At 46.3% G+C, this 60,948-nt stretch overlaps 2 protein-coding genes across 2 annotated transcripts; both read left to right on the forward strand.

Annotated features, from left to right (window-relative positions):
- Nucleotides 1-2,753: 2,753 nt before the first annotated feature.
- CYSLTR1 (cysteinyl leukotriene receptor 1) lies at nucleotides 2,754-6,854 on the forward strand. The gene is given in 3 exon segments (XM_030967744.1): nucleotides 2,754-2,777; nucleotides 5,106-5,430; nucleotides 5,432-6,854. Coding segments are annotated over 2 exon segments (1,038 nt in total). The 5' UTR covers nucleotides 2,754-2,777; nucleotides 5,106-5,149; the 3' UTR covers nucleotides 6,189-6,854.
- A 15,045-nt stretch (nucleotides 6,855-21,899) lies between these two features.
- LOC115914816 (fibronectin type-III domain-containing protein 3a-like) lies at nucleotides 21,900-60,621 on the forward strand. The gene is given in 29 exon segments (XM_030967593.1): nucleotides 21,900-21,969; nucleotides 26,523-26,613; nucleotides 38,140-38,275; nucleotides 41,373-41,448; nucleotides 42,322-42,398; nucleotides 43,904-43,989; nucleotides 43,991-44,136; nucleotides 45,075-45,347; nucleotides 46,221-46,276; nucleotides 47,377-47,531; nucleotides 47,792-47,851; nucleotides 48,951-49,089; nucleotides 49,926-49,979; nucleotides 50,653-50,774; nucleotides 50,864-51,038; nucleotides 51,614-51,700; nucleotides 52,025-52,163; nucleotides 52,655-52,696; nucleotides 52,699-52,722; nucleotides 53,036-53,154; nucleotides 53,254-53,359; nucleotides 53,868-54,043; nucleotides 54,519-54,632; nucleotides 55,153-55,302; nucleotides 55,649-55,929; nucleotides 56,403-56,615; nucleotides 57,138-57,304; nucleotides 57,996-58,117; nucleotides 58,723-60,621. Coding segments are annotated over 27 exon segments (3,573 nt in total). The 5' UTR covers nucleotides 21,900-21,969; nucleotides 26,523-26,613; nucleotides 38,140-38,179; the 3' UTR covers nucleotides 59,041-60,621.
- Nucleotides 60,622-60,948: the final 327 nt, after the last annotated feature.

Consider the following 60,948-nt stretch of genomic DNA (forward strand, 5'->3'; position numbering starts at 1 on the left):
CAGGATTTTTCTCCTGAGAAGCTGAGAAGCCTCAGAAAGGAAATGCAAACAATAATTATCTGATTGCTTGGAATATGGTTTGGAGATTGTTTACCAACAGGTGCATCTTTGATTGGTTCCATGTGAACTTAATGCAATCCCAGTCCAGCTGTGTTGGGACTCTGGTCAGTCACAAGTTTTTATTATCATTCCTTTCTAGGAATGATAGAAATGTCTCCTTTCTCTTTCTTGAGTATAGTTTTAGTATATCATTATAATGATATACAATATGATATGAAAAATATATAATATTTTTCATATCATATAATATATATCATAAAAATGATATGATATGATATGATATGATATGATATGATATGATATGATATGATATGATATGATATGATATAATATAATATAATATAATATAATATAATATAATATAATATAATATAATATAATATAATATAATATAATATAATATAATATAATATAATATATCAGCTTTCTAAGAACTTGGAGTCAATTCTGATCTCTCATCTCATCCTGGGACCCACAACACCACCACAACAATTAGTAACCACATGGTCCCAGACAGATTTCCAAAGCCTCATTTGTGTCTTTATTCCTTATCCCATTGTCCTCTGGAAAGGGAATCAGAGGACTTACAACCCCAGCATCAAATTGCTCTTATCAGACCTGATGGGGATGGTTTTGTTGGGCTCTTCTTCACCCTCATGCCTCTGGGAATTCATCCAAGACTCCTTTTAGGAGTCCTCCCCTCCCCTTGCTCTCTTCTGGATCTCCTCATATATTGATATATCAGGGAGGTAACGTTGTCCTGCCCCCCCAGATTCCACGTGTCATCTTTGCCACATCGTGTCAGAGCTGCAGTCTGAGCTCCTCCTGGGTTCAGCGTGGAAACCCTTCTCACCAAAACTCTGGCTGCAATCCCAGCACATCTGGAGCCAGCAGCAGCCTCCTTGATCCCACACCAACCTCAGTCTGAGTTTGCAACTAGAAATCTTCCTGTTCTTGAGAGTGAAAGCCAGAAAAGAAAAAGGAACAGAAAAAAAAATAAAGAAAATGAGAAGGAATAACTGAGTGGCAAAAAGCAGAAGGAATGGCCAGAAATGGTAGCAAAAAAGCAGAAGAATGGCTGAATAGCAGCAGAATGTTATTAATTAAAACAAACTGTGCTGGCAGCTCCCAGCACAGGAGATTGCAGGCAGTGCAAGGAATTGTCCAGTCTTGGAGGCTCTTGGACCTCCATCCTTGAAAATCTTCAAATTCAGGTGGGACAAGCCCTGAGAAGCCTGGCCTGGATCAACTGGAATTGCACTGGAGATCTCCTGAGGTCCTCTCCAGCCTGAATTATCCCATGATCCTGCCATTTGACTGTTCCCAGTATGCTGCCAAGCAGCTCTTGGGAGCTGCGCAGGCTTCCTGGGCACATTCACCCACCCTGGGTGGGTGAGGAAGGGTGGGAAACTCTTGGGAAGGGCACAGGGAAAAGGTGCATTTCCTTCTCACATACCTTCATTGTTCATGGAGAGTGAGGTCAAAGAGAAACTGCCACGTGCACAGCACCGTGGCTGCAGAAACCCCAAAAGCAGCGATGAAAATGGAGCTGGGGCAGGAAAAATGGCTGGGAATTCTCCCACAACAGCAGCACAGTGAGAGAGCTGTGCTGGTGGGGCTTCTCAGCTTCACAGAAACGCGGGGTCACTGCTGCCAGCGCCTGGAACAGAGCTGGACAGGCTGAGCCTGGCGACATCAGCACAAGGTGGAAACCAGGGGTGGCCATGAGGACAGGGAGATGTCCATGAGGACAGTGACCCAGTGGTGACTTCAGCAGGGCTGGCTTTAATCATGGAATGGTTTGGGTGGGAAGGGACCTTAAAGCCCACCCAGTCCCACCCTGCCATGGGCAGAGACATCTTCCACTGGAGGAGGTTGCTCCAAGCCCTGTCCAACCAAGCCCTGGACACTTCCAGATGCTCCAGTGCTGCTTGGAGCTGTTCCCACCACGGATAAAGGTTTCTTCTCCCAAAGGATTCCCCACTGCCTTGGAGAAGCCAAGAGCTGCTGGGTCCCACTACCCAGTCCCCTGTGACCATCCACATTTCAGTCAAACCCGGGAATGAGAGAAGAATTCCTTAACTGCTTAGAAAAAGGTGGGAACAGCAACTACACATCCTCAAAAGAAAGCCAATATAATAAATTGAAAATTCAGAGTGGGACAGCCCACACTTAAAATATTCAAAATTGAGAAAATACTTCATTTGATATCGCCATGGAGTTTTTTTGGTTTTGTTTGGGGGATATCTTTTATTTTTTATTTCTTTTTTTTTTCTCGACAAAGCCACAGTTGTTTAGAAACAGACAAATATAGAATACTTTGAGATGCTGGAAGAATGGAGATTCGTGAGAATTCGTGAGAAATCTGTTCTCCCTCTGATGACACCAACATCAAAAAGTCTCCTAAAAGCCATTTCTAAACAAAGTTGTTAACACTGATGTCAGAGGTGAGCTCCCTGCCAGCTACAAGCAGGAGTAAAATACCCACAGAACAAACACAGGGAGGGAAGCCCGGCAGTTCCCACCAGACCGTGGGCTGGAAGCTCCCAAGTGCCATTTCCTCGGAAGGCGGGAAAACCCTGGAAAAGCTGAAGGTTTCGGGGTCCCGGTGGGGCCGGGGCGGGGCGGGGGGCGGGATCGGGGGCGCGCCCCTCTTTAAGGGCGGCGGGGGCGCGCCTGGGACAGATCCGCGCCCGCTCCGACCCCGCAGCGCTCCGGTAAGGGCTGCACTGGGGCTGCACCGGGGTGGGGGGTCCCGGTGAGGGATGGGGGCTTTGCCTCGGTGCCCCCCGCTTGTGCCGTGTCCCGGTTTGTGCCGCTGGATCCCCCGGAGCGCAGCCGCGCCGCTAAGGAGCCGCGGCATTAATTGATGATCGCTCCGTTCCTGTCCTGTGTCCCCGCTCCGTCCCCTCGCAGAGGGGATTTGGGGCTTGCGAGGGGAGTTCGGTGTTTTGGGGCATTCCCGTCCGTCCCCAAACGGGGAATGCAGAGCCCGGAGCGATCCTCGGGATGGGGATGCTTCGTGTTTGTGCTTGGAACGAACGGCAGCAGCGGCTTTGTGCTTTTTGGGGTGTGTAATTGAATTGAGTGTAATCTGCTGGGAGCCAGAGATGCTCCGAGAGCTGCAGCCCCTCTGCTCTGGAGCCAGGCGGGGAGAGCTGGGGGTGTTCACCTGGAGAAGAGAAGGATCCAAGAAAAGTTTAGAGCCACTTCCAGAGCCTAAAGGAGCTCCAGGAGAGCTGGAGAGGGACTGGGGATAAGGGATGGAGGGACAGGACACAGGGAATGGTTTCCCACTGCCAGAGGGTAGATGGGATATTGGGAAGAAATTCTTTCTTGTGAGAACCTGGCACACGGTGCCCAGAGAAGCTGTGGCTGCCCCATCCCTGAAAGCATCCAAGGGACCTGGGATAGTGGAAGGTGTCCCTGCCCATGGCAGGGGTGGAATGGGATGAGCTTTAATGCCCTTTCCAACACAAACCTGTAATTCTGTAATTCTATGACATGCTATAAATTTATCTGTGCTGCATCAGACTGCACAGTAGCAGTAGTTCAGGGTTTTGCTCCCTTTGGGAACCCTTTCTCATCCACTGTGGTTCCCTTTCACTCAGTGAGCTGAATTCACCAGCACACAAATAAATGGCTCAGTGAACCACGACTGTACAAATAAAAAAGTGGCAGAAGCGATGTTTGTCTTCAATTCATGATGCACAAATAAAGCTGGGAAATACTCTTTTCTGGGATTCTTGTTGATTTTTACAGATGCATTTCTGGGTGTGATGTTCTTTCACGCTTTAGCAGTTGGATTGTGAACATTAGTTCCCTTTTGTTTGCAAAACTCAAATTATGTTTAGAAATACGATAGAAAACAAGTCTTGTTTGTCTTTTGGACAAATACCTCGAGTAGTTGTTTAAATTGTGGGCTGGTTGCTGGAGTTAAGGCTATAATGTAATAAAAGCATGAAAGATCCTTGACATGTGGACTCGTGGCTTTGTTCAGGATTTCTAATGAACATCAGTCCCTCTACCCTCGGGCGCTGACAGTCCCCTCGCTGACACCTGCTCAGCTTTTGCTCATTTGTGCATTGCAGATAATCATAGGACTCTCTTAAAAGAGTACAAACACCAAAATAGCTGAAATTTATCTGACACCTAGAAGCCTTGAGCATCCCAGAGCAGTTCTGAATTCTGTCTTCAGTTAGTCCAGGGGGCAGACAGAGAATCTAATATTGCCAAGTTATTTGTGTGGGTGAAAATACATTTATCAGCAATTTAGAGCATATTCATGGTACAGTTGTGGGTTCTCATGGCTGATCTTGACCCAGGTTCTGCTTTTGTTTTTGTGGTGTCCTGTTATTTCAGCAGGCTGTTGTCCTGCAGTTCTGGTCTCGCAGCTTTTCATGGTCTCAGGCTGCAAGGCAGGTTCTGCACTTGAACCATTAGAAACTGAAAATCGATCAAAAAAATAAAAAATAGGAGAATTGGGGCTGAACAATTATTAGGGTCCAAGACTACTCCTCCTATTTTAAATTCCATAGTGCTGTTGTCACCTTCGTTATCCCTCTCTGCTGTTTTGCTGAGTAGCTGCCTCAGTGTGTAAGGAGTTAAGAGATTTTTTGGTAATTTAATGTCCCGATGTCTTGGCCTCGAGTTGCACCAGGGGAGGTTTAGATTGGATGTTAGGATAAATTCCTTCACCAAAAGGCTCTTCAAACCCTGGAACAGGCTGCCTAGGGAGGTGCTGGAGCCATCACATGTTCCAAAACATATGGATTAGTGGTGGTCATGATGGTGGTGCTTGATGGTTGGACGTGAGGGTCTCAAGGGTCTTTTCCAGCCTTAAGGATTCCATGGTCCTCTGCCACATTTTGTCACTCATAACCAGTTGTTGGTACCTGATGAAGAAAAGTGGATGTAGCGGGGATGGGTCAGATCCATACCCCTCTCAGCTCTCTCCTGAGACAGACAACAGATTTTTCCTCTTATTTCATCACGGATATTTATTTTCCTGTCTCGGTTTACCTCACCTGCACTTTTCCCCCCAGGCCTGACACCATCCCCAGGGAGTTGGTGCCTCAGCCAGGGCACCATGACAGCGCTGTCCCCCAACCTGTCGTGCCACAACCACTCCATTGACGACTTCCGCAACAGCGTCTACTCCACGCTCTACTCCATGATCAGCATCATGGGTTTCGTGGGCAATGGCGTGGTGCTGTACGTGCTGATCCGCACGTACCACCAGAAAACGGCCTTCCAGATCTACATGCTCAACCTGGCCCTGTCCGACTTCCTGTGTGTGCTCACGCTGCCCCTGCGCGTCATCTACTACGTGCACAAGGGCCACTGGTTCTTCAGCGACTTCCTGTGCCGCCTCATCCTACGCGCTCTACGTCAACCTCTACTGCAGCATCTTCTTCATGACGGCCATGAGCTTCTTCCGCTGCATCGCCATCGTCTTCCCGGTCCGCAATATCAAGCTGGTGTCGGAGAAGAAGGCGAAGTTTCTGTGCATTGGCATCTGGGTGTTCGTCACGCTGACGAGCGCGCCCTTCCTGCGGAACGGCACCTACCAGCACGGCAACAAGACCAAGTGCTTTGAACCACCGGAGAACTCCCAGAAGACAAACATGGTGGTGATCCTGGATTTCATCGCCCTCTTTGTGGGCTTCATCTTCCCCTTCATCATCATCACCATCTGCTACACCATGATCATCCGCACTCTGCTGCGCAACTCGCTGCGGAAGAATGAGGCCAACCGCCGCAAGGCCGTGTGGATGATCATCATTGTCACCGCCACCTTCCTGGTGAGCTTCACGCCGTACCACGTCCTGCGCACAGTGCACCTGCACGCGCTGCGCCTGCGGGGCCTCGGCTGCGCCGACACCCTGTTCCTGCAGAAAGCCGTCATCGTCACCCTGCCCCTGGCAGCCGCCAACTGCTGCTTCGACCCCCTCCTCTACTTCTTCTCCGGGGGAAACTTCCGGCAAAGACTTACCACGCTGAGGAAGGCGTCCTCCTCCAGCTTGTCACAAGCCTTCAGGAAAAAGATCTCCGTGAAGGACAAGGAGGAGGAACCCTTTGGAGAAAACCAGAGGGAGAATGGAAAGGCAGCTGTGGCTCCTTCATAAGGAGGTTAAACTTTCCCCTCAGAGCTCTGGTGGGGGATGGAGATCTCAGAACTCTTCCAGAAGATGGGATGGAGGCTTTCAAGCCTTCGTTGCAGTTAAATAACTGTAGACAGTCCCTGGTTTGTGGTACTTGGTGGCAGAGCCACTGCTGGGGCTGGGCAGCCCCTGGGGACCCCCAGAGCCACATGGGACAGAGCAGCCACCAGCAGCAAGCTGTGGAGCTGCTGCTGAACTCCCAAACCCCTTCCAAGGCTGTATTTGGGCATTTGCTTCGTTTCACAACTTTCCAAAAGCGTTAATTCCCCGAGCCAGCTGGAAATGTATACAAAGCTTGCTGCGCGTGGGGAGCTCCAGATGAACAGCAAGGGCAGAGTTTTCACTGGAACTTCAAACAGTCGCCAAGTTATTTACACAGTGAGGCCGGGATAATTCCTGGCCTGCTCCCAGCTGCCTCTGGATTTTGGTTTTTATGATCATTATGTGTGTTTTAGGCTCCCAGGGCTGTGCCTGGGCTGCAAATCGGGACGGGTCCCTCTCTCACCCACACTGAGCAGCTCAAGAGGCTTTGGTGGGCAGCAGATTTTTCAGTGTTTTCCCAGTTTCTAGAAAAATCCATGGGATCAGTTGTAGAATTGCAGTATCCTACTGTGCAGGATAACTTAGGAATAAGGATAAGAGGGAACCTTATTTCAGTGGAACTGGTTCTGAAGTGATGGCTGCAGGATTCAGAATATCACTTCAGTTTTTGAGGAAGTTTTAGGTAAAAGTGGAGCTCTGCATGCTTGGAGTCAGATATGCCTTTCTCAACTATTGGTGAAGGGTGTTAAATTAATAATAAATATTAAAAAAAGCTCTCCAGGATGTTTGATTCTGTTCCAGAGTGTTCACCCACACCTGGCAGCAAAGAGGCAACACGCGGCCATTGAAAAGACTTTTAGGAAGAGCTGGAGCTCTTCTTTTAGGAAGAGCTTCAAAATTTGAGTCTGGATGAGATATGATGCTGAAAAAACATTGGACTGTTTTTCTTCTGTAAAGAAAAACTTTAAACTCTTGGATGGAGGGAAACATTCCTGTACTTTTCCAGGGGATCTGCAGGAAGGTAACTCCAGCTCTGCTGGGGCAGAGCCCAGCCGGAAATATGAGACACATCCTGACAGAAATAGAAATTCTTGTAGGACTAAACCTCACTGTTCATTTATCAGCTCCTTCTCCAACTGAAAGTGTGTTTGGATATGGTATTTATGAAATTACTTGATGTTATCTTCAATAAAAAAAACAGTTTTAGTAGTAAAGAATAACAGTGAGCAAGAGGAGTTTGGCTTGGAGAGGCATCTTCTGGAGAAATTATCTGTACAGATAATTGGAGAGTGAATTCTCTCTTGGCACCACAGCCATAGCTCAGCAAAAGGCACTTAAAAAACCAAATTCACCTGCAGGACAAATGATGGATGTGAATTTCCAAGGAGATCTGAAATTCCTTTGTTAAATATGAAGGATAAAGGATAAATATGAAGGCTGAAAGCTACTGCTGTAGAGTAGAGACCCCCAGGAGGGCAGAGCCAAGAGTTCAAAGCCAGAACTGCAAATTGTTCAGGGAAAAATGTGAATGAATTGGCTAAAACTCATTTTCAAGGGTCAGCACTGAGTATTCCACTTGTGTCTCCAGGCTTTAAAGGTATTGTAAAACTGTAAAAAATCCTCACGGATTTTTATTTGGAATATGCAGGAATAACATGCCTATTCCCAAAGTTTAAAATATTGTACAGTAAAGCTAAGTGTGTGTATATATATATATATATATATATATATATATATTGCAGAGCATTTTTCTTGTACCAGATGTATTTCTTAACCTTTTGCCTTTTTTATTTGAATGAGACAATGTTAATGGCAAAGGAAATGGCAGCTTTTTTTTTAATTTTCTTTTTTTGTGCAATAGGAATGCCTGTTTTAAAGAACTTTACTGAATACCAAATGAAAACATTGCAAGTGAAATTTTAATTACTGTTTTCTGTGGCTCGTTTGAAAATCTCTTTTACAGATTCTTCTTCCCCACAATAAAACTTTATTTGCACACAGCATCAGAGTGTAATACTTGCTTAATAATAATAATAATTTATAATGGTAAAATAAACATTTGGAGCAGCACAGATGTTGCTGAGATGTTGTAGGAGTTATTTTTCGTCAGCCAAATTGCTGTAGCCCAACTTCCCTGGAGCTGCTGTTGGGGGATCTGTTGGAGCCAAAACACTTTGAGGGTCTTGGTAGACTTTGCAGTGGTGGAGCAGCCCAGCAAAAAGAAGCTGGAACCTGGATAAATTGGGATTTTCAGACAGAAGATGCTTGGAAGACACCTGGAGGGGCAGGTATGCTCTTGGTGAGGGGGATTTTTTGTGTTCTGTGTGGTCACACATCACAAATGCATGGAAAAGTCTGCTGGGAATGTTTTCTCCTTGGAGCTCCCCAAAGCAGGGTCTACAGGGGGTGTTTGGTTACAAAGCTCCAGCCCAGAAGGGTGAGGAGGGGCTTTGCCACCAGCTCCGGGTGACAGTGTCCCCGCGTGTCCCTTTGCCCTGGGGACACTGCAAAGTGCCACCCTGGCAGCAAATCCCGGGCAGGTTCAGCTCGGGAACAGGAGCCTGCAGAGAAAGCTGTGCAGAGAAACAGGGATTGTTACTGGGATGGGCAGGTTAGGAGTTGTGGTGTTTTTGGGGCTGTACACCACGACAGGAGCTGGGAGTTGGGGACCAAGTGTCACCCTGGTGCGGTGACGGAGACGCAGAGAAAACGAAAGTGAGTGGGTTGGGTTTTTGCTTGGAACGGGGCTGTTTTCTGCTGCAGTTTCTGGTCCAATGGTGTCCCCTAGTGCTGAGCCCTTCCCGGAGCCTGTGCCGGCCGAGGTTTCCTCTTTTCATTTAGTCCAGCCCCAGTTCCTCTCCTGTCATTGTCCTGATTCCTCTGGTGCTGACCTCTTTGTTCGTCCCCTCCCACACCTGCCTGTGTTTTATTTCATGACAGTCTTTGGGGTTTCCCTCTCTGCCTTCCTTTTGGCTTTTCCTATTTTTCAGGATGGATGCTCCAGCTGGGAAGGACCCAGCCACAGAAGGACTCAGCACCCTCCTCCTGCCTCGGGCTCCAGCTACCCCCTCGACTTTGCCTAAAAACGCTGAATTTCCATAGGATGACTGTTTCAGTATGGACCTGCAGAGCTTCCACTGGGAGCTGGTGGTGAGTGCAGCCCTTGGGCATCACCTCCCCATGCCAGTTTGGCCTGGGTGTGCCTGGGAGGGTTATTTCTGGCCAAACCAGTAGAGCTGTGGGTGAAAAGCTCTGCAAGAAACTGGTTATCCATGTGGGAATGGAATGGTCCTGCCTGTCTCCCACCAAAGGAAAGGGAGCTGCCACACAGGGAAGATCAGAAATTGCACATGGGACATGCTCACCCTAATTCCATAAACTGCTTTCCCATAAAACTCCTGCAGCATGTGAGAAGCCAGCAGCCCTTCAGTTTAATAAGCAATAAAGTCCAAGCACTGGCAATAAAGAGAGATTTCCTCTCATTCCTGCTCTGAGCATGGTGCCTCCTGCCCATCCCCATCCCTCAGCATGAATTTTGGGGCTGGAGGGGTTCAATCCATTCCCACTGTCTGGATTCCCCAGGGATCTGTGCACTGAGAAGCTCTGGCTCCCTTAAGCAGGAGTTAATTCTCACTCTGAACTTTAAATTAGCATTTTTACCCAATTTCCACTGTGGTCTGATATTAGGAGAGGGACTTGTCCCACATGGCGGGGGAGATGCTGGAGGCTCTTTATCCTTTTTCTACACAGGGTCATTCACCTGATTACCAGGAAAAAAAACTCAGGAGCAAAAATAAAGGAAAGCCCATCAGATTTTGAAATACCATCAGCACCAAAATCTCTTAGAAACATTCCTGAAAGCAATAAAGTGTCTTGGAAACATTCCTGAAAGCAAACCTGAGGGATGAAAAGCCCAGCCTGACGCTTGGGATTACAAATCCCTCTTGGGATCAGCAAGGTTGGGAACTCAACCCTGCTTCTCCCAAATTCCTAATTCCAGCCCTGCAAGGGGCTGCACGTACAAACAACTCTGTGGAGTATTTGCAGGCTTCACTGGAGGGGGAAATGTGCCCGTTTTGTTCTTGTCAGTGTGGTTTCTTACGCTTCAGAGGAAAGCAGCTGCCCTGGGAGCAAAGCAAGGGCCCTTTGTTAGGTCAATAAATACATTCCTGATGGATCTTCGCCAGGTTGGGAGGGACAGAAGGAACAAGGCAGCAAAACCCCACATTTTTGATCATTAATAAAAATTCCAATTGCAGGGCCACTGCTGCAGGTCTCTGCAAACAGAATTTGGTTTGGATTTGGCCTCTTAAAATCTCTTTATTTGTGAGGAGCACAACTCCCTGGTGATCTGCTTGAGTTTCATTTCAGCAAGGCTGAGGTCACTTGGGGTGTTCAGCCTGGAGAAGAGAGGACACAGCGGAGACTCCTCAGGAGCTGCAGCTCCAATCTCTGCTCCTTGTGATAGGGACAGGACCCAGGGAATGGCTGGAGCTGTGCCAGGGGACGGTCAGGCTGGATTTTAGGAAAAGGTTTTTCCCCCAGAGGGTGTCAGGCACTGCCCAGGCTCCCAGGGCTTGGCCCCAAGGCTGCAGAGCTCCAGGAGGGTTTGGACAACGCTCCCAGGGATGCACAGGGTGAGGTTTTTGGGGTGTCTGTGCAGGGCCAGGAGCAGAACTGGTGATCCTTGTGGATCCCTTCCAGCTCAGGGTATTGTGTGACTCTGACAGGCTCCCCACAGCCCCTGAGCCCCCCAGTAACACCTGGAGGGTTCAAAGAAAAGAAGCAGAGTGTCACCATGTCCCTGCTGCGGGGACACACAGGGCAGGAGTGTCACCATGTCCCTGCTGCAGGGACACACAGGACAGGAGGTTCCTGCAGGTGTTTGTCTGACCAGCCCAGAAGGCTGCAAAGGGCTGCCTCTGGCTTTGGGAGCAGTTATTGCAAAAGGCAGCCTGTGGCTGGACTGTTAGAATTGCATCTGTCCCAGGATGCCCCAGGATCAGAGAGGTTTTATTTCCTTTCTGAGTAACCCTGAGACAGCCCCTTCTCTCTGCCCTGGCCTCCCCACGTTACTCATGGCAGGAAGCTGCTTACGTGAGTGAGGGCTGGAAAATGCTGCACTGCCCTTTCACCATGAATTTTCAAGGAAAATGGAATGAGAAGTTCCCCCAAACTGGCCTTGAGCCGCTGCCTCCTGCCAGCAGCATCTCCTCCCACACTCCCCACGTCCTCCATCACCCTGAACCACCGTGCCAGAGGTTCACAGGACTCCAGAGCTGCTCTGGGCTCCTCCTCATTTCCCAGGTGGGAAGGGCAGGGCAGCAGCTTCCCCAAAAACATAGAGCAGCATCCTCCCCTCTGGGGAAGGGCTTGTGGTCCCCAGCTCCAGAGAAGAGACTGGAGCAGGGCTGAGAGCCCTCGGGGAGAGCAGGACTCCAGGGGGGCAGAGGCTGAGCTCAGGTGGATTTTCCTCTGGGTTTGCACTGTGATGAGTCCAGTCAGGGTTAATCATATCCTGTGGGAGGAAAAAGAGCCCTCAAGGATGTGAACTAATGAACAGAGGTGCTGAGGAACGGATGTCAAAGCCCTGGGGGACAGTCCTGCACATCCTCAGCTCCTGGGGTAGATCCTCCTGGGATCCATCTGTTCAGATCCTCCTGGGATCCATCTGTTCAGGTCCAAATTGTGCCACTAACACCAGCTGATGGTCGAGTTTGCTGCCACTGTAATTAAAACTAAAACTAATCAATAGAATCTGAGGTTGTTCTGAGGGTCAGCAAATGTCCCTGGTGCATCTGCACATGGCAGAGGACACTGGAGCCACTGGCAGAGCTGAGCAGGAGCCTCCAGAGCCACAGAGAGTGGCACCAATGATTCAACACAAATTAAATGTCTAATTATGATAACTCTCTCCCATGGTGGGAATTCTGCTGGCGAAACAACCCCAGCAAATATCCAATATTACACTGGGTTTGTGTAAACTCAGGCACAGCCTCCACGGCTTCCAGAGAGGTGCCCGAGCTCGTGGCCTCCTCCCCCAGCACTGACCCCTCAGCAGAGCTGTATATTTTGATTTTTCCCTGTTTATTTCTACTGGATGTTCCTCTGAAACAACTGTGCTCCAACGAGGACTGCTGGAGGAGGAGGCAGCTCTTACACTGCATACTCAGGGAGGGCACAATTCGTGGCTAAGCTGACTCTGAGAAGGAAGGTGGGAGAAGTAGGAATATGGTTTATTAGCCATCAAATCTGGAAAAACGACACAGCCAGGAAAATACTGCCCTCCTGTGAACCAAAGAGAGTGATAATGAAACATTAAATCTGAAGTTTCAATCCAAAATGTAATTCAATTACAAGAAAAAATATGTAAATTCTTCAGCCCCTGCTTTCCCTGGAAAATTGAAATTTCTACAAAATGCCAGCTCTTTATCCAACCTACAAGGATTATGTCAATACACACTGCAGGAGTTGTAGGGAGAGGGAGGAGATTTGGGGCTGTAGTAAATTGGGGAATATTTTTGTTTCTTTCTATTTTATGTTAAAGTCTGGGGGCTTTTGCCTCAATCACCTTTGCCATCCCAGCTCACACAAACACAGTTTAGACTCCTTTTGAATGGAGGGACTTATATTTAAAGCCTTTTATTGATGGTTTTTGCTGGATTTTATATAGAAATACATAAATAGGAAGACTGGGGCAGCGGTGAAAAGGCAACACTGAGCAAGACCCTGATGCTGGTGAGGCATTTTCTGTCCCCTCTCCCAAAGCTAAAGGGGTCAGGGCCCCCTAAGGAGGCACTGACAGCATTTTATCCATCAGAAGGAGGATTTTAAAGGCCAGTAACCTTTGATAAGGGCAGGGATTAACAGAGCTCCCTGAGTGACACCGTGACAAAAGGCCAGCCCTGCTCATGTCCCACACGCGCTGCCCAGGGACGCTGCTGGCACCACTGGGGGAGAAAAGATGAAGTAACAGCAAAGAGGGGAAGTGAAAAGGAGATTGCTTCATTTCTTTATGAAACAAGAGTCCTGTAGTTCTCTCAAAACGTGGGTTTGTTTTTGGAGAAACTGCTGGAACAGACACCGAGGCCCCACGTGTCACTGGGAGAAGGATTTGGTGGCTCTGCAGGGTGACCGGTCACAGGGGGCCACTCACAGGTACAAATATTAAATATTCCATGTCTGGAGGCTTCCTTTGGCTCCAGTAGAAATGTTGAGCATGATTAAGACCAAAGAGAGTCATTCCAAGCTTTGTATTGAAGGAGGTGCTTCGAACACTTGGTGTCAGGAGGTGGGAATGGGGCAGTGCCACTGCTGGGGTTCAGCCACCCCATCCCTCTCCAAGGCAGAGAAACTGTGGGATTAGGGGTCCCAAATCCCTTCCTGGCACACAGGAGCTGCTCATCCCCCTCTCACAGCTCTAACACAAATCTATCCTCATCCTGTCATGCTTATCTCACCCCTTATCTCACCCCTAACAAATGGGGACCCCCTGAGTGCCCAGGCAAGTGGGAAGAGATTTATTCCTGGTGAGGCAGAGGGGCAGGGGCTGATGCTAGAGCACCAGGCCATTCTCCACCTCCTTTTCCAGCAGGAAAATTCACCCTGAGCTCACCACCAGCTCAGGATGAGCAGCAGGGGTGGAGGTGACCAGGAGCACTGCCCTGCAGAGACAGCCTCAAGGCACATCCCAGGAAATGTCACAGCTCCATACTCCGCTTCCACCCCTCTTTATTCCTTCTGCTTTTGTCACAGTGATTGGAAAATCCACTGCTGGAGCATCACAGACAATCCCCACATCAATCCCCATGGATGAGCTCAGCTGGCAGCTCCTCCAGGCCCCATTTGCAGCCTCTGGAGCCTCCAGCCCCTTTTCCAGAGCAGGGAAATGGCAAAGCCAGCACTCCTGGAATGGAGCCTTTGGAAGGGCTCCCTGAAATTCCCCACTCCCAGCAGCCTCCAGCACCAGGCACAGCAGCAGGGAAAGCAGTGAGGAGCATTTTTCCTAGCAAGAGGAGATGTGGAAGGTGGGAAGGGGCCAGTTTGGGGGTTTTTCTGCTTTCTCTCCTAAAGCATCCTTGATAATTCCACTTGCAAGTTCTCTCCCAGAGTTCTGCTCTGCCAGCTGAGAAATGCTCCTTGTGCCACCACCTCCCATGGAATATCAGTGCTCGGACCTTCCCTCTGAGGGTGGGAAACCAGATCCATGCCAATCTCAAACTGCAGATCATTATCCCCAAACAAATAAGTAGATTTCAGTAATGGATACAACGTGGAGGTTTCCTGGAGGAGCCAATATTTGAATTCTTCACAGCTGCATCTCTGCCTTTTGCAGGGTGGGTTGGTTTGTTGTTTTTTTTTTTTTCTCTTTAGCCTGAAGTGCTCCCAAGTGCCTCATGCCATGTGGCTGCTTCTTATTTTCATCCCAGACCTGATTCATAGCTCTGCACTGATATAAAATCCATCAGATAGAAAATGCTCATTGGGGTGGGGAGAGTCCCTTCTGCAGTGCTGAGGACACTGATCTGATGGGAAGGGGAGTTGTGGCTGTAAGAGGAGACCCCAGCACAGAGCAGGGGCCCCCAGGCCTCCATCAAGTGAAAAAATAAAAAATAAAACAAAAAAAGGGAATGGAAACAATCACGAGGAATGGGCTTATTGTAGGAGAGAGCAAGTCGAAGAGGTTGTTTGGGGACAGGGAGGAAAATGCCAGATAGGAAAGAAATAGAGCTCTGAAGAGAGACAATGGAGAACTGCAGGGAAACAATTGAAGTCCCATGTGGACAGGGAGCAGGGAGATCAGGGAGCACAGGCAGCTTTTCCCAAAGGTGCTGCAGCTTCCAGCACTCTCTCAGCCCAGGAATGGACAGCAAACCTTCTGTGCACAGGGAAATTTTGGTGCTAATGTGAAGGGAAAAGGGTTTGCATGCCCTAAAAGTGAAGTGGGGGGAGTTAAAACAAGGGCAGCAGCCAGAAAAACAAATGAACCTGTGCAAAGGTATGAAACATGCTCCAAGTGCCCAGCAGGAAGGAAACAGCCCAAACAAAGGGATGAGCATCACATTACACCTGACACAGGAATATTTCAGGTTTTATCAGTCCTCCACTGCTGAGGGTTCACCTGCAGCTCCCCTGCATGTGCCCTTCAGAACATGTTAAAAAAGAAATCAGCATTTCAACAACTGAACTCAGCCTTCTGTCTGATGGAAAAAAATCAATTCCAAATGTGGAGATTTCAATACAGGCTATAATTTTGTTACAATTCAGATTTATTCTGCTTGCTTTCTTCCCTCTTTTTTCCCTTTTTTTGTTCTTCCCCTCCTCTCTGTTCCCCAGACATTGGCTCTGCTGCCTGTTCTGCTCTCCAAAGACCTTTCTCAGCTGAAATCTGTGCAGGGAAATGAGCCCCTGCCCAGCCCAGGGAGTGAAATCCCCTCTTTGGGATAAAACCTCAGGATTCAGGTGCTTCTGCAGCATCCTGGGAATGTTCTCTTCATGCAGAGCAGCAGGAAAGCACACTGGAGATGGTTTGTTCAACAGCTTCACTCTGATTTAGAACAGCCTTATAAATGAACTTATTTTGGCTTCCTCCTTTCATCACCAGAGCAAGGACGAGCTCTAACATGTTTAAATGATGGTTGCTTTTATTTCCTTGGAGCTGTGAGCACACTCCCAGGTGAGCAGACCTGACCCAGCCCTGGGTGCCTGTGATGGGGTCAGCTGCAAAACTGTCCCTGTACCCACCTGGCAGCAGCTCCGCTCCTGCTCCTGAGCCTTCCCTGGGCTCTGGGGATGCTGCAACACCATGGAGGGAGGCAGGGTGGGCTCCATCCCACAAGGAGATCCTGTTTTCCCCAGCAGAACATTCTGCTCTGGAGCAGAAGCCCCAGCAGGTGCCGACATTGTTTCCCAAGGCCTTTGCTTGGACCTGCTCGTTCCCAACAATACCTTGAGGCACAAGAGTTCTTCAGCCTGTTTGGATTTGGGTTTTTTTCTGTCTTGTTTGCTTCTTGGCTTGGAGTAGGAATTATAGATTTATGGCTAAACAGAGCCAGTGGTTGGAACTGGACTGAAATGAGATGTTTGATTCCTATCAGGGCCCTTGCTGAACAAACTGAGGAGAAATGGAGCAGAAAGACCTTGCAGAAGGTGGCAGAGACCAGGCAGGTGTTCCACAGCCTTCTCCTCATATGGTGGTGGCAGCAGCTCCAGGCTGGGGCTCAGAGAACTGAGGAACAACTTCCCCACTCCAGGATTTTACCATTTACAGGTATCCAGTGGCAAGGTGGGAGCTGCAGCCCTCCCTCCTGCATGGCAGAGGGATGAGGGCAAGCTCAGCTTTTCCTCCCTGCTCACAGAAAGATCTTCAGTGGGCCAGGTTTTAATTAATACCCTTTTCCAAAGAGCGCCTGTTGTGCTTGCAGCCTGCAGGATGGGGCAGAGGGAGGTGTGGGAGCCGCTCAAGGTCAGGACATGCAGTGTTTGCTCGTGGGCTCTGCCCCATTACGAGTGAAGGAATCATAAACCAGGTGTTCCCCAGCACTGAACTTCATCCCTGGCCACCTCCAGCAGCCATAAACACCAGCAGTGTTTGTTGTGGGCTGCAGAGGGCTTTTGGTTGGGTTTTTATGGTGACTTTGTGCCAGCAGGTTTGTGGATTCGGGGCTGATGTTCAGAGGGATTTTATGGGAGCAGGTCTGTGCCAGGATTCCTGGTCTGGAGCGAGGATTCTTGAGGGGTTCTGGATCCTGCTTGGAGAAAGAAGCACAGACAGCAAAATGTGGGGTCCACCTGCATTGCCATCCCCTGCCAGGCTTCCCTGCCTTCTATGCTGGCCTGTCCATACTGATACAAACACCTGCATTTTCTTTTTCATACATCTCTTTTTTTTTGCTATAAGGCACTGCCAGAACTCAACTAGATCTGAAAACCACTGAGAGGGCAGAGAGTTCTGAGAATAGTACTGAACCCAGAAGAAAATCTCCAAACTTGGTGTAGTTTTTTTCCTTTAAAAGGACTCAATTTTAGTGACTGGTCACCAGTGCTGGTACCACACTGTGCCTCTGCCAGCGTCACCTGTTTGTTTAGTGGGTGTTTTATAACCCTAAAGCATTTCTGCTGGTGTTGATTTGCTTCTGTGCTTCAACATCAAAGAAATAGCGCTTGGATGGGGCTTGGAACAACCTCTGATAGTGGAAGATGTCCCTGCATTGGCAGGGGCTGGAACTGGATGGGTTTTAAGGTCCCTTCCCACCCAAACCATCCCGGGATTCTGCGACTCCGTGGAACAGGGATGAGAGCACCCACAGAGGAGCAGGTGTGTGACCTTTGAGGAAAACCCCCTCTCCTGATGCCCTCCAGGCTTTTCCCATTGTGCTGCCCCCCAGACCCCCAGCCCAGAGCCCAGGTTTGCTCCCTGTGGAGCAGATCCCACAGCTGGAGAGGACAGTCCAGGTGTGGAGGGAGCGGTGCCAGCGCACACGGCTGCAGATTCTGCTCCAGCCCTGCTGTTTGCTCCTGCAGTTCCCAGCAAAGTGCTGCTTGAGGGAAGTTTGTTTGCCAGGCTGTGCTGCCCCGCTCCCTCCTGGAGTGCAGGCAGCAGGAGTTTGTGTGGAGCCAGGGAAAGCCGAGGGAACGCGTTCCAAGTCCCGAGCCCACACTCGCAGCTCCCAGCGAAGGCAGGAGAGGGGAGGCTTTGCTGGACACGAGATCAAACAACCAGAATCGTTATTATTGCAGTCCAAGGATGGAAAAACAAACATTTTTATTATGGGCTGGAGCTGAAACTCCAGGATGGCTGCTAATCCCCCTGATAAGTGGGGTGTTGGCGTGGAGCGGGGTGTGCATCCAGGTTTTTGTTATTCAAGCTCCCCAACCCACGTTCAGACTGGGATATGTTGTAACTGCAATTTTCCTCTTATCTTTCTTTTCTCCCCTCTCTGTCAAAGGGTTTTCTTTTCCATTTCTTTAATATTTTTCTTTCCCCCTGCCCCTTTATTTTTATTAACTCACCTAGGGCAGTTGAATCAGCAAATTAAAAAAATGAAATTGCAATTCCAAATTTTCTAGTGGGAGAATAAGCATGCTTTTGGCACTGCCTCTTGTCATTGTTTTGTTAATTCCCCTCCTCAATTCCCCTCTTTTCCATGTTTTTTTTCCATTTCAGAGCCTGCCCTTCCTTTATAAGCCCAGATTTCTTCCCATTTGTCATCTCTTTCCTCCCTCCTGACTCATTTCCACTTCCCATTTCTTTTCTCTTTCCCTTTCCTTTTGCCAAGTGTTCTTTGATGTTATATTCTGCTATGTTTAATTCCTCTTTCCCAGGGCTGGATCCACCCCTAACCCAGTGTCCTCTTCCTCTCCAGACTGAAAGGACAGTCTGGGCAAAAATTCCCTCAAAATCCAACTTTTCCCCATCCAGCTCTGTGTGTGGAACCCGCTGTCCTCGCACGGTCCTTGTGGCTCTCCAGGAATTTCAAAATAGAGTTAAAGCTGCCCTTAGCCTTGTTCCATGTAATTCCTGACCCATTTGATCAGACCTTCCTCCCAGGCAGTTTGGTCACCGTGCTCCTCATGCCAAATATTCCTCCCGTGCGGCTTTTCCGTCTGGAACATCCCGCCTCTCCCTTTCCAGCCCAGCTGTAAAAAACAGCTTTCCCTCTCTGTCATGCTGGGTGTAGGCAGCAAACATTGGGTCATTTCTTTTCCATGGAGTGGGAATAGCTGTGGCACTTGGAGTTTGAAAGGAGCCTGTGGGGTGTGGGCAGCTTTGGGATCTTTCATCCCGAGGCTCACTGGGAACGAGCTGTGACCCCAGAAGTTTCTCCACCACTTTGCTGGAATGACCTTGTTAGGATATAAGATCCATTTAAAATGGAAATTTAAGGAGAAAATATTGATTCAAGGGAAAAGGATTTTTCTGCACTGCATTATTCCCTACAAAGGAATTCTTGTCCTTATCAAAGCTGGGGGGGTCCAGGAGCTTTCAGAGCAAAGAATGCTCAGCATTCCCTCCCAAGGACCTCCTTTATTCTGGATATCAGGCACAGGACATCACCACGGGGGGATCACAGCCACCTCTAGTCACAACTTGTGAGGTTTAGCTGGCAGTGCATAAATACCGAGCCTGGGAAGTCAAAACAGTCCTTGAATCTCTGCTTTCAGCAGCAAAGTTCATTTGGTGCAGAGTGCTTCAGATTTCCAAATCCCATCTGGTGGGTCACTTTCAGGAGATCTCCCAAAAATTAAGCCCAAATATTTCACTTCAGAGTGAAATCCCCAGGGCACTGCAGATTAGGTAGAGCCTGTGGAGCTCTAAAATTCCTGAGATGGAGTGCTGAAGATTCCAGGAATTCTCTCAAAGTTGAAATTATTAACCAACTTCTTGTTCCTAAAGCAGGTCTGCACTCACTGAATCCTGTGCTGGTCTGGTCTTCCACCTTTCCTGAGGTGTGCCCAGACTTGAATGGAGCTGGAATTAAAGAATTCAGTTTGGGGCCATCAGTAAAATTCAGAGTTTAATATCAGGGACAAAAGCATGGTGAGACTCAAAACAAAGGAGCAGAATATTTTTCCCCTAAATCTTTGTCTGAGGGTTTCAATCTAGTTTATAGGCAAATTTATAGTTTCTTATCAACCATAATAAAACATGGGATGTGCTGATCCAGACTATTCCACAGGGAAAAGAATCTGGCCAGGAGTCACACGTGTTCAGGAAAACTTATAGAAGGGGTAGAAAGGAGAGGAATTTCAGTGCAGAGATTTTTACCAATTATCTTGTTGAGAGGAAAAGGTTTCTCCTGCCTTTTCCGCCTGGAATTTGCCCTGGATTCAGCTCCAAAATTTTGCTTTTCAGATGCAACTGATTTTATGTTCTTTCACCATTTGTTCCCAATTAGAAGGGAATATATTCATCATTTTATGAGCGTATATGAGTAAAATTAATGGTAAAGTTACTCTGAAAGTTGTTTTGGCCTTTATTTAACAAGGTAACCTATTAATTGCTTAAAAATTCAGCAGCCACCACCTCTTCTGGCCTTTCTAACCAGGACCTGATTGTTTAAAAAGATGGATGGGAATTTATTTTAGTCCTGTCCAGCACAGGGTGTTCGTTCTGGCAAATCAACCCCTTCCAGAGAGAAATTCTCTGACATTAAGGAACAATTTCTTCTATTCATCATAACATTTTCTATATTCATTATGAACACATCTAAGATCAATCTGGGGGTAAACACAAGCCCATTCATTTTAAAAGGTTAGTCTTTCTATGTCCATTATATAGATTATATATACACATTTATTATATTGCATATAAATGTCAAGTGTGACCTTTTTCTGCTGTGATCCACAGTTTAGTGGGGCTTGTATAAAAGCACAGCTGTCACATTTATTTTACATCCACATGGAGCTGAATTCCACACAGAATATCTCTGAAATCACTGCTTTAAGCAAGTTTGAGGCACATTTTTTAAAACACATTAATGGAAATATATTGGTGTAAACTGTCTGGTGGAAATAAGGTGTAGAGTGTAAGATTAATTGGTACATTATTTGCCATGAAAGAAAATGGATGTGCCAGAGGGGCTCTGCAGCCCAGGAGGGTTTTTTTGATCCTCTTTGCAGCAGGGCTTGGGATGCTCTGAGGCTGAACATGGGAATGGAGCTGCCTGTCAGGAGACACAGGATCGTGGAATAACAGGAATATCCATGGGGAAAAGACCCCCATGGAGTCCAACCCTTCCCCAGCACTGCCAAGGCCACCACTAACCCACATCCCCAAGTGCCACATCCACAGGGGTCTGAAATCCCTGCAGGGATGGGGACTTTGTGCAGGATGGGTGTCCTGGACAGGCTGTACCAGTGCTGGACAATGATTTCCATGAGGAAATTGTCCTTAATATCCAACTAAACCTCCCCTGGCACGACCAATGATGGAACCTCTCCTTCCTCTTCTCTTTGCCCACTCAGTCAGGATTGTCCCCTCACTTTCATGCTGTCACCACTAAAGGTTTTGTGGTATGACACCGTTTTAGGGTTCAGTTCACAGTTTTAGGGTCAGGGACATGCTGTGACCCCCCCCAAATTGTGGGGTGCAATGTGCAAAGTGGGAAACCTCCCACTCATCCTTGTCGTGGCACGGGGCACGGAGAGTGGAGACCGCCGAGGGGGCCGGGGCAGGTTTGGTGACAAACTGGGGTGACAAACGATGCCTGGGGGTGACATTGGCCAAGGGGTCAGACAGTGACATGGGGACAGTGCTCGGGGGGTGACAGTGCAGTGCCCGAGGGGGACAGACAGTGACCAGGGGGACAGTGCTCGGGGGGTGACAGTGCAGTGCCCGAGGGACACAGACAGTGACAGGGGGACAGTGCTCGGGGGGTGACAGTGCAGTGCCCGAGGGACACAGACAGTGCCTAGGGGACAGTGCCCAGAGGTGACGGGCAGTGCCGGGGCTGGCGGCGGTGTCCGGCAGCGACAGACAGTGCCCAGACATGTCACCCGCCCCCAGGTGCCACCAGCCGGGGCCGCCCCCCCGCGCAGCTTTCGGCGGGCGCGGTGTCCGGCAGCCGCGGAGCCGCGCGGGCTGTGGTTGGCGCGCCCGCCCGCCCCCGGCCAGCGGCGGCGCAGGCGCGGTGCGCGCATTCCATGATGGCGGCGCGGGCGGGCGGCGGGCGCTGAAGCGGCGGAGCCCGCGGGGCACACGGTCAGTGCCGGGGGAGCGCACGAGCACCGCCGCCGGCCGCTCCCCGGGCTCCTTCCCCGGGCTCCGCTGCTCCCCGGGGCGGCGGAGAGCGGCGGTGCCCAGCCGGGGCGCGGTGGGCAGTGCCGGGAGCGGAGCCCCGCGGAGCGGAGGGCGGGAGGCGGCGCGGAGCCGGGCGGGGGCGGCCGGAGGGACAGGCGGGACCCCGGGGACGGGAAGGGTGTTCTGAGGCGGGGGACAGCCTGGCCTGTGGGACGCGTTCGAGGTGGACGTGGCGCAAGGGGCAGGTGGGGGCAGAATCCATGGGGATCCGATGTCCCGGGACGTGGGGTGGGATGGGGTGAGCGGGATGGGATGGGGTGCCTGGGATGGAATGGGATGGGATGGGGTGCCCGGGGTGGGGTGCCCGGGGTGGGTTGGAGTGCCGCTCGGGGTGCGGGGCAGGCAGGGTTCGGGGTTCCCGGGACAGACGGCCGGGATCTGTCCGGGTGCGCTGCCCTGCGGAGCGCGGGCATCCCCCCGAGACCCGGCGGGTTCGGGGACAGCGCTTCTGGGGAGCCGCTCCTGAAGGGACTCCCGCTGCTCGGGGGCCGGACCGTGCCGAGCCGAGCGGGGGCTGAGCCCGCCCGGATGGGGTTAATGCCAGCCCGCGCCGCGGGTCGCGCTTCCCCCAGCCCGCTCCCGCTCCGCTCCCCAGCGCTCGGATTCTCCGTCTCCTTCTTTCCCTTTCCCCTCCTTGTCCTCCTGCTCCGCGGGGCAGGAGGGGCTGCGATGTGCAGTCGTCCCCCCCAGGTCCCCCCTGGCCGCCCCCCCGTGCTCCCTCCCCGGCAGCCGCTGCCTGCGAATGCCACGTAGCCTTGTAGTTGTTCCCCTTGGCTGCTCCGCAGCTCCGGTCCCAGACACCTCCCCCGCGTCCTCCTGGGCTCGGGGCAGGGGGAGGTCACTGCTGTCAGCCCCTGCCTGCCTGCTGACCATCTTCTGCCCTCCCCCTTCCCGCTGTGTCCCCCTCTCCGCCTTGGGGCAGCGGCAGTGGGGACCCCACTGGGGTCACTCTGCTATTTATGCGTCTCACAAAGGGCTGGGGACTTCAGCAGCGGGGGCTTCCCTTCGGGGACGGTCCCCAGGGATTCTGTGCCCCCAGACTCAGCGGCCCCTCTGCCACCTCAAATCTGAAGTGTTTTGTGTGATAATCTCCGAAAACAGGGCAATAATGCATTGCTGGCAGGTGTATTTGCTCCCTTCAGCAGCTCGCCCAGCTGGCTTCTGAGTTTCATTTCTGTTCAAAACTTGGTTGGAATGATGGAAATTTTCTGTAATTAATAATTGAGATGTCAGTTTCTGTCCATTCTGCTGCTACTTTGTCTTCTCTCTGTCCCGTACTAGTTAATTTTTTTCACATTGGCAGCCCTTCCTTGCCTTCCCTGCTGCCTGATTGGGAATATTGACACACAGATAAGTTCCCCGACAGCCCGCTGCACGTATGTGATTCCTGGTGTTTTCCTAATGTATTTATCTTTACAGCACTGCCTTCAATAGGGAAATACTGTCTCAGTCACAGATGGAAAGACTGAGACACCGAAATATTTATGGCCCAAGGTCGCACAGGAAGTATGTGGTGAGGCAGGGAATTGAATCTAGATTTCCTGAGCCTCAGATTAGCATTTGAACCAGGGAAGCATCCTCTCTGTATTTTAAGCCAATAAATTGACCTTGGAGTTAAGATGCAGTGTAGAAGAAAGTACTTTGTGTTTGGTTCAGTATCTGTGTAAGTAAGCACAGCCTGAGTTGCTTCCCACACTCGCATTCCTTCCCTTGGTTTATGTAATTTGTGAAAGAGGATAAGGTGGTAAAATAGGAAAGATGTTGACTTTCTCAGGGCTCAGTGTGTGATCATGGGTGTTGAAAAGCAGCCAGCTATTACACTCTCCTCTCTCTTTGGGCTTTTTACCTTCCTGTTTCCAAATCTTGGAAAGTTTTGGAGCGCTGTTGTTGTCTGGGAATCTTTTGTTCTCAGCTGAGATCAAGTAAATCTCATTTTCTAGAGAGCTGAACTGATTCACTGGATCCCAGATCTCTTTTTGGGATCCTTCATGGGGCTGTGGATAAACAGGGCTGGGACTGATGGCTCACACAGCTCCTGGAGCAAGCTCTTACAAGTTATTCACTCAGCTGTAGCTCAGGATTGTTGCAGCAAGTTGTTGGAAAACTTGGCTTCAGCTGGAATGGAGCAGCACTTTGACTATGCAGTGGAATAATTTCAGCTTCTTGTGCACAAATACCACCTTGCCCTGCTCTTCTCTTGGGACAGCTGATTTTTGGTGGTGATTTGGCTGTTCATTTTCTTCAATGGTTTTGAGGAATTGGATGTTAGAATGGTTTAAAACAATAACTCCTGGTGGATTCACCTTGAGAGAGAATAAAGATAACTTTGTCTACACAAATCCATTTCCTGCCACAAGCCTTGATCACAAAATACTTCTCTCTTTGATGTTGCACTGACACCAAATCTGGATATAAATGTTCTGTATAACTCTTTTCACGACCTTTTGGTTGTCATTTTTGGAGGTTGGCATTGGCATCCTGTTAACTGTGGGGCTTGTCCCACCCCTGCCAACAATTGTCATCCTTTATGGTTATTTTTGGAAAGGTTTGGTGAGTCCTTAAAAAAACAAATATTTCATATGGACTGTGCAGACAGGAAAAAATCCAGTATTCTGCTCCCGTTCTGCCTGGCCTTGGGTGAATTTCATGTAAATTAAAATTTATCTTTTAAGCTTGAAAGAGCAGCATTTTTATTTGGTGACTTGCTATTTCCACAATTGGGAAACTTGTCAGATTTAGAAGGAAATATGTGACTGGGAAGACATTCTTATAATATTGTTCATCAAAGTCAGGAGCTGCTATGAAATATTGTAAGAATTCTTTCCCTGCTTCCATATTTTCTTAATTTCCTGTCATGATTTCATTGAATCGGAGACGAATTTTAAAATTATCTCTGAAAGCAGATGAGAAAACCTCAATATTAGTAATCCTGCAAGAGGCTCGAGGGAAAAAAATTACATTTCTCACTTCTAATTTTGGTCTGTCTGAAAGCATCAGGTCTGAACTCTCAGTATTTAAACCTGGGGTTGCTCAAGGCTGGGGGATGTGGAAGCAGGAACCTGTGCATTTTTTCACCTGTTTTTAGCACATTGTCATGAAGCTTCCCAAGGTCAAGATGGTTGGTTTTCAGCTGTTATCTTTGCTGCAAGCCAGACCTTCACTGAAAAGTTTTGGATTCCTGAGTGAGGAGCACACACTGAACTCTTTATTGCATTCTTGAAGAGCTTATTGTAAAAGCAGCGATAATTTATTCTTTCAGTGGTGCTAACACAATCCTGTCTGTGTATTGACCAGCACAGACAGACCACTGGCTCCCAGCCCTTGGGCCCTTTCAATCCTAATGTAAATCTCCCCTTGTTCCCAGGATCTTGATTGATGTGGAAAATGCCTCCTTTTGCCCAAGATTCACTCTGGGGGCCGATGCTTTATATTCAATATTTTTCCAGTGTCCCATTTAAAGTAGCTCAGGATGAACATTTGTTAGGTTGTGACTTCAGAAGCATCTTCAGGTGATGTCATCAGTGTGACCTGAAGACAGTGTCACCTTTCTGGTGACAATGACAACGGATTGCTGTGTGGGAGCTCCTCCAGGCAGCCTGAGGAGGCACCAGGATTCAGATTTCTTTTGGAGCATTCCAGTAAAACTGCAGAACATACTGCACCTGCCTGGGCCTTGTCTTTAGAGATTTCAGCAGGAATTTCTCCATGGAAAGGGTGGCCAGGAATTGGAAGGGGCTACCAGGGAGATTTGGAGTTCCCATCCCTGGAGGGGTCCAGGGAAGGACAGGAGGTGACACTCAGTGCTCTGGGCTGTGACAAGGTGGGGATGGGCACAGGTTGGAGTTTATGATCTTGGAGACCTTTTTAATTAATAGTTCTGTGAAGAACAATATTGGGGATTGACCGATCCCTGCAAAACCTTCCTGTGTTTGGAGGGCCAAAAGAGGGCTCAGTTTAGGAAGGTTTTAGTGCTGGATGCAGCTTGAGAAAGGTGGTGATTTTTACATTATTAAATACAACATCTGAGGTGGTTTAACGACTCCTGGAGCTGTTCATTTCCTTCTGCTGGAGCATCTTTAGTGGAGCAGTTTCTAGAATAAAGCTGTGCTGCCCCGTAACAGCAAACTGGGATTGTATTTCCAGCTTTATGTACAGTTTATGCCTTTTTATTCCCCTTATCTGAGGGGAAACGTGTGCAGGACAATTTAAATTTGGGTATGTTTGGAACCTGATTTTTCTGTCTTTATTGCCATGCAGAGGAGTAGAACAGGTATATTGTAGGTAAATAAATAAATCCAGTTATATCCAAAGAAGTCCCCAGTGGAATTAGCACTGCCTGTCCCCTCCTGGCTCCTCTCTTTCCATGGATCTCTGGTGTTCCCTGCAGCTTGTTTTTCTTTGGATTTCATGTTTACCAAGGCACTAACATGAAAATGTGGGATTTTTGCCTGCAGAAAGAAGCCTGAGGACAGCAGACGTTGTTCACTCTGCAGCAGGCGCTGGAACACTCACCAGGAGGAATTCCGAGTCAGGAGAGTGACAACGGTAATTACACAGAATTTAGATTCTCCCAGGTTTTATGAAGTGTTTATTTTCTCATTAAGTCTCTAAGTAACACTTAAAGTTGAAATTAATGTATTTGACAGACCTCTAAACTTAGGACTCTTTTTTTTCTGGAAGAAAGTTCTGGACAACTTCTTATCAAATGGAAAAAATGAATTAGGGGAGGAAGAACTGATTGAGTTCTTGAGGTAAGAAGAGTTTCAGGCTCCACATGAACATTATTGATTTTGTAAGGTGGCAGCCTTATCTCTATTTTCACATTTCTTACTCTTTTTTCTCCCTTCACCCACTTAGCTGGAAGTTTTCTCTTGGAGAGAATTGCATAATTGGCTTTGGATAAAGAAAGTAAATTCTGTTTTTAGCCAAATGCATTTCCTGTGTAGAGAACAGCTGGAGTGGGTGATAGCATTCTGGTAGTGCCTTGCTCAGATCCTTTGGTTTTAATTGGAGATCATGGAACTGAGTTCCTTCTCATGGAACTGGTCAGGTCAGGGAACTGATCTGCTGGAAAAGCAGAAGGGAATCTGTCAAAACCTTGGGGAGGAATGCTGGAAAGCAAAACATGATCAGCAGATGGATTTCATACACGAGATAAAGAAAGAAGTGATAATCATGCTGCGCTCCCTGGATCTGTACAGGTATTTTGGGAGGGAAGGCATTTAACCAGGTTAAGTCCAGGTTTATAAATTCAGATGAAGTTTTTACGGCTGCTCTTCCATGCCCTTTATTAAATAACTTCAGCATTAATATCTCTTCCATGAGAATCAGTTGCTTTCAGTTCTGCTGAGTGAGGTGTTAAAGTGCCCACTGATGTCTCTTGGGTTTGTCATCTCCAGTCAGGAGTGAAGGCAGTTTAGTGTTTGCATGGGAGGAGTTTTATGCTCCTGAAGGATTTGCAAGATGTTCATGTTGGTTTTAAGAAGATTCTGCTTGAAAAAAAGCTTTTTTCTGGTCACCCAGGTGTGTATTTTTGTCCATTTCAGTGTGAGGGGTGAGAGTTATTTAGAGGAACTGTTCAGATTTGGAAGATATTATGTAAACAGCCTTTTGGTGTATTGTAAATTGTCATTTTGCTTTTTAATGCTTGGATTTCTTAAAATATAAACTTGATAAAAACTTACATAAACTATCATCCTTAGGTTCTTCAAAACTGCTAATTTCTACTTAGGCAGTTCCATAAAAATGTGATTCAATCCCCAAACTTCCAGCAGGTTCATTGATTTGCAAATCAATATTCCAAGCTCAGGTACAGAAAGGAATGATTTCCTTTCTAGTGTGCTGCCAGCCATCAACTGAGCTGTGGCAGTGATTCTGTGCTGGTCCTGGCCAGTCACCCAGGCTGAGGGAAGTGTTCCTGCTCCAGCCTCATGGGGATGATCTCACACTTGCATTTTTCCCTTGCATTTTCCATGAACTAAAAAAATGCACATGGTCTGTTGCCACGAGACTGCTCAGCTGTGGTAATTGCAGTCATTTGTTGGTGTGTTTTAGCCCTGGGTTTAAGCATAACCTGTTCTAACCAGCCTAATTTGACCCAGTGCTCAGCTAAAGTGTTACAGCCCCAACCTCTGGTGTTGTGCAAGGAGAAGTCTGCAGCTGCTGTATCAAAATAATTCCTCCTTGCTCAGAGTTTGCTTAATCTGCTCCACTTTGAAGAAATCCTTTGCTTTTGCTGGGGTTTTCTCTTGATTTTGAAGTCTTGTTTAAGAGGGTTGTTAAATGAGAGAGCCCTGTTTGTGCTGCATCCAACACTGGTGATTTGCAGACCAGAGCTGGTGGAAAATCAGCCTTTGCTTCCTTGGAGCCTGCAGAAACCTGGGAGCAAACTCCTGTTTGTTCCACCTGTGAAATGCTGATTTTCCTCCTGTTTTGTTTGGATTAGGCAGCAGCTGACTGCTCTGAGCTGTCTCATGGTAGGGAACCTCTCCTGGAAATGTCCTGACTGCTCTTGGTTTTCATAGTCTGCATGATTGCCCTCCCTGAGCTGAGTTTAAAGTAAATAAATCGGTGGAGATGTGGAATTCAAGCATTTGGGAAAGAGCTTTTGGATCACCTCTGTCTCCTACCAGTAGTGTGTGTCTGCCATCCCATAATGCTCCCAAATTCATGGAGGTACCACCCAGCTCTGGCACTAAAAATGGCTCAGTTTTGGTGCTTTCCTGGCTCAATCCCAGGAGGTTTCATCCAGGTTTGGACACACATGGCGCAGGACAAAGCAGAGCAGCCAAGCTTAGGGTGCTCTTAAATTCTCACTTTTCCTGGTCCTCACTGGAAGATTCTAAAAAAAGCTTTTAAAATACTTTAATATTTATTCCTTGCCATGAGCTGGGTGTTGCTGGCTGGAGGGAGGGACTGGGATGAACAAGGTGCTGTGGAATGATGTGTTCCTGTTGGAGGGAACGTGTCTGCACACACAGCAGCCATTCCTCTGGGTTGCTTCCAATCTTTTCCAGAACTTTTCCCCTGGAAGCTGGTAAATGGGCAGAACTTTTTTATTTTCAAGGAAAAAAAATTACCATAAAATGGCTTCAGTTTTACCTTCCACTTCAAGACAAATGTGTCCCATGGAGAGCAGCTGTGCTCAGTTACGCAGATCCTTCTCCTGGATTTCAGAGCCTTGGGAGAGGCTGCAGCTCCCTGTAGGAACTTGCAGTTCCCAGCTGGCAAACCTTGGCACACTTGGAAACTCTTTGTTTCATCTGCCCAGCTCTGTGGTACTTCCAGGTGGGAATTCCAGCTGCCTTTTTGCTGACCAGTTCAGGTGCAAGAGAGAATTCCAGGCACACACAAGGGCTTGTGCTCTGTCTTGTGCCTCTGGGCAGAAGTTTTTTTGGATTTCTTTTCCATGGGCTGTGGTGTCTGTGGCTTCCATAGCTTCCAAGTGATTTAGAGAACCATTTGGATATAGAATTTCCACAGTATATGGTTAATGTGTAAATAAACTGGTTTGCTTCAAGGCCTATAAAAACCAGAATAATGTTTTAAATTAACAGTTTTACACTTGGAAAATCATATTTTAAACAAGCCCATTATTAAATTGCATTTAATAAAGGCTTTTTCATCTAAGCTTGAAAGTTTTTGCTTTGTGTAGCATTAAGATGTTAAAATGAGCACCTTGGCTTATTCTAGAAAGTGTCACCTTCCTAACAGGTGGAAAGAAAGATATTTTATGTTTAATTCTTTTTATTATTTTCTGTCTCTCTTTTTTTTTTTTTTTTTGTAACAACATTTTTGCAGCTAGAAAATTCCTAATCCCTTTATTTATTAAGCTGAAATGAGAATGAAGCACCTTAATGGCTCAGTCCTTTGAAGTGCTCCATTCTCTGAACATTTGGAGAAGCAGGATTGGGATTAGGACAGGAATGGGACCTTTCAGGAGCTCCTGGATTTTAGTTTATGGGACTGGTCACTTAGGAAGCAGCACACAAGTGCTCAGGATTCAACTCTGCATTTCTGGCAGTAACAGAAAAGCCATAAAAGAACTAAAACAACAAAGGAAAATATTTATCTAAAAGTCATGTCATGTTTGCATTCTAGAAACTGTTATTGCCAATTTTACAGGCCTCCTAAATGAATAATTCTGAAGGCAAGCATGGCCTTAACATGAGCATAATATTAAATAACAGCTCAAATCAAATTAATGCACTCTGGGCACTGGCTGAGCTTTTCTGCCCAGCTCTTCCCAGTGGAGTTTCTTTTGGGAAGAGCAGCAGGGAGCCTGGAAAAACGTGGGTGTAAGCCTGGAGGGTGGGCTCTGGAATCCTGAGGGATGGAGTTTCAGGCTGGAAAACAATCCTGGAGTGCAGGGGAGGCTGCAGGGGACAATTGTGTGATGGCTTTCCTGGCACGCTCCCCCAGGAACCCGATCCAGAGCCAGGGTGAGCCGGGGTGAAAGTCGATCACATCCCTGGGGCAGAGCTCCCGTGGCCTGGCTGGGTTGGAGCTGCTGGTTTTGGGTGATTTTAGGGATTTCTGGGAAATGAGGGATTCCATCCCAGTCTTAGCCCTCCTCCAGGGAGAATTTTAGGAGAGTTGAGGTCTCTGGCCTGAGAGATGAGCGTTGATAGTAAATTAAAAATCCTCCTCGAATCCAAGCAAGCGCTTGGAGCAGAGTGTGGGAGCCTTGTCCTGGTGTGTGGGGCTGGGCTGGAATTTTGGTGAGGTCAAATATGGGGTCTGTGACCCCATATTAAAGTATTTTCCTATTATATTAAAAATCTCTCTCCAGAAAGATCTCACACTGACTTTAAATGGGAGGAACACTGCACACAGGTGTGGATCAGCTTCATTCTACTGCCCAGAGAAGAAACCAAACAGATTTCATATAAACAGTGAAAAACAAGTTTATAACCCCAGACAGAAGCTGTCCCAAAGGCTGGATTTTCATTACAGTAAGTGCTGGATTAAAGATGAGAAGGTTCCTATTCCAAGAAGCTTTCCTGGGGTCACAGACCTCACCTGGTTCAGAGCCACCTCTGGATCAGGCTCTGAATAGTCAAAATATTTGAGCCCATTTCTTGGGTAAGTCATGAAGGCCATTTTCAGGCAGGCTCTCAATAATCAGAATATTTGAGCCCAATTCTTGGGTAGATCATAAGGGACATTTTCAGGCAGGCTCTCTCAATATTCAGAATATTTGAGCCCATTTCTTGGGTAAATCATGAGGAACATTTTCAGGCTCAAGGCTCTGTTGCCCTCCTGGCTGGAAGCCAAACTTCCCACAAGATGCTGTGGCCTAATTCCCTTGGGGGCCGTTAGAAATGATTTCCAGGATTTTAATCAAAACATGGATTTAGTGGGGAACAGATGACTTATGGAGCAGGGGTGGTCCCTGCAGAGCTCAGGTTGTAACTGAGCTTCTGTTAAATCTCTCCTTGCCTTAATCTTGCTCAAAGTAAAGCCAGTCCATCCAGCAGGTCTCATGTGTGGTCCTGGGGCACAAACTATTTTAGGAGTGGGATGGTACCTTCAACACCTTGTTAATTCTGTTCATTGGAAAAATTTGGGTGGGAGAGGGCGGCTTGGGTCTTATTTCCCCAGTTTTTTCTGCTTTAGAATTGCATGGGGCATATCTGGCTTTTTTAGGAATCATAATTAAGGTTGGATCTTTTTGACAAGGTTATTCCTTAGCCTGAGGTTGGGGATGGCTTTGGGATGGCTCTGTGGTTGTTCTTTTTAACAGCCTTTGGAGATGAGTGATGGAAAATTGAACTGACAGAGTGGAGTGTAAAATACTCAGAGATTCAGTTTGCAGGAGATCTGGATTTAAGGCATGGCAGTAATAAATAATATTCTTTATCAGAGATCATGGGGTTTTCCTCCTGCTCAGATAAATATAGTTGCTATATTTTTATGTATTATATAATATTTATAATACTAATTAGTAATTCTGTTAGTATAAAAAGGTGTAAGTAAAGTTCTTTATACAATACTGCTTTTAGTAAAGAGCAATGTTAGTGTAGTTTACTTCCTGCAATAAGTGAAAATTTAGGATCAGGCTGGCAGGTTGCATAAGGCACTGAACCTGGAAATCAGGAAGTCTCTGCTGAATTTCAGGCTCTCCTTCCTGGACACATTGTTCTTTCTAACTCAGGCATGCTGTATTTAAAAAAAAATAAAGTCTCTATTTAATAAGCTTCTTGGAATAGGAACTTTCTCATCTTTAATCCAGCACTTACTGTAATGAAAATCCAGCCTTTGGGACAGCTTCTGTCTGGGGTTATAAACTTGTTTTTCACTGTTTATATGAAATCTGTTTGGTTTCTTCTCTGGGCAGTAGAATGAAGCTGATCCACGCCTGTGTGCAGTGTTCCTCCCATTTAAAGTCAGTGTGAGATCTTTCTGGAGAGAGATTTTTAATATAATAGGAAAATACTTTAATGTGAGACAACAGGAACTTTGAAACTCACTAAATCTGTAATGCTGCAACACATTTACACAATAGATAATCTCACAATAGATGACATGACTAAAGGATACCATTCCAGTGAAAAGGGGTTTTTTTCAGTTTATTAGATTTTTCTTATTTCTTTTATATTACCATTAAGAAATGCACAACCTTTTTGTTCTTCCATGTCCTGCAGTAAATACAGACAAATTCATTGTCAGTGCCTAAAGAGAAACATGTCTGCAAATTGTAGATTGTAAATTAGTGGTGACTGCTCCAAAAACTCTTGATAAAGCAGGAGTGATGTGTTTACCCAGGAAGATTCTTCTGGCCAGAACCTTTCTTCCAGATATTGCTGTGACAGTTTTGAAGTTGCTTCTCCTGTGTCATTGAAGTGGAAGTGACAGAGCTGACGTGGTGCCTCATCCTGAGCTGCACGTTGGAAATGGCTGAAGGAGGCTCAGGAATGCTGGGAGTTCTTCCCAGGGGTTTACAAAACATTTATGGAGTCATTATGGTTGGAAAAGACCTCTAAGATCCCCAACTCCAACCATTTGTCTGTAACTGCCTCCAAGCCCTGGAATTACTCATTATTCCACTTGGGATCCAAACCATCAGAGACAAATGGCTTGGGGACAAGGGCATGGGCTGGACTCAGTGATCTTTAAAGTCTCTCCCAACCTGGTCATTCTGGGAATTCTGTGAATTTTAACATTTCCAGCTGTCTGCTGTGAATCCCTGATGTTTTCCAGACTTGAGGTGGGATGATCCCATATCAGCCAGCCCTCAGGAGCAGCCAGGGAGCTGCAGAGCCTTTTCCATGGAATCTGAGCTGGAATCAATGAGCACTGAGTGCTCCTTGGGGGCTGGCTGGGCTCCAGGGGCTGTGCTGGCTGGAACTGGGGGGGAGGCTGATGCTGGAGCCTTGCAGAGCTCAGCTGGAATTTGGGCTGGAGCAAAGGAAGGCTGATGCTGGAGCCTTGCAGAGCTCAGCTGGAATTTGGGCTGGAGCAAAGGGAGGCTGGTGCTGGAGCCTTGCAAAGCTCAGCTGGAATTTGGGCTGGAGCAAAGAGAGGCTGATGCTGGAGCCTTGCAGAGCTCAGCTGGAATTTTTGCTGCAGCAGGAAGTGAGGTCAGGCCCAGCTCTGTGGACAGGAATTGTTTGCTGCAAGGGCAGTCCTGGAGATTTTCTGTTTTTCTTAGAAGCTTTTGTAGGAGTGTCCCTGGAAAATGTTGCCTTCTTTTGAATATGAGAACAGGACCCTGTTACATGAGATTGTTGAATTAGTCCAGAACACATCTCAGGGCCCGTTTTTACAATATGGATTTGGTTTATTTATTTTAAAATACGTTCTGTTGTGAAAAATTACTGTATTTCAGTTTTTTAGATAATCTTTGAAAACAAAATAATAACTGAATAATCTCTGAAAACAAAAGCTATTTAACTTAACTAACTCGAGTTCTTTAACTTAGAAATGTGTTTCCCACTATCACTTCTTCCAGCTTCAGGTTTGTTGCTGAGATGATTAATGCAAATTATTTTATTTTTTTGTGGTTCTGTGGGCTGAATTCATCCCTCAGCTCAACCCAGGTTTGGGAGTGACCTTTAGCTGATGTGTAATAGAAACCCTTGCAAAAAAAGTGAATCAGGCCAGAAATGCCCTTGCAAAATGTAATCTTTCTAAAATATAATCTGTTGAATTCCATACTGACTCAAAAATCTTCAGGACAGGGTGACAAAGCTGTAGAGACACCTCTACAAGTTCTGCTATTGATTCATATTTAATGAATCACTAAACTGCAGTTTATTCCTATAAATTACAAAATTTGCCTGGTCTTTAATGCTTCCAGATGGGATTTTTCTTGCTTATTTTTAGTCTAGAATGTAAGATTTAGTGTATTAGCTCATCTTTAATGTCAGTGCAGCCTGTGAATTCCCAGGACTGCACTTTTTTCCTATTTTCTTTTTTTTCCCTGACCACTTGAATAGTTCCTAGGGATGATAAATCCCTCACTGCCAAGAGCAGACCACAGCAAAAGCAGTTTGAGCTGCTCTTCCTGAGATTTGCTGGAATAAAGTGACTTTGTGGACCAGGCAGCTCTTTGATGCAGATCTCCCTGTGGGTGGGTCCATGAACAACCCCCCCAGCTGCTTTTGCCTCTCCAAGCTGACTTAGTTTGGGGTAAATCCAAGGGTTTAGGGAGGCCTGGAACCACTGACAGACTTTTAGGGATGTTGTGAAACTTGGGAACTCGGGAGTGTTGGTGGAGGAGAGGCTGGAGCTGCCCTGGCCCCAGAACCCGCTGATTCCAGGGCTCATCCCCAGCATGGCAGGAGGAACAGGGGAGTTCTGCCCTGCTCAGGTGAGACCCCACCTGCAGAGCTGCCTCCAGCACAGGAAGGAGCTGGAGCTGCTGCAGAGAGTCCAGAGGAGGCCACAGAGCTGCTCCAAGGGCTGGAGCCAGGCTGGGAGAGCTGGGGGTGCTCACCCGGAGAGGAGAAAATCCAGAGCTCAGAGCCTCTTCCAGTGCCTGAAGGGGCTCCAGGAGAGCTGGAGAGGGACTGGGGACGAGGGATGGAGGGACAGGACACAGGGAATGGCTCCCACTGCCAGAGGGCAGGGATGGATGGGATTTTGGGAGGGAATTCCTGGCTGTGAGGGTGAGGAGGCCCTGGCACAGGGTGCCCAGAGAAGCTGTGGCTGCCCCTGGATCTCTGGAAATGTCCAAGGGCAGGCTGGACAGGGCGTGGAGCAACCTGGGATAGGGGAAGGTGTCCCTTCCACTGTCCGCTGACACCTTCCACTGTCCCAGGGCGCTCCAAGCCCTGTCCAGCCTCGCCTGGGACACTTCCAGGGGTCCAAGGGTGACCCTGGATGGGCTGTAAGGTCCTTTTTAACCAAACCCATGCTGGATTCCATCCTGAGTGTGGATGCCCCTGTGCTGATTGTCCTCCACCTTTCCCTGGGGAGCAGCCTTGCCCTGCAGGGAGGGCAGGACTGTATTCCCTGCTCCTGGCCAGCCGTGGGAGGGTGTTGGGAAATGGCTTTTCAAGATAGAGCTCTGTCTTTGTTTTGTTTTGCAGGAAATTGTGCTGAGTATGTAATAACTTTTCAGGAATTCTCTTTTTATTTACCCAAATACCACCTACTTCCTTGAGTGGGATGGAGACTTTGGGGAGGTGAATCCATGGATTTATTTCCCTGGAAAAGTTTTACCTGTTGAAGTGGGGAGGGGTTGAGTCCCACATTCATTGACTGTGTTCCCTTGGAGGGCAGGGTGGTTTTGCTGCTCTTATCAGTGTTTTCAGGGAATGAAGCAGTGCTCAAAACCCAAAATAACTTGGTTTTTTTCAATTTGTCAGGATGTCCCTCTTTGTCCTCAGTGTTCTGCTACTTGCAGTCACCCCAGCCCAGCTGCACAGGGAAATATCAACATTCTGAGCCAGGTGAAACTGCCCCAAAACCTCTTCAGATGGGTTTGTTCCTGTCAGTACTTCTGTTTTCTCTGACCATATGGCCATTGCTAGACACCAAATTGGCTGGTTTTGGAGTTTAACAGTTTAAAACCAATTATTTCCTGATACTCCAAATATTAAATTCTTCCTCAGAGAAATGAAGTTCCAGCTGTGAGCAAGCAGAAGGTGTTTGGAGGTGTCCATGTAAATTAAATCCTCCCTGTGTCATTAGGCAGGAGATGACATTTCTAAAGGATTCTGAAAACCACAGGGATGTTGGGGCTCTGCTCTGTAATTTGTCCTAAAGAGAGAATTAAATTCAGCCAAGGCAGGGAAGGAACAGAGAAACTCTGAACCTTTATTTAAAATTGCAGAGGATGAACACAGAAACTCTGAACCTTTATTTAAAGTTGCAGGTGCCTTTGGGTCCTGTTTCAGAACATGTTTTTCTGCAGCTGTTTATTTGGGGTAGTTGAATTTGAATGCAGAAGGAGTTGCCCTTTGGTGAAGGGTTTTCCCCTTTATTTCAATTACTAATTTCTGTTTTCTTTGAGATTCAAGAAATTCATATGCATATATAAAATAAAGAATTTTCATTTTGCCTGTGTACAGTGAATTCCTGTCATGGCTCTTAAGGCTTAGATCCAACCTCAAAAAATGGGAGAGGTGTAGAGGAAGAAACCTTTGCCTGAATTTTGCTGTTCCAGGCAGGGAGTTTTAAGTGGAATTGTTAAAATTTGCATCCTTGGCAGAGGCAATTCCAAACCTGACAAAAAGGAGATTATTTTATTCAGGAAATACACTGAACTCCCTGAGCATGGTATTTATTTATTAAGTGTATTTAGGCCAAAGCTGATGCAAATTTAATCTTTGAGGTCCTGTCCAGCTCTTGCACCTTGCAGTGATGTTTGGCTTCTTAAAGCTGTTACTGGAGCAGCCCTGGAGGAGAATTTCCTTGTGAAAGGAGTGGGGTTTTGGGAAGTCTTGAGGAGTTTGTTGTGCTGCATTTTGTGGCTGTGTGATTGCATCTCTGATTTGGAGATGCTTTTGCAAAGGAGGAATGGGGCTTTTATCAGTGGATTCCACCAGCTCCTTTGCCTTGTGTTGATAACACAGGAAAAGCCTTTGTACTCTCAGCTTTCTTACAGATTTTTCTGTACAAAATCAGTTAAAACCAGAAGAAATTATGTTAATTATATTATATTTCTCCTGCTGTTGCTAAACTACTGGAAATACATTCCCACAGGTACAGAATTAATCAGTTTTTGTGGTTTTTCTTCCCCAAAAATTGCGCTTTCCTTGCTGCTTCTGTGGAGAAGAAAGATTTGACACTTTGAAGCAGCCTGACTTGGTTCATGCACAGATTTAGGGAGGTGTTTTGTGGTTTGCTTTTTATTTTTAAGGAATTGGACCCTCCTGACCACATTTTGCCTTCTGGTTTATGGGAGGTAATGGGAAAGGAGCAGGAAGTGTCAGCATTTCCTGTATCCTGTTATCTTGTGCTTTTTATGGATGCTGGATTAACTATACACTGAAAATTCCCTACCATTGGGAGCTTGCAGCTTGATTTGCTCTAATTACTATAATTAATTTGTATCATGTGTATTTTGACTTGCTCTAATTACAGATTATTCCCTGGAAGCTCACAACTCTGCAGCACTTTTCCATTCACATTTCCCCATGGCTGTCAGTCAAAAATTTTGGGAACAAAGCAGGATTTTGTGTTGTCTCAGGCTTTGCTTTCACTCTGGCAGATTTTGTATTGGAGAAATTGCATGGTTTAGGGTTTTTTTGATCATCACTAAAATGTAAATGTGGTGTGTGCATTATGTAGCCTAAAGCTTGGGGTCTGGAGTGGAAGCAGTTTAGGAATTTGAAGTGCAAATTTAGGAATAAATTGCTGTATAAATGTAAATTCCTCTACTGTGTAATTGCTGCACTGAGGTACCAATTCCAGCACTCATGGCTGAATATTGCTGATAATTAAAGGGGAAAATTTTGGGAAATGGGCATTTATTGCTTATATGAAAGGAGTTAAAAGTGATAACATTGGAGTGTTTGGTTGCACTTGGAATTGATAGAGCTGAGTTTATCAAACAAACAGGGAATGATTTAAGGAAGGGAGAGCTGGATCTGTCCTCATCCCTGTTTTTCCTTGGAGCAGGTGGCTGAGGTGAGCAGGTGTCCATGAGTGATCCCAAGAAATGATGGCTGAGCAGCCGCCCCCCCTGGAAGCCACCCCTCTGCTGAATGAAGTGCCACTTCTACCTCACATGGTCAACGGGGACAGCATCCAGCAGGCAAGTCAGCCCTCAACTGGGAGCACTGGGAGCAACTGGGATGGTGGCCCCACAAAAGCCAGGCAGCTCTGCCACTGCTCTGAGAGCTGGGCAGGGATGTGCCAGTGAGCACTGACATCAGGAGTTAAACAGAAGTGGAGAGAGGAAAATAATCATTCAGCTCCCAGGCAGTGCACAGGTGTGGAAAAAAGGCTTTAAAATGGAGCTGCAAACTCCAAAAATCAAAGGAAAAATTGGGGAGTTAATAAAGGTTTTGAAACTCCTGTGAAGTGATGAATAAAGATTAGCAAGGGATTGCAAAGGAAATCTATGACAGGAAAATGAAAGGAAAGACCTTGGCTTCCTGGTTTTAAGTGTCTTCATTAATAATTACAGTGCAGTGGTGAAACCTGAGTGTGTTTAGTTGAAACTTTAGAGCTTTATTGGACACAACCCTTCAGAAGTCTCTGGTAGGATTAGAAATACAGGTAAAAAGTGGCAGCAGAACAATTCTGAAGCCCAAGTATCTGTAAGTTGTCAGTAAATGTGAATTTAGTGTTCAGCAGAAAGAGCTGAGTGCTTTGGACTACAAATACTGGGAGCTCTTCCCATCCAATGAGGTCTGGCCATAAATGCTGAAAGTTTAGATGAGATCTCCTTTAATTTGTCATTGCTGCAGATAAGCAGGAGAAGTCTGTCTTGTTTCAGTTGTATACTTGGAAAAATGGGCTTTTTTAAAGAAAAAGTCCTTTTCCCTTTCTGCCTCAGACCCTGGAGGTGGAAGTACAATGAGTATTTCTGGAAATGAGCAAAGTCTCTGAGATATTTCTGATGTTCTGGCAGTAGAAGGTGAAATTTCAGCCCTGCCCAGCTGGGAGGTGGCTCAGCTGGTTCAGGTTTCATGAGGAAAGGAGATCAGGTAGATTTAGTTGGCTCCTGTCCCCAGAGCTCTGTGTGTGGGACATGGAGGTGACAGTCACTGACATTTTTAGGACCTAGAGGAGACTTTGCAATCAGGTGAGATTAAAAAAAAAAAAAGGGAAAATAATAGAGTTGTATTGTGGAGATGCATTTGACATTTAAATAGAATCTTTTAAAGAGGATGTTGACTTAGAATCTTTATTAATGCAGAGAATTTTTAATTATTTCTCTGCCAGTGCTGTGGAGGACAGTGCTAATACTTAATTATTGTAGAGAGATTTGTTTCCAGAAACCAAACCTGTGTGTTTGGCCAGTGAATCCATCAGCTCCATTTCACTTCAAGCAAAAATTGGAAGTTTTCTGGAAGGGTTTCTGGATCCAAAAATGTGTGAACAGGGCTAAAAGCAGAGCTGTGGGCAGAGCAGCTTTGGCTGTGCTGGTGCCACCAGCCCTGCAGAGGTGCTCAGGACCCCTGGAGGTGTTGGCAGCTCCTGGGCTCAGCTCTCACCTGGCTCAGATCCACCCCTCAGCCCTGCTCCAGCTTCCTGGACTTGTTCCTTGTTGGAAGGTGCCTGGGACTTCGTTTTCTTCATTAATCCCAGTGAGTCAGTGCTCTGAGGCAGGGCCTGAGCATTCCTGGCATTCCAGGCTCCACTGCTGGGATTGCAGCACTGCTGGGATCCCTCCCTCTGCTCTGAGCTGCAGCTCATGGAACTGGGCTGAGCATGTGCCACCCTCAGAGAGGCTCTGAATCTCTCAGACATTCCCTTTCTTGCCTCTGAGTTTTGCCCTCAAAGATGAGCCTTTTCCTGAGGTCACTCCCTGCCTGTGCAATCCTGGATCCACAGCAAATCTTTTTCCTGTTTCTTGTGCTCTGGCAAATCCCCAGCCCATTATTGTCAGTTTTCTTTTAACAATTGACACCACTTCTCTCCCTTTACCCCAAGAAATGTATTAGCATTGAAGTCATGCATTTGCTTGCATTCTGAAGTGACAAATCTGCATAAATTTCATTATTAATGCAAATTATTCCACATTTAAAGGCATTCTCTGCATTCTCTCACTCTCCTGGAACCATAATAAATATTACTGAGTGCCTAAATGGCCTTTTCAGGGATTTTGGTGGCTTCCTTATATCCAGAAATAAATCACTCACCCAAAGTAAAATTCTCCTGTACAAGGAGCATCAATTCTTCCCTACATGGGAGGTTATGAAAAATAAAATCAAAGATTAATACACCAATATGCAGAAGTGCAAAACCAGTGTTAAAATAACATTTATCATTTATCCTTGGAGTGTGTAGTGATGAGAACAGTGAAACTGGTCCCTGGGGAGTTCAGGAAGCTCCAGCACAGAAAAATTCATTCATTAATGGCATGTGTAGCTCATTTTACCAGGAATTAAATGACCAGGTGATTTCTTCAGGTCCCATCTACCTTCTACAAATGTCATTCTGTGAATAGTGCAAAAATACTTCATAAAAATTGAATGGAAGAAAATTACACTCATTTTCACAGCTGCTTTGACAAATCCATTTTATTTCAGTTTTTACTTCAGTGCCAGCTGTCACCAGGGTGGAATTTGAATTGTGTACCTGCAGTTCTTACCTGGCCAATCCCCTTTTATTAAAGGATTAACTGTGGAATATTATAGATGTTACAATAAATAAAGTGCAGCTGCCAAAATTCCCCTGAGGCTGGGGCAGGATGAGGGGAAGGTTTGGGATCCCAGCAGTGCCTGAGGAGTGATCCTGGCCCAGCTCCAGGTGGATCTGTGTGCAAGGGGACCAGAGGGACCTGCAGGATGTCACTGGGGCTGGGTTCCTCCCGCAGGGAAAACTCACCTGGGCTCACAGGAGCTGCAGGGCAGAGGTGGTGGGAGCAGCCTGGAATGCAGTGTGAATCTCAGGTCATTATTGCCTCAGAAAAAGCAGAAAAATCGGTGTGAAATGTGAAATTTAAAGCTTATTTCATGTATATCAAGTGAGGCACTTCTGGGAGTAACCAGAGGAAAAATACAAGGATTTTATGTCAAAGTAGGAGGAAATATTTTAATTCCACCCATCATTTTCCTGTTTTACTCCAAGGTTGCCAAAGCTCTGATGTTGTTTGTCTCTAAAGAGAAGGGGCTTTCCCCCATAGAATGTCTAAAATTCAAAAAGCCCCCAACCCCTCTTGTGTGTTTTGTTTCCTGCAGGTGATTCTTGTCCAGGTAAACCCAGGTGAAACATTTACAATTACAACTGAAGATGGACACATTCAGTGCATTCAAGGTAAAGGGAGGCTCAAGTCCTGAATCCAAATATTTTGGTTCTTGGGTTATTCCACTTCGTTTTTTTCTGTGATGTCAGATGTGTTTTCTGCACTGGAATAAATCAGATTTTTCAGTTTGTGTCCAAGCACAAATGAGGCAGCACTGGGAAGCTGCCAGGATTCCCTGAATCCTGCAGATTTTCAGTCCCAAAAGATGGGTTTGCAGTGATCCTTGACTAAGTGTCTTCCCAAGATCCTAACACATGATTTATGTGGTATTTATTAACAATAAGTTAAAGAACTTTAAGGGGCACTGGGACCTCCCTGTGCTGTGAGGTGGGGGAATCATTGCTCTACTCTGTGCCTGCAAATTCCTTTTTACCTTCTGGGTAAGTGACAGAAAAACCAAGTCAGGGCAAAATATCTCCTATAAGTCAAGTTGAATTTAGCAGCATTTCCATTTTTGGAGTATTTGTCACCATTTTACGTGATATTATATAAAATGTGTCCATTCTGCTTTCATCAAATCCCCTACAGAAATACTTCCCTTGAGCTTAATACAAAAAATAATGTATTTTAAATTAGTTTTTTAATTCCTACATCAGCTTTTCCCCAATACCTGCATTTGCCTTCAGTACTACAGACTTTTAACTGTCACAAATTAAGAGCTGAAATTATTTATACAGATTTAAATTATTTATACAGATTTTTGTGCAATTAAAAAGGCACTGCTGGCCAAAGCGTGGTGGCTGGAATAAAGCCAAAAATCAAACAGAGAATGGGATGCAATCCCTGATGTTTCAGGCTGCAGGATGGGCTCCCATCTTAGGAAAAAGATGTCTCCAGATGGGAAAAGCCTTGGTTGTTAAGAAGTGGCCCCTTGTCCTTGCCAGGTCCAGCACATGTCCCTATGATGTCACCGAACGGTTCCATGCCGCCGATTTTTGTGCCTCCCGGTTACGTATCTCAGGTACCTTCATTTCTCCTTCTCTTGCTGGGTGGTTTTTTTGGGGAAATTTTAATAATATTTTTATTATTTATTGGTGATTTTAGCTGTGAAAAAAAGCTATTTTTTTCATTGAACTTACCAACTGTTTCACTTTATTGTGGGCTCTGTCCCTTCTGTTACTGAGTAATGTCTGATCCAGTTTCCAGGAATTTTTTAATCCTGCTCCCAGCAGGATTAAAAACACTTTTAGCAACAAGGACAGCTCTGAATTGACTGCCTGAGCTCCATGAACAGGATCCACATGTTTATTTTTCATCAGTCCTGTTTGCAGGGTGAAGCTGGGTCATGTGAACAGTCCCAACTGGCTGCAGGTTTTCTATTTAATATAAAAATTTATCTGAATTTTCAGTGCCCCTTTCTTGACCAGCCCTGATCTGCTGAAATTCCAGCAGAGCAGCACTGCTGGAGCAGAGTGTGGTGGTGATGCAAACACTGATTCCAGTGATGTGTTTGGGAAATGAGCAGGGCTCTGGGCTCTCCCAGCTTTGCTTTTCCACTCTCTTGGATTTTCCACTCCTGGGTGTTGTTCAGGTCAGACCTGCATGTTGTTACCAGAGATACTCCCAGTTCCCAGTTTGATTTATTTCTAAATTAATGTGTTTTAAAAGGAAATAATCAAAACCAAATGTGGAAACAGAACTTGTGTTGTAGTAATGTTGAAAATCAGGAGTGTTGTAAGTAGATTTGAAAGCTGTAACTGTGTGTTCTTGGGTTCTCCAGGAAGTTTCTCTTTGCACACAGCTGAATTTTGGGCTTCTGTTGTTGGTCAGCTCCACAGACCTTGAGCAAAGATTCCCCCAGACAATTTCTGATCCCTGTGAAATAAATCCCTCAGTGCAAACAGTGGGCAAAGCCCTGGCAGCACTGAGCTGCTCAGCCTGAAAACCACATTTATTTCTTCTGTGTTTGCTGTCACCTGAAACCAGCAGGGTTGGGTTGTTTTCCCTTGGTTGTTGTGACAGGGATTGACAAGTTGGAAAGCAGCTTTAAATCAGAGCCTGAGTTACCTGGACTGCTCTTGTCAGATGAGGTGATAACTTTGTGTTCCCATTGTCTGGAGGAGCCCAGGGCTGGTTCTCTTGGATTCTGCCAAAGTGGAGTGAAATAATTCAGGAGTGACCAGGTTGTGGACTCCCAGCCCTGGAAGTGTTCCAGGACAGGCTGGATGGGGCTTGGAGCAGCCTGTTCTGTGGAAGGGTCCCTGGGGTGGGATGAGATGAAGTTTAAGGCCTTTTCCTACCTAAACCACCCTGGGATTCTGTGATTGTTCAGACTGACTGCCTCAAACTCCACTTCATCCCAGCAGTACCTGCCTGGTTTCCACTGGAATCCAGTCTGGTGTGCAAACCCTGCCTTGTCAGGCTCTGGATACGAACCAGAGCAGGGAAATCAATCCCTTGTTGCATGTACAATATCTGATGGGATTCTCTCTGGCCTCACAGTTCATTTCTCCCGTTTCCCTGCAGGTGGTGGAAGAAAATGGAGTTCGGCGAGTGGTGGTGGTGCCCCACTCGGGGGAATTCCATCCTTCCATGCATCCCCCCCCTCCCCCTCCCCCACGTGCCCCATTACATGCACCACCCCCATGCCCTGCTGCCACCCCCCCCTCACCCCGTGTTCCCCGCCGTGCCGGGCACAGGAGAGCTCCCACCACAGTTCATGCACCAGCCCCCGCCACCACACGTGTTCCAGGAGCAAGGTGAGAGCCCAGAGTGTCCCCAAGCCCTGGGGACAGCTGGCCCTGCCTCCCCACACATCCCCAGGGGTTGTGTTATTAACTTAGAGCACCTCTGTGGGTCAGGGACTCACCTGAATCCCGAAGAGTGAGTCCCTGTGTGTGCAGAGTGTGGTTGTGTATCCTCTGATTTTTCTGTTTGAATCCTCTGTTCTCAAGAATTATGCAAATTTGTACCTGAGAAATGTTGTATTTTTCAATGTTGTATTTTCCATGCATCCCTGCTTTTGCCACTGTAAATCCCACAGCAGTGACTCCTAAAACTCCTTTCCCCCTCTGAGTTTTGTCACAGCCTTGGCGTGACGTTTATTGAAAATTAACTTAATTTTTTACATGAATGTATTTTTTTTTAGTCCAAATATGACTGAAAAGTGAACAAAAACAACCCAAAAAATGTTGTTATCCATAATGGAGGGTGAAGTGCAGACCCACTCTAAAAACTGAATAAAGCAATAAATCAGTGAAGGACTAGGGTTATGTTGAATTAATCCAAGCTCTAATCCTTATTTTATTATCAAGACTTAAAACAGAAATTAGACTTAGTAAGACCACTCATTGTCTCTCAAGCTTAAATTAGTAATTATGCATTTTGACTCACTCTAGGCTAAAACATTTGGGATGTATTGGAAAAATTCAGTTGGGTCCTAAATTTGCTTAATTTTTGTAAATGTGTCTGTAGCAGGGAAGAGAGGCAGCTGTAAAGTAGTATCTGGAGCAGCTGACATGAGAAAGGCCCAAAAAATTCAGTTTAAAAAGAGCCCAAACTCCAAAATCCCTGCATTTCCAGACTGACCAAGCACAGGGAAGTTCCAAGGGTGGATTTTAGTGATTTTTCCACCTTGTAGATTCAGATGTCAAGTGAATAATTCAGAATAATGAAGTCATTTCTCCCTTCTTTGCAGAACCTCGTTCCCATGGGAGGACAAACTTCATCCAGAGGGACGAGAGGAGCCTCAAAATGCAGGAGCACCTCAAGAAGAGGCTAAAGGACAGACAAGCCAGTGGTCACACCAACAATAAACTGAACAGCCCTCCCTCCTCACCACATAAAGTCCTTAATTCTTCCAATGCCACAATTCCCAATGGGAATGGAAAGGGCCAGCAAGGGGCAGTTGGAGCACTAAAGCAGAAGCAGATAGGAAAAACAAAGGGCAGTCCAGAGGCAGAGATGGGAGGTAGGTGGCATGGACAGGGGAAATCTCAGTTGTTTCTATAAACTCATTGCAAAGCAGGTTCTGAAAAAGCTGAATTTATAAATTTGTTTGGCTGTTCAGGATTAGAGGAAGCCTGAAATTCATTATGAAATCCATTATGTAATCCATTAGATTTTTTTTTTTCTCTAGGAATCATTGGAATATCAAGTTTTTTTATTTGGTATTTATCAAATAAAGTCTTCAGGAAGATTTAATCTTAAACCTTTTTACTTCCCTGCCATTTCTGAGCCAGTGATCAATATTCCCAGTGAGGGTGACCTGTAGGTACTTCCAGAACTCCTGGTGTCACTGTTTGTGGTACTTTTTGATAAACCAGGGGCCATTTAACCTTCAAGAAATATGGAAATTTGAGCAGTTGTAGAAAATGCTGTTTAATTAGTTCTAATTTCAGCTTTTTAATACCTTTTGGTTACTAAAAACCTTGTGCAGTGTCTTTGAGACAGTGTCAGGCTTCTTCCAAACTGGAAATGTTTTGCCATAGAAATTCCAGGAAAACACATCAGGCAAAGATAAGATCTTATTATCATTTTTTTTAACACCTCTCATTTTTGGAGGAATGTTTTTGTGTTGTCAAAGAAAACCTATTTCTGCTCCATTAGGAAAAGATCCCCTTTGTGCAGGATGTACTAAAAGGGTTTTTGTACCACTGTTGGTTTTGGATAGTTGGTGTTTCTGCCCCTCACACAGCCAAAACAAACAGGGGAAATGAACTTTGCACAATAAGAACCATTGTTCAAGTCCTAATGAGGCCAACTCCATCTCGTGGTGGCCTTTTGGTAACAACCTGGGTTGCTCTCAGGCTTTGGGATAATCTGGTTTGTGTTTAAATTGCAGAATCTGACACAGAATCCAGGAAATGTGATACTCACTTGAGCATTGGCAAGCCAGTTGTAAGTATTAGCCTTAAAATCCCATTATTTTCTGGGCCTGTGCTCCCTAGAAAATAACTTGTGTTTTATCAATCCCTTTTCCTTTGTTCTTAATGGTTTAATTTTTTTAATAGAGAAGATAAATCCAGTTTAGTTGTCAGAGCTCATAGCTGGGAAAGGGCAACCACGCTGGAAATTCACTGTTTCTCAGTTTTCCAGCCTGTAATCCCAGAATATTCCACTGTTGCAGTTTTCCAGTGTATGTGAGGGCTTTACCTTGCAAACCAGGGGCCTGCTAAACTCTTGGAAGTTTGTCCACTCTTGGAACCATCCTTTGCTCAGCAGAGAGGATTTAGGAGTGTTGAGGATAAAATTACACAAATAGATCCTCTTTTGATGTTATATTGAGAAACTGGAGCAAATATTTGAGTATTTAGAGACTTATTTAGGAAGGTGGAGTCTGGTGAGGGTAATTAAAATGTCTGTGTTTGATATTGAGCAAGTTTAATGAGCTCTTCTCTGCATTCTCCACACAGCAAACAGGGGTTGTGTTCCTTTGCACCACCTTTTGAGGGGTTTTTTTGGTCCTTCAGTACTTTTTCCCTGCTTCTTCTAACATCTGTACTTTGAGCTACCCCAGGGCTGTGTTGCCTTGAGCAGAGAGAATTTGGAGTGTGGGAATGAAGCAGCTAAAAAAAAATCAGACAAGAAATGTTGAGTTTTACAAACAGAGCCTGTGCTGTCCTTAGGATCAGTGGCTGAATATTGTGTGAGGGAATGTCAGAAAATGACAATAAGGTGTCTGTGCCTAAATCTGATCTGGGGTCCTGCCCAAGACTCCCCAGCTGAACATTTGCTCCAAGTGAGTGATGGAAACCTTGATGCAGGAATTTTCTCTTCTTGCCCCACTGTGGTGTTGGTTTGGTGTTGGAAGGGAAAACCTTTAGAAATGAAAAGAGAAAATCATTGCAATCCAAAGAATGCCTCTATATTCCCACTCCAAAGGGAAAGAATTCCTCCAGTGAGGAGCTTCCTAGGCCAATTAGCGACGCCATGTTATTGACTAATTAACCTTTTCTTGCAGAAAGCAAACTTACTTGCATTATTTATGCTTTTAATAGGTTTCTGATATACAAGCAAGATCAGCCGTTCTGTCCTGGAATCTCCCAGTTAGTTCACAGAATGGAGAGAGCCATAGTCATAGTCCAGCAGCATTTACATTTGAAGTAGCAATATCCAACAGTGGTAAAAATGGAAAATTTAAATCTGTCTATGTGTAAGTTTAGTTTCTTCCTTTAAGCACAATGTTTAAACCATTAACCAATCAGCAATCTCTCTATCAGGAGCTGTTTGTTGACTTGCAGACCTTCCTACTTCACATGAAATAAATTTTAAGTAATGTCACTAAAGAGTTATACATGGACAGTGGGAAACTTAAATGTGCACTACATGGTTTTGCTTTTCAATGAGCTTTGAGCCCTGAGGTTTAAGGAAGAGCTGTAACTCTGCTTTCTGTTTGTTTTTGCCTTTTCACAGTGGGGAAGAATTAACAATTACACTTCCTGATCTCAGACCAGCCACTGATTATCATGCCAGGTATGCTGCTGGGAAGGAAATAAAGCTTTGGGGGACATGGGCATTGCAGGGTTATTGTGGCTTCATGGAAATGAGATGATAGAAACAGTTCAGGAATACTCTGAAAAAACACCATGCTGTGGACACTGGATTTGCTATCTAAATTCCCATTTATCTTCTAACTTCATTAAAATACGACCTCATTTCCTTCCCTGCCACCTTCTCTGTCTCCTCAGATTTCTCAGTTACAAACTTTAAATTATTCTTTGCTGATATTTTTTAGAACAATACTTTGTAGATTGTTGTGGGCTGAAGTCAGTGGCAAATGAAATAATTTAGCCTTGAAACTGGATCTGAAAATCTGACTTGTCAGTTTGATTTCAGAGATGCTTGTCTGAGCTGCAGCAGTGCAAGCAGGGAAGTGGGAATGGGCTCAGTGGGAAGTGGGATGGGATGATCAGGAGTAAATGATCCTGACTGGAGGTGCTGGGCTGGCCAGGGAGAGAGCAGCTGCTCAACAAACCAGGGGAACCAGAGTCACACTCAGTGCTGGGGCTCTGGAGCAGATGAGATTAAAGATTCCCTGCAGCAAAGTCCTGCTCTGAAGCTGTGGAACAGTTCTGGGTGTGGGAAGTGCTGGGCACAGCTCCACCTGCACAGTGCTGTGTTTTCCACAGAAAGAGGCAGGACTGCTGAAAACATGAAACAATTCCTATGAAAATTGTGATTTTATGGTGTAATAACAATACAATTGTTATTTTATGATTTGGCCTGTTTAGTGCCCGTACTCCTGCCCAAGTGTTGGCTGTGTTTGAATTTTAAGGTGTTTTTAGCAGAAGGCTCATTTTCAGTCAGGTATCCTGTTGCCATTTTGGAACACCTGCCATAGTTTTCATCCCCTATCCCACAGGTTTTTCAGCACTAAAATATCTCCACTGTGACAGAGAGTAATGGCAGAGTAAATGAAGGGTGAGAAATGGGGGTCTGGGGTCAGCAGGTGAACTTTGTGACCCCCACCCTGCAGCCACTGCTTGGGAATAAATCCCTGAAGCTGCCAGCTCTGCCCTTACATTTCCAGGTGCCAATGCAGCAGCCACATCATTAATTACCCTTTGTTTAGAGTTTCAGCAACCAGCAGTTCCATCAAAGAAACCATTTCAGAGCTGGTGAGCTTCACCACAGAGAGCTGTGAGCCAGACTGTCCAGCTGCCCCAAAACTGATTAACAGAACCAAAAACAGCCTGAGCTTGCAGTGGAAGGTAAGAGCCACACCTGGGGCTGAGTGAAGGGGAGCAGAGCACTCTGCTGGATTCCTGGGCAGTGGATTGAAATCAGCTTTGTCAGGAATTCAATGTGTGCAGTAGGTGTTGCCTTTTAAGTTGCTCAGTGAAGATTGATAATGAAATAATAATTACCTTTCTTTTTTTTTTCAATGTTTGCTGAGTTTCTTGCCTGCAGCTTTAGTGTGACAGAGTTGGTAGCAGGGCTCTTCTCTTCTGAGCTGGCAGAGAAGAAAAAATGGATTTTAATTTATTTATATCATTGCTTGAGGTCCTGGGTGATAAATAGATATGACTTAATGTTCTTTTAGTTACTCTGACTCATCCAGACTAAATTTCTTTGGATGGTTCTATAGATTATCATTTTTGATCTGACTTTTGAATAGAACCACTATCTGTCAAGGCTTGTTGGTGGCTGTGTTTGCTTGGTTTTTGATGTTTTTCTTATGAGCATGCTGAAAAATGGTTCCAGCTAAATGACTTCAGTGAAATTATTTGTAGAATCTGTGCTTAGAAAATGAAGAAGTTCCCATTTCATGTGTCAGATGTTACTTGTGTGAACCCTTAGATTGCACAGGAAGGTGGTGAGCACACAGTGCAAGGCATCAGGAAAAGAGCTCTAAGAATATCATTTGCTTCATTTATAAAATCAAACAATTTATAAATTCATATTCTAAACTATCAGAACTAAAAGAAGTAGCACAGCAGCCTTGTATTAAAAGGCAGATGAAGTTTATTCAATGTGTAAGAATATTTATAAAACACATTTACAACCACTTGATTTTAACTTTTTTTCATTGTTTCTTTATTTTCAGTCCTCAAATGACAATGGTTCCAAAATAACTAATTTTCTTTTAGAATGGGATGAGGTAAGAGCGTTTCTAGTACCAAAAAAAAATCATAATGACATCTGTAGAGCAATTACACTTAAAAATACCCTTTGCTTAGGTACAGCAGCTATTTTGGTGCAACTGTCCTGACAGTTTTAAAGAGACAAATGATCAATGGGAGAGGACAGTGTAAAAGTGCCTCATTTGTCATCCAGAGCATCAGTCATTCCTGTGTTCTCTTTAGATGCAGGAGCATTTGGCATCTTTGGGTTGTGTCACCAGTCTCCCTCAGCTCTTGAGCATCTTGCTGAGATGTAATGCAAAGGGATAAAAAACTTCCAGAATGTGTTTTGTTTCCAGCTCAGTGGTTTATCACCATTTTGTCAAATCCCCAGTACCTAAAGTAATGAGATATCTCAGTCCTAATGTGGTTTATTGTCAAGACTGCTCAGGGTGACCATCAGCAGACTCAGGTTGACCATGATACATTAAATTCTGCATTCTTGAGGCTCAGTAATTCCTTTTTTAATTACTGTTAAATGGGTGAAATGACATTTCTCAGGGAAGGTCTCGCTGCCCATGGAAGGAGATGAGCTTTAAGGTCTCTCCCAACCCAAACCAATCTGAGATTCTGGGATTTAGGAAGATACAGAGTGAGGAGGGTGACCTTGGCAGGGATCAGGGAGTGACTCTGGATCTCCCTGTTTTCCAGGGGAAGAATGGCCCCTTCAAGGAATGTTACTATGGACACCTGAAGCAGTACAAGCTCACCAAACTCGCTCCTTCCACAAGATACTCCCTGAGGCTGGCTGCTAAAAACGACATTGGAATGAGGTAACCAGGAGCCCAGGGATACCAAGTGCTGCATTTCCCCCTGGATTCCATCAGCTGCTGCTCACCCTTGTTCAAAATCTCCTCCCCAGTGGGTTCAGTGAGACGGTGACGTTCGGCACGGCCGGGGTGGTGCCGCCGGCCCCAGCACCACCCACGCTGCTGGAAGCAGGAGTGACCTGGATGGCCCTGGGATGGAGCCCCCCTGCAGGAGGGGCCTTGGATGATGTCCTCACCTACAGCCTGGACATGGAGGAAGAAGGTTCTGTAAGTGCTGGGCTTTGAGTGGAAACTTGCTTCATAGTGCTGAAATAAAAATGAACTGTTTTTAATCTTCCGATAAATGGTCGGCAAGTATTGCATGGAATTGATGGCAGAGAGAGAGAGCATTGCATGGAATTCATGGCAGAGATAAAGTATTGTGTGCAGTTTATGGCAGAGAGAGAAAGCATTACATGGAATTGATGGCAGAGATAAAGCATTGCATGGAATTGATGGCAGAGAAAGAAAGCATTGCATGGAATTCATGGCAGAGAGAGAAAGCATTGCATGGAATTCATGGCAGAGAGAGACAGCATTGCATGGAATTGATGGCAGAGAGAGACAGCATTGCATGGAATTCATGGCAGAGAGAGAAAGCATTACATGGAATTGATGGCAGAGAACTGCCATGAATACTTTGTGCCATGAATTGTTTGCAGTTCATGGCAACAGAGTATTGTGTGCAGTTCATGGCACAGAAATGAAGTTCAGGATAAAAAAAATGTGATTTACCCACTCTGGGTTTTGCTTCACCTTAAAAATCAGTGACTGTGTTCATCCTTCTTTTCCCTCCTTGCCAGGGCTATGGATTCCAGCCCCAGTACAATGGAGATGAGCTCTCATGCACTTTAAGAAACCTGAGGAGGAGTACATCCTATAAGTTCAGGGTTTGTACCATAGTTTTTTCCTAATTTCATGTGCTTTCCTGGACTTTGGCATTTTCCAGCAAGTTTTTCAACTTTGTATGGAGACAGCAGGAATTCACCTGTTATCCCAACAATTACCTGGTTTTAGAGCAGGTTTTGCTGAAGTAATAATACAAACCATTTTTTTTGCACCAACTAATTTTGGTATAAATGGTTGTCTTTATTTTGGTTGGGTTTTTAATGGATTTTTTTAATCACCAGCATGTTTATCCTCATGTATTATCAACATATATTGCTGTCATTAAATAAACCATTTATTCTGTATTCTGTTCCCTCCTCCAACAGCTCTTTGCCTACAACAGTGAAGGAAAAAGCAGCCCCAGTGAGGTGGTGGAACACAGCACCAAACCTGACAGACCTGGAGCTCCCAGCAAACCTGCTGTGAAGGGCAAGATCCATCCCCACAGTGTGAGAGTCACGTGGGGTAGGTGCCTTGGGGTGTCCCAGTGCTGCTGGGGTGTGGGCAGCCTCTCTCTGATTAAATGAGAGGGAACTCAGACTGATTATTTATCTGCAGGTATTGTTATTGCAGCAGAAATACTCAACCTTACCCAAAAATGGTTTATTTTGGGGCTGTGGAAGCACACTGGTGTTGTTCATCCATTTCTGAGAAGCACTGACTGCTGTCCTAAACCCCCCTGTGGGTTTACTGTGATGTTTAAATAATTCCTATGTTCACTTAAAAAATAAGAGCTGATACCTGAAATTGAGAGTGTTTTCCCAGTTACTCTTCCTGGCATAATCATGATTAATAATAGGAGGAAAATTGCTCAGAAAAATGTATTGTGAATAATTAAGTACACTGGTTTCTCTGCTGTGTTTGAATGAATATGAATGTGTTCACTGGAAAAGCTGATAACAAAATACTGCCTTGATATTGAATCTTCTGTAACTTAAGGTGTTGATTTCTTTCAGAACCCCCCAAGGATAATGGAGGATCAGACATCTCTAAATACTTTTGGAAATCTCCGAGGCGTCAGTTGGTAAGGAATCACCTCTGGGTGCTAATACAGTACTCAGTCTCCATCCCTGGAGATATTTAATTCACATTTAGATGTGGAACATGGTTTAGACTTGGATTTTAGAGATGTTTTCCAACTTAAATGATGCTTTACTGCAGCAGTCATTTCTGATTTTACACCTCTCTGTGTGTGTGTGTGTGTTGTACATGTTCTCTGTATAATTAATAATTTCAAATTGATTTTCTGGCTTGACCACGTAAATAATTGCACGAGAGAATTTCCAGGTGGGATTTTAGAAAGGTTTGGAAGGATAAAGTGCTTTTCCTTCCCCCAGGAGGGAGGTGGGAGCCCATTTACAGCGGAGCCCAGCGGGAGCACGTCTGTGACCACCTCAGGCCTGGCACCTCCTACAGGCTCCGGGTGTCCTGTGCCAGCAAAGGTGGGGAGAGCCAGGTGAGCAGCAGGAGGGGAAAGGTGCTTCTCTTCCATTTCTGTTCATGTTTTAGCAAAAGGCTTTCTGTCTGTGCTCTGCAATGTCTGTGTCCCCGGCAGGCCTCTGATGTCACGACTGTCACCACAGCGGCCGTTCCCCCCGGGCCCTGTCCTGCCCCAGCCCTGGTGGGCAAAGCCAAGCCTAAGGAAATCACTTTGCAGTGGGGTAAGCACCAGAGTTGGAGTAAAACACTGCTCTGATTTCAGTCATCCTAATCAAAAATCTGTAGAACTCATCAGGGAAAAAAAGGTAAAAATAAAAATATAGAGATGCTGTCTGTGGCCTTAGGCTTTTTTGGGTTTGTGATGGGATTTTTTTAAGAAGAACAAAGATTCTGTCCACCTTTTGACGGAAGCAGACATAAATATTTTCCAGTGAGAAAGCTTCCTGTCTGCCCATGACTGACACCTCCTTGGCAACTTGAAAATCTACTTTTCTTACTGTTATCTCAGTAAAGGAGATAAGCAAAAATTAATGAAGATATGCTGTTTTTTGAAGAAAACAGGGAAAATACATGAATAAAGCCCTGATGAAGACTGTCTTAAACTAGCTATCAGTAACTGGGGGGCAAAGCAAGCTTCATTAAGTGTTTCTGCTCAGACACATAAGAGCCTGCCCTAACTTAGGGAATTTAGAAATTAATAGGCAAATGCAATCTGTTTTTGTTTGCCAGGCCCCCCAGCTGTGGATGGAGGCTCTGAGATCACAGAGTACCTCCTGGAGATGGCCAGCTCGGAGCAGGACGAGCGCAGGGTGCTCTACCAGGGCCCAGCAGCTGAGTTTGGAGTGGCCAACCTGCTCCCAGGGAGGAGCTACAGCTTCTGGCTGCGGGCAGGGAACAGAGTCGGGGTGAGCACTGCCCTCACCACATCTGTGACACCACACAGGGGACAGCAGGGATGCTGCTGGGGGCTCCTGCAGCCTGAGTGCTGGGAACTTCTTGGTGTTTGTGCCTTTGGAATTGTTGGATGTGTTACCCCGAGCTGAGGCTCTGCAGATGTGGTGGGAGCAGCATTGTGTGGAGGGGGTGGGTGCCAGCCAGGCCAGGCTGGGAGAAGAGTGGGATAAACGTTGGTGGCATAAAAGTGTTTGTGAAACTGTGCCCAGCTGCTGCTGGAAGGCAGATCCTGCCTGGGGGAGGGAGGAGTTACAAAACCCTGGCAGTGGGAATGGGGCCAGCTTCAAGTACCTGCAAGGAATCTGAAACTGAGCCCTGAGCTCTGCTGTTTACTTCCCTGTCAAGTTAAAAATAGTTTGCTTCACTTTAACATCAGTTCTTGCCCTGGTGCTGTTGCTGTGTTCATGCAGTGTTGTTTTCCTGCAGTTTGGCCCCCACTCTGAGAAGGCAGAGCTTTGCACTGCTCCAGGACCTCCTGAGCAGTGCTGCAAACCCCTGATAACCTGCAAAAGTGCAACTTGTGCTGTGGTTTCGTGGGAGGTAGGTGTTGTTGGCTTCCAGTACCACCCAAATTAGTGTTTGGCTTTTAGAATTGTAGTGACACATTTATGATACACAGAAGTTAGAGAAATAGCGTGTGTAGAGGTGGGATATTTAAGCCCATTTCTTTATAGACATCTGTGTTGGGTTTGTAAACTTTGGGAGTTATTAATTGCAGTCTTAACTGCACAAATTGGGTGGTATTTAATCCTCCTCATGGTGTGGTAATTGATATATAGTGAATTAATTCTTTTAAGTGGTAAGAGATTGTGGGACAGTCAGAATTCTGGTGTGAGCTGTGGTGGTGGTACAGCCATGTGTCACCTTTTAACTTAAAATCCCTTGGAACTGATGTAAGGTTTCACCCCCAGTGTTTCCAAAGGCTGGATTTTATGATCTTGGAGGTGTTTTCCAACCTTTTCTATGACTCATTCAGTGTCTCAGTGTGACAGAGCTCCCCCCTGGGTGCTGGGGGTGTGTAAGTGCCAGAGCTGAGCAGAATTTCTCCCTCACCCCACAGAGCCCGGCGTGCAACGGAGCAGAAATCACCGAGTACAGGCTGGACTGGGGCCAGGTGGAGGGCTCCATGCACATCATCTACACTGGCCCCTGCCAGAGCTATGAGGTCAAGGGGCTCACACCTGCAACCACCTATTACTGCAGAGTCCAGGTAGGAAAAGCCTTTTGGTGCCACTGGGCACTTGCAGTGTGGGGACAAACCCCAGCTAGAGAGGAGTAAAGTCATGTGCTGTCACCTGCTCATGCAGTAGAGAAGGTAATTGGGAAAAGCACTTCCCTTGTCCCCCAGTCCCTTCTCGTTCCCTGAATCTGGAAGAGTTTAGATCCAGTGTGCTGTGAAATACCAGCTTTACAGATGCTTTGCCCTGTTGCCAAATTATTCAGGAGATTTTCCACTCTCTTCCATGTTGCTTTTAAGAACGCACGGAAGGCTGTGAGAGCTGTGCCTGCCTGCTTGGAAAACAGGGATTTGGTAACTCCTGTGTGGTGTCTTTCAGGCTGTGAACGTGGCTGGGGTGGGGCTGTTTGGGGACACGGGCGTGGTGACCACGCCCCCCTCAGTGCCCGCAGCCGTGGCCGTGCTCCACTTACTTGAAGAGGATCAGGTGGAAATTTCCCCTCCTTTCTCCACGTGCCTTGCAATCCAGTGGGAAGAGCCCTGCTGCCACGGGGCAGAGATCACAGGCTACAACATCGAGTATGGGGAGAAGCAGCTGGTCACTGTGGGGAGAAACACAACCCATGTCCTTGAGAATCTGCTGCCTGACACCTTGTACAGGTAAGAATTATTTTGAAATCACATTTGTAGGATTTAAAAGCCCTTTGAGAGGGTAGTGCTTTAAATTTTTAGAGCAGTATTTCCTGCAGCTTACAGACTATTTGCCTAATTCACCCTGCAGCTCCAAAAACACTCCTAAAATTGTCATATCCAGACTCCAGCCATGACATTGGCAGGAGTGAGATTGTGGTTGGTGTTAAGGTTCACATTCTGTCTCAAAGCTAAGACTTTAAGGTTTCTGGGTTTAGATTTTTCATTGGGATGCTCAGGTGTGTGTTGAGAAGATGGATGGACAGGTAAGAGCGGAGCAGGGGATACTGTGACCTCAGTCTTGGTTGAAGCTGAGTTCAGATTTAATTTCTAACTGCATCTTAATTACTTTACTGTTTGGGGTTACACTCTGTACACCTTTTAACTCTTTCTTTGTTACCCAGCACATTTTGTGACCATGTGGCTGCTCTCTCCCATCCCAGGATCAGGGTACAGGCCATCAACAGCTTTGGAGTCGGTCCTTTCAGTCATTCCATGAAAGCCAAAACCAAACCACTACCTCCTGACCCTCCCCACCTGGAATGTGTTGTCTTCAGCTACCAGAGCCTTAAACTGAAATGGGGAGAAGGGCCCAGCAGAGCTTTAATTCCCAACCCTACTCAGTTCAACCTGCAGATGGAGGACAGGTTTGGCAGGTGAGACCATTAAGGATCTTGTGGTTTTACCACCTCATGTCAAGTTTTTAAGGTGTTTTATTGTATTCTCCCTTCTGTTTGCACCACTGAGTCATTTGAGCATCCCAGAGTTTGCCCTTTTGCAGTTTTGCATCCCATCTTTCAGCCAGAAATGCTATCAACAACTTGCATTTCTGCTGCCTGTAAACAGTAAATACTATTTAAAGAATAAATACCTTACCACCATCCTGTGCTGGAAGGGTTATTTTTGGACATTCAAAAACAAAGTCGAGCCTGCATATAAGAAACAGGGGTTGGCCAGCTGTTCTTTAACTGGAAATTTCAATTTATTTTGAATATTCAAGGATTGTTCTCTTGATTCAGAGGAGTTGGGCTCTGCAGCCTCAGTGGGAAGAAAGCTGGGATACCCAGAATGCAGCATCACTTCTTTGTCCTTAACTCAAATCCCAGTGTTTCAGGTCTGATACTGCCTTGCACGTTTGTGATAGCTGGGTAACTGTGGGTGTGTTCTGTGTCCCCCAGGTTTGTGACAGTCTACAATGGTCCCTGTCACACCTACAAGGTGCAGAGGCTCAGTGAATCCACCACGTACCATTTCCGCATCCAGGCGTACAACGACGCTGGGGAAGGAGCCTTCTCAGAGGTCTGTGCTTTCACCACCACCAAGTCTCCACCTGCACCTCTCAAAGGTGAGCTGGCACTGCCCTGGCAACTGCTGCAAGCCACTGGTGGGCAGGATTGGATCCTACAAGCTGACCCTTAGCCAGCCTTTGCAGGGACAGAGACAAAAACAAAAACTTCCTCTGGGGGACTTTGGGTGTGAAAAGGGCTCTTCTGTCATCACCTCCTGCACTGCAGCTCTTCACCCCTGAACTGAGCTCTCCTACCTTTGCTCATCTGGAAAGGCATTTTGCAGGGTTATCCATTGAAGTTACAGCAGTGTGTAGGCAAATGAGGGCACAGTTTATTCCTCTGATCTTCACTTTTTAACATGGACATTAAAGGTCATCATTAAAGTCACTGTGAAGGTCAGCGTGCTGAGTGCCTGAAGCAAAATTGATTGACTGGACCATGGTTAGAACATAATTTCAGCTCTGCACATGGGCAGAAATGCTGGATTCTGTATTGCCTTGAAAGTGCTGCTCCTCTTTACAAACATGGGCTCAACCCTGGCAGCTCAAAAAGACTGACAAGTATAACCTACACATAGCAATGATCATTTTTTGAGCTCATGTCATCAAATACAAAAAAAGGAAAGAAACAAATAAATCTTAATTGCTTAATGTTATTGGAATGAGTTGCCTCTAATCATGACAGCTGTACATTTGTAGAGACCATTGTTCTTTTTCTAAAACACCAACAAATCACTCTATTTTCCAGCACCCAAAGTGATTCAGCTGGAAGAAAACACTTTTGAAATCACATGGGAGCCTCTACAGCCGATGAAAGGAGATTCCATTGTTTACATCCTTCAGCTTGCTGCTGGCAGAGAGTTTGATCAGGTACCTTTTATACAGCTTCAGGAATGTGAGGGGTTTTTCCTGGGAGAAATTCTTACCAAAGAAAGGTGTGCATATTTCTTGTGGAAAGTGTCCCTGCCCATGGCAGAGGGTGGAATGAGATGGGCTTTAAGGTCTCTTCCAACGCAAACCATGCTGTGATTCCATGATTTGAAGGTTGAAATTGTGTCTGGGGAGATGACAGGGAGACTTTGCATTTCAGAACGTGTGAAGTGGGTGAGCACTGGTTTATCCTGTTCTCCCAACAATTCCTTTGACTCTTCATTCTTAATCCTGATAGTCTGTGGTACCACTGCCTCTGTTAATCAGAGTCCACTTTGCTGGAGGAGCTGTAGGGAAGAAAAGGCAGGATTATTTTTCTTCTCCTTTCTGAGCCTCCCAGCCCAGGTGAGGCTTCAGTGTGGGGGTGTAGCAGGAAACTTCAATGAATCGTGAATTGTCGGGAGAGGATTTTACAAAGCTGGGGAGAGGAGGACAACTCCAGGCTGTGCCCAGCACCGCCCACACCCCTGGAGCAGCACAGGCAGTTCCAGGTGCTGGTGCTGAGCACTCTGCTCCCGACTGAGGCAGCTCCTGTCTCCTGCCAGGTGTACAAGGGCCCCGAGCCGTGCTTCCGGCTGCCGGCCGCGCAGACGAACTGTGAGTACCGCGCGCGCGTCTGCGCCGGCCGCCAGTGCCACGACCTGCCGGGCTGCCCGGAGCTCTGCGGCCCCTACAGCCCCAGCACCGTGTTCTGCTGCCAGCGCCAGGAGCCGGGCCCCGCCGCCGCCCCGGCGGGCACAGAGCTGGCGCAGAGCGGGAAGCGGCTGCGCGAGGAGCGCGCCATCGCCATCGCGCTGCTCTGCGGCTTCGCCGTGGTCGCCATCCTCTTCGCCGTGGTCATCCAGTACTTTGTGATCAAGTAGGGCAGAGCTGGCCCCGCTCAGCTGTCTGTACAGAGCTCTCTGGGGTATTTATGGGTAGTTCAGTGAAATCCTAGCTGGGAACCCCTCGCTCCGTGCGTTCCCGCTCCTGCTGCTGGCTGCCGGCGAGGCTGGCTCGGCAGATCCTTTCCAAATGCTGGACACAGATTTCCTGTAGAAAGGGTGATCCCGGGGCCTCTGCAATCAGGGTGAGCTGTTAGAGAACAGCAATCAGCTGCCTTACGGTGCACACTGGAGGGGTGTGTGCACGCTCCTCCTCTCTCCCCATCCCAGCCAGTTGGAGAGGGAAGGCATTGCTACAACAGTCCTCTGCCAGCACCACCAGAGCAGCGGGAGGCGATGGCTGTTCCATCGAGTTTCGCTGTAGTTTGATATCCATGAAATCCAGCAGCACAAGTGCTTTGAGCTTAGAGCAGAACTGCAGAGCCTACTAGAGCATACCACATTTACTAGACTGTAGAAGGAAAGCAGAATATTGACTTAGTGATATTACTACTTTACAGTTATTTTAATACTTGGGATTCAGTAATAATCATTTCAAGTGTTGGAGTAGAGGGTGCCAGGGTTTTTTAGGGTTTTAATCCAAACCAATGCCAGCAGGACGTGGCGCTTGGCCGGGATGCCCAGGAAAGGCTCTGCCCGGAATGTTCCTGCTGTCCTGAGCAGCTTTGGCCCAATCCACATTTCACTCTCAGTGCCTGAGAGAAAAGTAATTCCCTGTGCAGCGTGCTCAGAACAGCACAGGAGTTGTCTTTAAGGAGAAAGAGTGCATTTATGATAAATGTTACACTATTTGGCTCAAACTGAGCAAATGTTTTTGTACTATTATTAACCTAAAAAATAAAAAGTTCAGCCTGCTTTGGGTGCCCTTCTAACTTAACCCCAACGAGTAAATTGTACATGAGAGAACTCTTTTTAGATAACGTTTATACAATGTTTTAAACTTGCTATCCCAGTGGTAGCAGCTTCACATTCCATGGTTTTCCTGTTGGGAATGTTCAGCCTGCTATGAACTTGTCTGAAACTCGTCCTGGTCGGCTGGGGGATATTTTTGTGGACACTGTGCACTACATTTGACTGTTGTGTTCCACCTGCTTGTGAATCCCTGAGGAGGAGCCTGGCAGCCCCTGGCTCCGTTAGATCAAAGCTTTTGAAAGCTGGAACTCACAAATTTCCAGTGTTTCAGCATGGGTCTTGCCAACAGCATTTGGAACATGCCACAGAACAGTAGATTTAGGGTATTTTGCAAAGTCTGTGGCTCCACTTGGGCCATCAGAATGATGCACTTGTGGGTGGGAGGGTGGATGTGACAGAGCTACAGGCGATGTGTTTCCAGTAATTAATTAATCCCTTTTAAGGGTCTTTCTCCTACAGCAGTTGAGGAATAACGTTGTGTTAGAGTTTGAGGCATTGTGTTGTATTTCAGATGTGGAAAACCTAAATTATGACCTAGTATCACTTAATCCTCTTCACAGTAGATCGATGGTGCAATCTGAAATTAATCTTTTCAAAACGTACTCTTCATTTTTGTACTCTATTTATTTTGATTCAAAGTCCTGGAAAGAAAAAAAATGTATGTTTGAATGTATTGTTCTACTTGTAGCAGAACTTTAAGTTAATCATTTATTATATCATAGAAATCTCTCCCTCCAGTGTCAGAGTTTTATACAGATATTAGTCTCTAGTTTGCAGAAGAGTTTACAATCTGTCTTTATTTTCCTCATAGTCTCCCTTTAGCAGATAAACTGCCTGCAGCAAATCTCCATTGCCAAAGGGTTCTTTTTTAACTCCTTAGAACCAACTTGTAGAGGTTTATTTGGCAATAATAGTCCTGAAATTAAGATTGCAGAGTAAATACTAACAAGTCACCACTGCTAAAAAATGAAATCG

This window comes from Camarhynchus parvulus, chromosome 4A, assembly GCF_901933205.1.
Source record: "Camarhynchus parvulus chromosome 4A, STF_HiC, whole genome shotgun sequence".
NCBI classification, from domain to species: domain Eukaryota; kingdom Metazoa; phylum Chordata; class Aves; order Passeriformes; family Thraupidae; genus Camarhynchus; species Camarhynchus parvulus.